Source organism: Mytilus edulis, chromosome 3, assembly GCF_963676685.1.
Source record: "Mytilus edulis chromosome 3, xbMytEdul2.2, whole genome shotgun sequence".
NCBI classification, from domain to species: Eukaryota; Metazoa; Mollusca; class Bivalvia; order Mytilida; family Mytilidae; genus Mytilus; species Mytilus edulis.
In genome coordinates this window covers 7,964,098-8,036,186 of record NC_092346.1, presented here as the reverse complement: position 1 = coordinate 8,036,186, position 72,089 = coordinate 7,964,098, and the positions used below count along the sequence as shown (strand labels likewise).

At 32.8% G+C, this 72,089-nt stretch overlaps 3 protein-coding genes across 3 annotated transcripts in view; 1 reads left to right on the top strand and 2 right to left on the bottom strand.

The window, feature by feature from the left end:
• LOC139514153 (uncharacterized) overlaps nucleotides 1-14,233 on the bottom strand; it is a 17,321-nt gene extending 3,088 nt beyond the window's left edge. The window contains exons 1-2 of the mRNA XM_071302937.1: nucleotides 14,143-14,233; nucleotides 1-2,711 (exon numbers count right to left, since the gene is read on the bottom strand). The exon at nucleotides 1-2,711 is cut by the window's left edge and continues 1,163 nt beyond it. Of these exons, the coding sequence (XP_071159038.1) occupies nucleotides 1-2,491 (2,491 nt within the window). The 5' untranslated portion in view covers nucleotides 2,492-2,711; nucleotides 14,143-14,233. The remainder of the gene's footprint in view (nucleotides 2,712-14,142) is intronic.
• A 16,900-nt stretch (nucleotides 14,234-31,133) lies between these two features.
• Nucleotides 31,134-36,001, bottom strand: LOC139515713 (tetratricopeptide repeat protein 9C-like). The gene is made up of 3 exons (XM_071305376.1): nucleotides 35,679-36,001; nucleotides 32,670-32,843; nucleotides 31,134-31,307 (listed from the first exon to the last, which is right to left on the bottom strand). The coding sequence occupies exons 1-3, from the start codon at nucleotides 35,950-35,952 to the stop codon at nucleotides 31,204-31,206; spliced, it is 552 nt and encodes a 183-aa protein (XP_071161477.1). The 5' UTR covers nucleotides 35,953-36,001; the 3' UTR covers nucleotides 31,134-31,203.
• Nucleotides 36,002-44,348: 8,347 nt separating this feature from the next.
• On the top strand, nucleotides 44,349-53,462 carry LOC139515712 (eukaryotic translation initiation factor 3 subunit K-like). The gene is made up of 8 exons (XM_071305375.1): nucleotides 44,349-44,509; nucleotides 47,224-47,322; nucleotides 48,816-48,936; nucleotides 49,719-49,793; nucleotides 50,399-50,474; nucleotides 50,721-50,798; nucleotides 51,312-51,437; nucleotides 53,335-53,462. The coding sequence occupies exons 1-8, from the start codon at nucleotides 44,457-44,459 to the stop codon at nucleotides 53,364-53,366; spliced, it is 660 nt and encodes a 219-aa protein (XP_071161476.1). The 5' UTR covers nucleotides 44,349-44,456; the 3' UTR covers nucleotides 53,367-53,462.
• Nucleotides 53,463-72,089: the final 18,627 nt, after the last annotated feature.

The window sequence follows — 72,089 nt, the reverse complement described above, 5'->3', positions numbered from 1 at the left end:
TTTTTAGGCATAGTTTCACATTTATATTGTTCAGAGCTTCGTTGAGTTCATCATTATCTTTGTAAATGGTGAAGTTCTGTAGAACCATTTTTATTTTTTCAGTTTCAGTACGGAATGTGTATAGTTTATAGAGCAATTGGTTTCTATTTTCTCTCCAAGCAGCTATTTCATTTCGATATACATTGTTAATATATACTTTTTTACAATCACAGCATTGTATTAGACATTCTAAAAGGTCACTATCAGAAACGAAACATCCAGATTCATCATGAGGATGATTTTTAGTGTCATAGAATGGTTTATTTGATGGCCAATCGTCTGGTTTTTCTCTCCATAAGTGTTTTGGTTTGGAATGTGGTGGTTTGCCTTTGTATAGTTTAAGGAGAATTGATGACAAATCCTGGATCCAAGCTCTTTCCCTCTGAGAATCATGTAGCAACCGACTCTTCTTCATCGGGGGTCCTGGATTTATGTGTATGTCACCTGAGCACCACAATATATATAGTATAGCCTCTTTATACTCATACTTCTGTGATAAATACTTCTTCAGCTTAGCAGATTTGTGGTGTCTTGTTGCTGCTACTAGCAGAAGGAGCATTATTATCAGCATTATTTCTGTATTTGATTTCTTTCCAGCCTGATCTTCATTTTCTAAAGATTGTTCATCAAACTTAAAACCATTTATGTAATTTGAAATTTTGACATCAGTTATCTGTTCTTTTTTCTTTGCGTTTCTTAAAATACAAAGGCAATGATACAAAATGGGTTTTATTTCTCGCATATTTTCATTATTAATGTCTCTTCTTTTTTGCTCATTCTCCTTCCTTGTCTTACTTCTGAAAAATAATGGCCTGTCTCCTTCAGCTAATATTTGCTGTAGTTTACTTCCCTTTTTATTCTGATGAGTTTTTATGTTATTTTGACTTTTCCTCTTTTCTCTGATTTTTAATAGATCCCATAGTATGTGTGTTATTTTAATTAAGAGGTCTCCTTTTGATTGATTCAAGTTTATATCAAGAATAACTTTTGCAAGTTCATGAGGTTTCTTGTGAAATCTTATATTGGCAATGTCACAAATACACTCTAAGATGATCTCTGTATTGCCTGGAGTCATTACTTTCATATCACAAAATTCTTTGATTACATTTACAAATCCTTTAACTGCACTATAGTCTACAATAGTATCAATGAAAATAGGAAGAATGTTTTTCGTTCTGTAATGCATGTGAAGATAAGAAAAGGTAAGTTCATTTGAAAATTCATCAACTGTTTCAAAAGGTCTTGATGATGGCATGTATCTTAATGTTTTTAACAAACAGCTACACATACATTTATTTTCCTCAATTATTGTAGCAACCATCATTTCTGTTTGCAGATTTTTTGGAATTAATTTAAGATTATGTTGAAATTTCATGATATAGCTAAAAACATCTCTTAGTAAATTTTCCTTTGGTGTTGTTAAAGAGTTGAAATCAAAAAAATGTTGTCCGTTTGTTTTTAATGACCGCCAGCTTCTAAACAGAGAGTCTTGACCGAAAATTTTAAAGCAGTAAACAATAAAGAAATTTTTGATGATCTTTTGCAATACTTCTATAGTTAGTTTTATATTTGCAGCATGGTCTTGTTCAATAAACTTATTTAGAATATGTATTAAAGAATTAAAAATGTTCAGTTTTGCTCTATAATCAAGTACAATATTTTCAGTCACTTCATCAAAACTTAAAATGAAATCCTTAAGATTTTCTTCAATTGATTGGTCTGTTGCATTGCCTTGATTTTCACAGAGCATTCTTTTACTGTAACAAAATCTAAGTTGATGTTCAAATTGTAGATCAGATATGCCAGTAGACAAGTTATCAAAAGTGCACAAAGGATTCTTTAGAAGTTGTATTTTTAAGTAATATTCTATAGTTCTAAGTAACATTTCTTCAGACTGATACTTCATGACTGTTTCTGCTAAACTGCAAACAAACGTAAATTGGATTTCTTTATCTTGGTTTAAAAAGATACGACTAATACATAGGAGTTTACAAAGTCTCCATGAACTATCATACACGTATATACTTGAACCCACACCTTGCCATAGAGGATTTACTATGTATTTGTTTAATTCAGCATCTTCATATTTAATGTTCATGAACCACTCCTTTGTACTGATTTCGAATTCTTTCTTTGCTGTATAACTACCATTACAGCATTTGAATAGTTTATTTATAGCAACTTCATAAAAGTTCAGATGAAATTTAATTTTTTCTCTCAATGATGTCCTTTCCTTTCCAAGAAAACTAAATGATTCTATCCAGTTAGAATAATTCATTGAACAAGATTGATAATCTGAATATTCAAAACTTCTGGTTAAAACTTTCCATTCATAATCACTCCCCCAAAGTAAGCTGACGTAATCATGTGTGTCATGACTGTAATAAATGTTGGAAAATAAATCATAAAAGTGTTCATTTTCTTTTTTTTCAACTTCAAATGATTGTGTCATTTTGCTTTTCAAATTCAATAACTTTGTTTTGTCTACATGTCATTTAAGGTTAAGAATGAATCAATCCATGTCTAGTTTCAGACAAAACTACTAATTCCATTCCATTTCATTTTCTTATTTTATGTGAGTATAACCATTTTGAACCCCACAGATGTGTACTTTTTAAGATTTCAGTCTTCTATGGCGGTTTGAAATCAGTGATGAGGAAAACAGCCATTTCCTAAAATAAAAAAGGAAAGATTAGCTAAATTTGAAAGTCATAAAAATTTAATTGCAAAAGGGTTGATTTCATAACTCATGATGCCCAAAGTGTGAGTCATACATGTAACTAGATGTATCATTATCAATATAATAGTCTTTTTAATAATTATCAGGGGCGTAGCTAGACTAGTAGGTCTGAGACCACAATTATTTCGTAGTGCATTTCTTTTAGAACATAAATGAAAATAAAAAAAATCCCACCTGCGCTTTCTCGAAGAAACTTTTACAGTGTGTTGAACTACTTTTGGGACAAATTATATCAAAATTATAGAAAACTTCATCGTCTCTAACTCAAAATATGGTCAATTTTATGTTTAGGGCGTCTTGAAATCTTTTGACAGCTTCTGAAGTGCTAATTTTAAACCTTTTTCAGCTGAACCAAATCACTACTTTCCTTTAAAATTTTGGACCCAAATTTTTTACAGTGTAATTTCAGCCCCCTACTTGCAATTTCAGGCATTAAACATGGAGAAATAAATTTGGAAGGGGTATAAAAATTAATGGCAAGTAACTCCCTGTCAACACTAGGGACTATATTTGTGAACAACGAAAATCAAGGGACGACCAGTATTGAAGTGAAGGCACCATTCACCATTTTATGCTGAAAATAATTTTCCATGTGTATGAACTGTGTTTTTGTGTACATGTTCCAAATTATGGCAGGGTGTTATATTAAACACATCACCAGGAAAAGTGTTTTATTATTTTTTTATTTATTTTTCAGTAGTCAGGCTTTTACAATCCTTGTACATCACCACCTGACCATTGTGTTAAGGGGTCTGATATATAATAATAATTGATTACATTTTTTTTTTCTTCTACTGTGAATATATATTATATAAGTATCAACATTATAATAAAAGGGAAAAAGAACATTTAAGGAATGACTGTAATATTTTTATATGACCTCAAATATTTTTGCGGTCATATATTGGTATGACATTGGTGTCTTCGTCGTTGTCATCGTCGACACATTGGTTTTCTGGGAGTTTTAGTCCCAACAGTTTAGGAATAAGGGGCCAAAAAAGGGCCCAAATTAGCATTTTTCTTTAGTATAAGTAAATAGAAATCTATGAAACTTAAACACAAGGTTTATGAACACAAAAGGAAGGTTGGGAATGGTTGGGATTGATTTTGGGAGTTTTGATCCCAACAGTTTAGGAATTATAGGGGCCAAAAAGGGGCCCAAATAAGCATTTTTCATGGTTTTCGCACTATAACTTTAGTATAAGTATATAGAAATCTATGAAATTTAAACACAAGGTTTATGACCATAAAAGGAAGGTTGCTTGGATTGATTTTGGCAGTTTTGGTCCAAACAGTTTAGGAATTAGGGGCCAAAAGGGTCCCAAATTAAACTTTGTTTGATTTCATCAAAAATTGTATAAATGAGCTTCTTTGATATGCCGAATCTAACCGTGTATGTGGATTCTTAATTTTTGGTCCCGTTTTCAAATTGGTCTACATTAAGGTCCAAAGGGTCCAAAATTAATTCGTTTGATTTCAACAAAAATAGAATTCTTGGGGTTCTTTGATATGCTGAATCTAAACATGTACTAAGATTTTTTATTATGGGCCCAGTTTTCAAGTTGGTCCAAATCGGGGTCCAAAATCAAACTTTGTTTGATTTCAACAAAAATTGAATTCTTCGGGTTCTTTGATATGCTGAATCTTAACATGTACTTATATTTTTGTTTATTGGCCCAGTTTTCAAGTTGGTCAAAATCGGGGTCCAAAATCAAACTTTGTTTGATTTCAACAAAAATTAAATTCTTGGGGTTCTTTGATATGCTGAATATAAACATGTACTTATATTTTTGTTTATTGGCCCAGTTTTCAAGTTGGTCCAAATCGGGGTCCAAAATCAAAACAAAAATTGAATTCTTGGGGTTCTTTGATATGCTGAATCTAAACATGTACTTATATTTTTGTTTATTATACCCAACGCAACGAAGTTGCGGAGGGTATAATGTTTTTGACCCGTCCGTCCGTCAGTCCGTCAGTCCTGTTTCTTGTCATCGCAACTTCTCTCAAACCACACAACAGAATTTCACGAAACCTTTTCAGATAATAAGGACATACTATGTTGTTGTGCATATCGCCGGGAAATTGCGATTCAATTTTTTTTCTAGGAGTTACGCCCCTTTGAACTTATTTACTTTAATGTACTATTGCAACAGTTTGTCATCGCAACTCCTCTGAAACCACACAACAGAATTTCACGAAACCTTTTCAGATAATAAGGACATACTATGTAGTTGTGCATATCGACGGGAAATTGCGATTCAATTTTTTTTCTAGGAGTTACGCCCCTTTGAACTTATTTACTTTAATGTATTACTGCAACAGTTTGTCATCACAACTCCTCTCAAACCACACAACAGAATTTCATGAAACTTTGTAGATAATAAGGACATACTATGTAGATGTGCATATCGACGGAAAATTACGGTTCAATTTTTTTCTAGGAGTTATGCCCCTTTGAACTTATTTGCTTCAATGTACTTCTGCAACAGTTTGTCATCTCAACTCCTCTGAAAACACACAACAGAATTTCATGAAATTTTGTAGATAATAAGGACATACTATGTATATTTACAGGAAATTATTATTCAATATTTTTTCTTATACAATTTTTTTTTCTTATAGGTACTTATTTAATTTCTCCAAGGACAATGTGGGGACGTGGGGGTATGTGAGCGTGCTCACTAAGGTTCTTTAATTGGCCCAGTTTTCAAGTTGGTCCAAATCGGGGTCCAATTTTAAACTTTGTTTGATTTCAACAAAAATTGAATCCTTGGGATTCTTTGATTTGCTGAATCTTAACATGTATTAAGATTTTTGATTATAGGCCCAGTTTTCAAGTTGGTTCAAATCGGGGTCCAAAATTATACTTTGTTTGATTTTAACAAAAATTGTATATATGGGGTTCTTTGATATATGCTAAATCTAACCATGTATTTAGATTTTTGATATTTGGGCCTGGTTATCAAATTGGTCCACATTGAGGTCTAAAGGGTCCAAAATTGAATTTTATTTGATTTCATCAAAAATTGAATTCTTGGGGTTCTTATGCTGAATCTCACCATGTATTTAGATTTTGGATATTGGACCATAATAGGTAAATGTCCAATTTAAAATTTTTAAGTTTTAAGTTTAAGTTCTTAGACCACATTCATTCTGTGTAAGAAACCTATGTTGTGTCAACTTTTTAATCACAATCCAAATTCAGAGCTGTATCAAGCATGAATGTTGTGTTCATACTTGCCCCAACAATGCAGGGTTTGACCTCTTCTATCGTACACATTTACACATATAGATAAAGTCGATATATAGATTTAAAGAAGTCAGTATATAATGTTAGCCAATAGGTGCAGGTAAGCTATTTCTTCTGTAAAATACAAATCAGAACACAATAACATATTTTAAAGTGATACAGAACATTATAGATCCAAAATGTAGGCGATTATGTTACAATCTCCATTGTGAAAGATATAGACTGTTGCAATTAGATGATATAAAGAAAAAGAAAAGAAAGTAGATAATAACATTTTATGAATCCTAAGTGTCGATTGGTTGTCTACTCTCAAACAGTGATATCTTTAGATAAATATTTTAGATTTTAAAATATTTAATGATTTGATGATATTGACATTAAGCCCAATTTTATCGTCAAGAATATGATGTACAATGTATATAGTGTATAGTGATATTGGTGGAAGATATTTTTATTCATGATGTGAAAAACCAATACTCGGAAGAGGTGTGCCTACATTGGCAGAATGTATATTACAGATTACAGATTACAGAATAACAGACATATGCGTGTATCAAGTGTGGAACAGAGTCGACAGTAAAAATATATCAGCTTTCAAATCACTGGGGCGTAATAATATATATAATTTTCATTTTACTGATATTTTCTTATCATAGGACCGCTAAAAAAGTGGTGGTTGTATATTGGCATCATGACGTTGTCAGCGTTGTCAGAAGACATTTGGTTTCCAGACAGTCACTTAAGTACAAGTCAATAAAATCTATGAAATTTAAACATAAGATTTTTAACAACAAAAGGAAGGTTGGGTTTGATTTAAGGGGTTATAGTCTAAACAGTTAAATAATAAGGGGCAAAAAAGGGCCCAAATAAGCATTTTTCTAGTTTCCAGACAATAACTTGTGGAACAGTGTATAGATCTCTCTGAAATAATACCACAAGTTCCCATATATTACCACAAATTGGGGGTTATGGCTAAAACCGTTTAGGAATTAGGGGCAAAAATAGGGGGGAAAACAAGGGTTTCCAGGTAAATGGATAATTTAGTACAATATAATATTTGAATTACCTCCCTTACACTGCTTTTGAATTATTTATGAATTTGATATAAAGAAATGAAATGAAATCTTGAGGTTATAAGCTGTCAATTTAATTTTAAGAAGTTACTTTTAAAATTTCTGATTAAAGTTTATTAATATTAGCCATTTTATGACATTTATGATGGAACGGCAAGTTTCTGCCATAGTAACATCCTGTCATTTTCACATCCGTAATATTGGACGCATTCGCAACTTCATAACAACAACTGCTTGCAAAACACTTGTGAACAGTCTAGTAACATCCAGACTTGATTATGGGAATATTCTGCTGAACGGTATCAACCAGACTACATTGAACAGATTACAAAAAGTACAAAATACAGCAGCTCGTCTTATTACCGGGACAAGAAAACATGAACATATTACACCGATACTTGCTGATTTACATTGGGTACCCGTCCAATGTAGCGGCATCTCTATGGAACAATCTCCCGAACAGTTTAAGACAATGCAAGTCCCTACAGTGTTTCAAAATACAGTTAAAAACTCATTTTTATCGTATTGCTTTTAATTAGATTGAATTCTTTTCTCTTTTACGGGCTTTTTTACTCTTTGTATTGAGTTTTTGCTTGTTCTGCATGCTTTTATCCTATATTGTTATTTTTTGGGATACGATTGCTTTCAAGCAATCTGTAGACTTATACCGGTGGCTCAGAGCAATTTCCCTCACGTCAATCGTTTTATTCTAAACATTAAGGAACATCTCAGATTCTTATGATTGTCTTGCTTTAAAAGGTAAAAACAAACAAAGGGATTGAAATTAATCAACTTTCCTATAATGTTCTTTTCATAATCTTCATGTTTGATAATTCCCTCGACTTCGATGCGTGTTTTTAACAACACGGAAAATCAGAATTAAGCAGTATTTATATTTAGTGTAGTTATAAATTTAGAAACACGTCAGAGGGAATTCCCAGTTTTGATAAAATGCGAGAGTTCTCTGAATACCGATAAATCTATTTCTGTCATATAAGAACTGAAGTGAAGTTTTTCTTATATGTTACCGTTATGAAACTGATATTTGAGATTGTACTTCCATAAAGAAATTGAGAACCATCTAGGTCGTTTAATAAGCATTTAATATATCTTCCCAGGGTTTGATTTGGAAATTATGCGCATGCGTATAGTTTTCTTGACTTTAAGGGGTTTTAGATGGAATGGTTGCTCTGGATTCCCCACTCCATTAATTAATTTATAACTCATGGGATCTTTTCTATGTATGACTGCTATTGAGGGTTATTGTTGTTGCATAATTTTAAATCATATGCATCATTTATATTAAAATAAATATATTCCACATCGTTGAACACCCCTTCTGTTCTGTTCTGTTCAGGTAGATTCCTCCGTTATATATCGGAGCACTCCCACTTGGGGATATATGGTTTTAAATATTTACAGATATTTACAGTGAGGTGTGGTGCTTAAGTTTTAGAAAACCTTATATACAGGTAAAACTGTGAATTTTAAGAACAATAGTTTAAAATTATGTGCTATTTACATCATTTATGATTCTACCTAGGTTAGAGTTTATGATTTTTAAAAACAGTTTTGATCCCTTTTTATGAGACGTTACTATCATATGTTTAAGGAATTAAAAGATTTAAATGTGACAGAAAAATGATAAAATCAAAGGGTAAAAGGTAAAAATAAGTAGTTCAAACAAAAAAGAATATAAATGGGATTAAAAATATGGCAGTATGGTAATTGCTTTTAATAGATAAGGTAACCCCTTCAGGCGAAATGGAGTCTTCCATATTATCGTTTCGAGTTGTCTCCCTTCCGGCAGTAACTTCCGTGAATTCTGAATATAAACAAGACTTCGAGTATTAGCTCGTTCTGTCAATAAACGTCGTATTAAATTAAAAACGAATGCAATTTAAACCGATAAATGTGTACGGAAAGGAGCCATGATGACTGACCCAAAGGAAATTAAATATTTAAAGAGTTAGGAATGGGGTTCCTCCTAGAATTAACGTAGGAAAAAAGGTGATAAGATACGAATTGAAATCTACATCTACATCATACGACGATCCATCAGCACATTGATGACTATACATCGGCGCATCGCTAACAGACACTTAATAAAATATAAGATCCAATGAGTGAAATAAAATACCTTCTCTGACATCTCTCACTAGCATGCGCGTAGCTACGTTTACGTCAAAACGCCCGGGCGTACACTTGAATTTTGAAATTTTTTTTTTTTTATCTAAATATAATAAGAAAAACTGGTCAAAAGCACATCAGCCTTGTACTTCTCTCTTCAATGGATTTTAATTTTCAATAAAAAGGGACTAAATTTACTTTAATCAAATAGTTCATTTCATATATTTGTTCCAATTTTCTGTAAAAGTCTAAATCTACTGTGAATTCTGTGTACTTTTCTTATATTTAATTCATTATCTGCCGAGATTCGATATGCGGTTTGCATTGTTGTCGAGCATGTGACTTATGTCGCAAAAGCGAGACATAGCGTCGTCAGCGCCGTCAATATTTAGGTTCCGAATGTGGACAAAGTTTTTTGAATGACTCTCTGTTAAAAAAACTGTTTATGATCAAAAGAGTATCCAGTGCAATATAATAATGCAATTATTTCTTTAATTTCCCCTACATTATATGGATAAAAGGTATTTCTTTCTGCAATTAATAAGTGGTCACAGTTTGGGCTTAATTTTTTTTATTTCTTAATTACATTAACTATTTGTCGAGCCTTCATCGAATTTTATGAAAATTTGGAAGAATTTTTTTCTATGATTAATGTCTAAAGCAAAATTCTGAAAGCATCAGATTCTGTTTTCGTTCATTTTTCTGTTTTTTACTGATAGCTGGACTTTTCTTTGCGCAATGAATTGTTTTACATGCTCAATTTATAAACCTTCATAAAATGTGATATATTGGCACACGTTAAATTCCAGATCAAGAAAATATATATATATATATATATATATAATAAAGATTTTTTTTTGATTTTTTTTAAATTCCTGGAAAAGACTGGTAAATTGATTCACTTCTTGTGAAAAGAAATCGTGTTCCAGATTTTTTTTTATATTGCATCTCTAAGAAATATTTTTTTCGTGTTCATTAAAAGGTCCTTTTGTCGATTGTATGCTCACTCACGACTTAAAAAAAAATTGAAAGTAACATTGGTTTGAACGTTTTCTCTTAAACCAATGTCCGTTAGCTTCCAATTAATATGATGAATAAGTTCTCAAAATTAAACATAAAAATATACCATTTAGATTCAAAAGTAGGTTACTATCAATGATTTTTACTAACAGGAATGGTATGTCATTCTCGATAAATCGATCGCTTTTGGGGCTCCATCCCCTCGAACCCACTACCAGCAGGGGGTTGGAATTGAGTGGTTTGTCACCCCCTCAGACCCCTCGCCAAGGTTCGGGCGTACACGTAAATATGACCCAGCTACGCCACTGACTAGACCTCACTTCCCGTTTTCACGACACAATAATTTGACTTTCACGTCTCACGCTTACAAAAAATCGGCAATCCCGCGTAATGCTTAGACTCTAATGAGACCCACTGGAAAGTAAACTTGGTATTGACAGTACAAAAATAAAACACAATAGACCTAATCACATTGTTCATACACTTTTATCCAGGTTTGGCTATTTTGTAACTATTTTACATGTCTGTTTGTCATTTGAATTAGTTTTGAAAATAATATTATCCAGCTAATGTACCGTGCATACATGTGTCAATGAAACAATGGCAATCGTATCCCTCAGAGCAATCTGCTCTTTGATTTATTCTTTGTTTTAACATGTATTTCTTATTGACCTTTTATTTCATGGTAGGCATTTTTTATTTCAGTATTTTGAATCTGACACGATGTATTTTTTATGTTTTATGTTATTGTCATTGATATGTTTTAATTACCATGTGTATGTACAGCGCCTTAGAGTAATTTTTATTTTTTATATAGGGCGCTTTATAAATTTTCATTATTATTAATGTGTTGATTAAGATTTCGTTAAAATTTTCTGTTTAGTTAAAGAGATGATAGAGCTAAATTCATTCAAGTGAACTTACCAAGATTTTGCCACTAATTACATAATAATTGATTACATAATGATTGCATAATAGAAATATTGCAACCATTTAAAAGATTAATCTTTTATCTATCTATATATACCTCTTTTATTATTTTCTATGCATTCATAAGAAAGTTACAGCATTTCAAAGGTTAGTGATTGGAAGTAAAAAAATCTTTGTATTGTGCTACCTTAAATGGGTAATTATGGTTGCAAACTCCATTGGAAATTGATATTATGATCATATCTTGAGGGAAGATTTTTTGGGGAAAAAGGTGTGGAGGTGAAAAGAAATTGTGAGAGGGGTTTTTTTTGGGGGGGGGGGGGGGGTTGCACTTTTTTCTCCTAAAGATTTCAGAAATTAAAAAGAAATTCCTTTAAAAAAAAAATTGGCAAAAAAAAGGGGGGAGTGTATTGCACAAAAGCAAAAACAAACCAATGTTTAATTACAATTCAAAATCAGACCTGTATCAAATGGAAATATTGAGTCCATTTTTGCACAACTGCTCAGGGTTGGACCTCTGCAGTCGTATCTTATCTGTATGACATCATGTCAAACCTCTAATCTGTATGATGTCATGTCAAACCTCTAAACTGTATGATGTCATGTCAAACCTCTAAACTGTATGATGTCATGTCAAACCTCTAAACTGTATGATGTCATGTCAAACCTCTAATCTGTATGATGTCATGTCAAACCTCTAATCTGTATGATGTCATGTCAAACCTCTAAACTGTATGATGTCATGTCAAACCTCTAAACTGTATGATGTCATGTCAAACCTCTAAACTGTATGATGTCATGTCAAACCTCTAATCTGTATGACATCATGTCAAACCTCTAAACTGTATGATGTCATGTCAAACCTCTAAACTGTATGATGTCATGTCAAACCTCTAAACTGTATGACGTCATGTCAAACCTCTAAACTGTATGATGTCATGTCAAACCTCTAAACTGTATGATGTCATGTCAAACCTCTAAACTGTATGATGTCATGTCAAACCTCTAATCTGTATGATGTCATGTCAAACCTCTAAACTCTATGACATCATGTCAAACCTCTAAACTGTATGATGTCATGTCAAATCTCTAAACTGTATGATGTCATGTCAAACCTCTAAACTGTATGATGTTATGTCAAACCTCTAAACTGTATGACATCATGTCAAACTTCTAATCTGTATGATGTCATGTCAAACCTCTAAACTGTATGATGTCATGTCAAACCTCTGAACTGTATGATGTCATGTCAAACCTCTAAACTGTATGATGTCATGTCAAACCTCTAAACTGTATGATGTCATGTCAAACCTCTGAACTGTATGATGTCATGTCAAACCTATAATCTGTATGATGTCATGTCAAACCTCTAAACTGTATGATGTCATGTCTAACCTCTCTAAACTGTATGATGTCATGTCAAACCTCTAAACTGTATGATGTCATGTCAAACCTCTAAACTGTATGATGTCATGTTAAACCTCTAAACTGTATGATGTCATGTTAAACCTCTAAACTGTATTACAAATCTTGTCAAACCCCTAATCTTTATGACCTCAACTCACATTTAAACATCTACATGCAGTATATATATAATAACGGGTATGTGATATGTATTTAACAATATCGCACACTGTATCAACCCTCAACCAGTATAATCCCTTGAGGAATACTCTGAGGTTATATTGCTGTCTCGGGGTTGATATGGATGCGATATTGAAAAAGCCATATGATATTCTCCATGTTTAACAGTGAGTTAATACACCATATCCTTATTCTTTCTTTTCCATTATTATGTTTCCTAAGAATTTAGCAAAGTGTTTGCTTTTAGTTGGGCAATATCTAAGGAATGGTGTACTGACATAAGAGGTCTCTAAACACATTAGCTCAAAGTGAAGCTGTATGGTCTGGTTGATGTCTCTTTGACACATTCCCCATTTCCATTCTCAATTTTATTTGTTAGAAGAAGCCATATTAAGCGCCTGGTGATGTTTCATAGCCCTGTTTCGGTCCACAAGGGACTTTCATCAGAGGTAGAATGGTGGAGTAATGTTTACACCCTATTTATATAGATATGGTAACCATGGTAACTTGCTGATCAAAGTGATCAGGTGGTTCAGTAAACCGAAATTCAGAGATAACTGGCAGTTCAGATATCTGGACGATAATGTATCCGATTGATATCTAAACAAGTTCAATGATCCTGTCAGTAAAAAATCCCAATGGTTAACAGTAATATTTATTTAGCTCTTGTTCATGTAAAGGTAAACATTTTGAAATGTTACGGTAAATTTTTTTGCATGATACGGTAAACATGATGATATAGCCTGAATTTGGGCTTTAGCATTGGGTATAGGGTGTTTAATTTTTTTTAAGAAGTACATGTTATTCATTTAGTCTTGATCTTTAGCTTATGATACACCTTAATATCAAGTTTTAAATTGGTTGCCTTAGTTAATTAGTTATTCATTTCATGGAGTTTTATGTCAATACATTTTGTGAATAAAACTATTAAACCACTGTTTAATTTTTTTACATGTAAAATGATAAAGTGCAAATGCAATAGAAGCACCTTCACCTTGTCCTGTAAATATTTACAAAATTAAAAAAAAATTGTGTATATTATTTAAAGCGCCCAAGCTACCTGGCTCAATTTAAATGATTGATATCACCTTTATTTTCATGATTTTTTATAAACAATGACAGGTTCAATCTTTTAATAAAGTCTCACCACTTGTATAACATTATACATTCAAATAAACAATCAAACTGCAGTAACACATTAACAAATCTAAAAAAAGTTTTCTTTACATAAAAGATCTATTTTGAAAAGTTGACATTAATTTTTTTTTTTTTACTTTAAGATTTGTATTCTTAAGTTTTAAAATTTAGAAAAAAAATATGTGCTAATCAAATGATTTGCAAAATTGCTGAAATAATTTTATAGCAAATTGACTTACTAGTTCTTCTTTGATTCAAATATATCCAGGCAAATAGTTAAAATGTCAGAACTTCTGTGATGCCTGATTTAAATAGCTATTTTTGAAGGTATCCAGGTAAATAGATGATCGCAAGGTACCTTAAGTTTTTCTAAAACAAAATATTAGGATAATATTATATTTGCATATGGAATACATTTTATGGATAACATTTTGATATTGATATTATAAATGGAAATGACAGTTTTAAAGTTACATTCAAAACTGGTTTTTTTCCATCCAATTTTCATCCATTTCCCCCTCCTTTTCGTACCTTGTTGTGTTAACCAAGGTTTTTTAAAATAGATTAATAGAAAATGACTGTCTTTTTAAATAAATTTTCCCTTTAAATTTCATTGATTGTTGTGTTAACCATTTCTAGGCTATTGTATACATATTTTTTGTTGAAAATATATTGGCCTACAATGAAATCTTTAACAAAATTTTACCACTGTTTTACATGGATAATAGCTGTTTTTATTTATGCATTCATTATCTTAAAATTTTATGTCTATTTTTTTTATCTTAATTATAATGATGTTTGGTTGCTGTCTCTTTGACATTTACTCTCCTTTTATATTATACTTGCAAAGTTCCTGGAATATTGGAGTATATTTTGTTCTCTTTTACTAAAAATGTGACTTTAGTCATATGGCGACAGTCATAAGAATGAACTTTTTATGCCCCACCTACGATAGTAGAGGGGCATTATTTTTTCTGGTCTGTGCGTCCTTCCGTCCGGTCGTCCGTCCTACTTCAGGTTAAACTTAGTACACATGTTCCTTATGATATGATCTTTCTTATTTTAAAACAAAATTAAACTTTTGACCCCATTTTCATGGTCCACTGAACATAGAAATTAAAAGTGCGAGTTTCAGGTTAAAGTTTTTGGTCAAGGTAGTTTTTGATGAAGTTGAAGTCCAATCAACTTGAAACTTAGTACACATGTTCTCTTATGGTTGATCTTTTTACTTTTAAGGCCAAATTAGATTTTTTACCCAATTTCACGGTCCATTGAACATGGAAAATGATAATGCGAGTGGGGCATCCATGTACTTTGGACACATTCTTGTTTGTACTGTTTTTGGCATTGGCATTATCAGCAATTGTTAAAGTTAATGAATAAGTTACACTAAAAAGACATATATATTTATAAGATTTTTAGTTCATGAGCTTTTATGCTTGAAGGGCTAAGTGAGCTTTTCTCATCACTTGGCATTCGTTGTTGTTGTCCATAGTCGTCGTTAACTTTTACAAAAATCTTCTCCTCTGAAACTACTTGGCTGAATTTAACCAAACTTGGCCACAATCATCATTTATAGGGTATCTAGTTTTAAAAATGTGTCCGGTGACCTGGCCAACCAACCAAGATGACTGCAATGGCTAAAAATAGAACATATAGGGTAAAATGTAGATTGTTGGCTTATATCTCTGAAACCAAAGCATTTAGAGCAAAACTGACAAGGGATAAAATTGTTAATCAGGTCAAGATGAATTAGACAACCGGTTGCTGCCTCTGAATTGGTAATATTTAGGAAATTTTGCCGTTTTTGGTTATTATTTTGAATATAATCATAGATAGAGATAAACTGGAATTAGCAATTATGTTCAGCAAAGTAAGATCTACAAATAAGTTAACATGACCCCTTAAGGAGTCATTGCCCTTTATAGTCATTTTTTTACAATTTTTCCTAAATTTTGGTAATCTTTCACAAAAATCTTTTCCTCTGAAACTACTGAGACAAAAACCAAACTTGTCCACAATCATCATTAGGGTATCTACTTTAAATATGTGACCCCACTTACAAACCAAAACGGCCGACACGGCTAAAAATAGTACATAGGGATAAAATGACTTATTTAGCTCATATCTCTGAAACCAAAGCATTTAAAGCAAATCTGACATGATAAAATGGTGCACTAGGTTAAGATCCATCTGCCCTGAAATTATCAGACCAATCAGGCAACCCGTTGTTGAGTTGCTACCCCTGAATTAGTTATTTTTAGAAAATTTTGCAGCTTTTGGTTATTATCTTCAATATTATTATAGATAAAGATAAATTGTAAACAGCAGTAATGTACAGCAAAGTAAGACCTACAAATAAGTCAACATGACCAAAATGGTCAATTGACCCCTTAAGGAGTTATTGCCCTTTATAGTCAATTTTAATCAATTTTCATAAATTTTGTAATTTTTTAAAAATTTTATAAATTATTTTTCTCTGTTACTATTGGGCCAAGTTCATAATAGATAGAGATAATTGTAAGCAGCAAGAATATTAAGTAAAGTAAGATCTACAAACACATCACCATCACCAAAACACAATTTTGTCATGAATTCATCTGTGTCCTTTATTTCATATGCACATAGACCAAGGTGAGCAACACAGGCTCTTTAGAGCCTCTAGTCCATTCCTCCCAACTGAAAGTTGAGAACATATAGTTTTACCCCTGTCTACCTGTCTGTCCTTTTGTCCTTCTGTCAATTTGAATGCTGGGTAGTTTTCACTTTGCTGGCTGTATGTACATATATATATTGAAGGTGTGCATGTAGTCAGGATTTGGATTTTTATTAATATTTGCCCTTTTTAGAGATAGTTGAGCTTTGCCATTTCTGCAGTATATATACTTGCATAAGAGGTACATAGCATTCCTGATTAACTCATCCTATAATGAAACATAGACATAAGTGCCCCCATGCTCAACTTTGTGTATTTTGAAGTTACTCTTTGCATTTATGGGGGCATAACTTTTGTCTCATAGCTTAGTTATCTCAAAGAAGGTCCTACATTGACTTTGTTATAATATAGTTACTTCAGAATGGTTTATTTGATGTTGTAAATGTCATAGCATCTACTACTTATTACTTTCAGAAAGTACATACTGAAACTGATGCAGATTTATTGGGGGTGGGTGCCTGGGTCTCCCCCTTTTGTGGGAAAAAAATTGATTGATTATATAGGGAATCACTGAGGCATGACTGGACCCTCTTTTGCAGTCAGTTGGCCTCCTCTTATGAAAATTTCTTGATCCGCCACTGTGAGGATACACTTATTGTCCATACAACTGAGTAATTTCCAGGTCACTGCAGTTATCTAGGAATAGCTCACATGCTTGACAATACATAGAATCCAAGGCTAATAAATAAAAACTGACATGGTAAATAGGTACCACCAATGCTTTTGAAATATTTTTTTTCTTGTATTGCAGAAATGTAAAAGAAGATAAACCAATAGAGTTAAGAAATATACATTGCTAGTAAGGTGATAGGTGCTGAACATTTTAAGGTTGCTGTTGGCAACTGTTTAAAGATTACAGGTCATAGGGTTATTTCCATGGCAATAGATAATGAGAACCCATCTGCATTTTTGTGAGTTACTCTTCATACTGTATTCTATATGAATGAAAACTTACTAAATGTCCTGTTCTTACAATTTGTACATATTCTCCTTGAGTTAATTTTATCTCTTTGAAATAAAGCAGATACATATTAAATTTATTCTCTAATTTCTGCTGGCAGTTGTCACTTTTCAGTTTGAGAACCCTATGACATGAGATTCATACCTGCAGAAACATAGTAAAAGTTGTATCAGTCATTGACAAGTAAATTTACATCGCCTGGACCAGACATTGGACTTTGCAAGATCTTCATAGGTAGTCAAGGTCTCTGCAATCCAATGTAGTAGTATTTGGGTACTAATACTTGTGACTGGGTAATTTGCAGACCTTACAAAAGCTAACCAAAAGAAAATCCAGATATTTATATAATTATATTACATAATCTAAATATTAAAAATCATTTCATACTTGTATAGTTTTATTGTTGATATTCACCCCAATTTTGGCAAAGTATTTACTTTAACCCTTTGACAAAAATATAAAAATTTCAAAAAATTTGAACCAACCAATTTATCAGAAAAATTACACTGGTTATATAGAAGTTTGACAAACACTCATTTTGATCATTGAGAAGCTTAATATTCCCTTAACAACGCTACGTAATTAAAACGTTTAGCTGATTTTACAGAGTTATCTCCCTATAGTGTTAGGTACCACCTTAAGGATGTACTTAGGTGAGGTTAGGTGAAAATTAATAAATTAAGAAGTTAAAATTGATACTATAAGCTGGTAGAGCATCAATTAAGGACACAAATAAGCTAAACATATTGATAGGTAATGGACCTCCTTTTCGAGATATTTGAGATTTAAAATATGGCGGGAAAAGGCTGACTCGGACTTTTACCTTATATTTGCATTGGTATTATTAGGTCTCAAAACAAAAGAAAGAAAATTAAGAATCTTCTAAAATTTTGGTAAATGACCTTTCATGAGCTATTAAGTCTTATATGAAAAAATAAATGGGTGTTATGGGGCCAAATATTTTACATTGTAATTGTATGGAAAAACACCAAAGAGTCCGAACATTTGACACAAATTCCAAAACCTCACCTAAGTACATCCTTAAGTTTGTTTGTATTTTACCGAATAATAAGAACAACATTGAACCAGATTGAAGATGAAGACAGTGATATGAGAAACATATACTATGCCTTCTACAAATTTTCTAAGTAATTTATATTGGCAGAAGTTTTTTTTGATAAATTCATTTAAGGAAGCTGGCTTGTCATGTTTTGGATTTTTTGTCAGATTTTCGGAATCCTCTGGTTTTATCCATTTGAATGCCTTGAAAAAATTTGCCCGGTGACCCCCATTTTTCTTTTTGAAAATCTTTTACATGTATAATGATAAGCCATCTGTAAAATTCTAATACAATTTTAATTACTTTTAAACAGTTTTTGAGAACTTCAACTTGTCAATGATAAAGCTATGAAAAGTCAAGAGAGATTTTTTTCCCGCCAAAATTTCAATGGCTCATATCTCGAAAACAAGCACGGTGACCTATATATTTTTTTTGCTCTTTGGATTCCTTTATCAATTCCCTATCAATATAAACTAGTGTTTTGAAAAGTTAATTACTTTGAAACTGAGAAGCGAACTCCCTTAACATTCAAAGACCGAAAAAAGATGCAAACAACAAGATCATGTGCAAATTTAAGTGTCGCATCCAAATCTTAGACGTAGAAAAGAAATTAAATTTAAATATAGGTTTATGAATGCATTTGTACTTTATATATTATTTTTCATTTCAGTACCAGAGTGTACAGTTTAACACAGGGTGTATGGTAGGTTATAGTCTATTAGATGAAATACAGTTTTTGGAAAGTTTTTGGAAAGTTTGCTATAGCTTGCTATTGCTACTTTCCTTAGGCGTCGGCCTCAAACTTTCGGTTGACAGATTATCGCAATATATTCTGCTCCGAGATATTGTAGTACTAGTGTTTGAGTTCTGATTCTTGGAAGATTCTTTTAAAATTTTGAGTAACTACTGTTTTGACTGAAAAGATTACAGCTTGAATAAAAAGAAATGAATATTCACCGACGATTCAGATGAATTTAACTTCATTTTAAAAATGAGTATTACAAACACTACTTCGCGGATCTGCCATGCGCTGTAGAGAAAATCACAAGAAATCTACGCGAGATTGCGTTTTCATTCATTCATGAATATTTCATGAATGAACATTTCCCCGCTCTACTTTTACCTGTTTACTATATGTACGTACGTAAACGTGGTAAAATCCCGAGTGTATCGAAAGAATCGGGAATGACTGATTAAAATGCGAGAACAAGTTGACATTTTGACCTAGCCGTCGGATAATTGAAAAGTGATAATGGTTTGTTTAAACAAAACACACGTGAAAGAATATAAAATACTCGATAATTATATTATATGTTTAACGTCTCACGCCAAGGACGAGTAAAAGGTAAATACCGGCTTTGCCGGTAAAATTTCACAGTTTAAAAAAATGCATTGTTTTTGTCTAAACATCGATCGGAAGATTTTGATGCCAAAAATCATTTGAAAACTTAATTCCGTTATTTAAATACTTATTGTTTCATATTCCAATGTGGATATAAGGAACTTTACTCGTTCAGCATGCTCAAGTGGATCAAACTGACAGCAGAAAAACATTGACCCAACGTCAGTTCTTCTTTGTGTGCTATTCTTCGTTAAAGTGTACATGTCAAAAAATAAAGCTGTGAAAGTTAAAACCTTTTAATTGATTTATCTGTTTCGTTTTTGGAAAGAACAACTATTAAACTAACAATGTGCAAAATTTAGCGGCTCAGGCTCAAATGATAAATATTTTACACAATTTTACATCAATGCAACAAAACAGTAATTGTAATCTACGTTTCAACAATATATCCAATCTAAAAAAACCTTTATCTTGAAAATGTATAATACTTATAAATTTTGGCAAAAGAAAAAAAGAGTCTATGATAATAAATACTGGGGCATCGAAAAGGGTTATACGAAAGGAGGTTAATAATAAAAAAAAATAACATCAAATGCTTATCGTATTTTTGGGTTTGCAATGCAGTTTTACAAAGGCTTATCTTCCAGCTACTCTACAAACGTTACCGTCAGAAAGTTAAGTAGCCTATTTTTGTTACAGTAAAACAATGGGTTAGTGCTTCGACTTATTTCAGACCTGAAATGATTATGTTTACTCCTACCAATTTTATTTCAGATTGACTTCGGTAACGTAAATTACAATTGATGTGTCACGTAGATTACAATTTCACAATATCCAAACAATGACCGACACACAAGTAAAACAATCAAATCTAAGTGATACTCTGTGAAAACAAGAAGACAAATATTTAAAAAAATGATGATAGACAAAATCCAAGTGGTGTTGGTTATCTTTGGACTAAAATGTAACCATAAATTGACTAACTCTTTGTGAAAAGATGTTTTTAGGCTTAAAGAAAACATTAAGCTTTATTTTGACAATATAATTTGATGGTGTTTAGTATATGTAGAAAGTTGTAACATAAAATTTGAAAAGGCATTGACGTTTTACTAATAGTTTTAAGAAAAACACCGGTAACGTAGATTACCATATTTCCATCAAAGTTGTTATAAAAATCAAAAGTTCATATAAACGGTATCAATGAAGCCCTTTGGTTAATGTACAATCTTTTTTACAAAATACAATGAAAAATTCAATAGACTAACAAAAACACAGTCCTTGTACAATTTGCTTGTATTTATTAAAGTTATTTCATTTTTTTCAGTATTTTCTCCTTGTCACCAACGTCGATTTGGAAACTTCGCCCACTTCTTCCCACAGCACTGGGTTCTATGATTTGTCAAATAATATCCGTTCTTTTCATGTTTAGAATATCCGGCGGTAATGGCCATTTGAACAAAGATTTCGAATCATTAATTGTTCTTGTAGGTCGTAGAAATTTTATTTCAAGTTCGTCATCTGAATCAATTGTTATTACTTTACCAATGTGCCATTCGTCGTCATATGTTACTGCAACCCAATCTCCTTCAACAATGTCCTTACTCGCATCTTCAGAGGTCACGGCATCATCTTGTTTATACCGATTATCACCCGGTGTCGTTGTTTCAGGTTCATCGTGCTCGTCCCCCTGTGTAACTGTCAGATTGGTTTCTACGTTTTGCTCAACATTTCGCCTTGATTTTACTATTACTCCTTCGCTGTAATCATGTAAAGTTCCAACAATACAGTATTCACAATAGCATGATGTTGTGCATGTTTTGACTCTTCCTTTAGAAACTGATGCAACTTGATGGACCTGCATTGTTCCCTTCAAAGCGATGAGTGACTTGTTGATTTCTTCGACTTCCTTTCTACATATATCAATGTCCTTTGAAGACACGAAGCGATAAGATGCACTTTTATGCAATGGTCCAACTTTTTCAAAGTAATCTGAAGCATTTTGAACTACGATCTTTCCCTGTCTGATGGCTAAGTCGGCTGTCCTCTTTGACGTACCACCTATGCCATCACAGGGGCCTTTCCCATGTCCTGTCTCAAAGTAGTTCCAGATTGCCTGAATTCCTAACAGATTTTTATGATCAGACACGACATAAAATGCTGACTTATTTCGGTATTGTGAACTAGGAGAATCCGTCCAATAATGTACCATTTTAATATCGTTAACCGCTGCTTTCATTTCATTCACAATGTCTTTGATGAAAGCATAAACTGCCCCAAAATTGTGTCCTAGATCATCAGAAACATATACAAAGTTTTTGTGTTTCAAAGTGTCTGAGTTTTCTTTAAAATAAACTACAACAGGATGCAGTGTAACAGCAGTACCATTCCAGTATGCACTTTGCACCTCGTCTGCTGAACTACACGCAAAATTTTCTGCAAAGTCCATCTGGACAAGAATATGACCTGGAGGTAAGTTTTCCTTAAGGGTACTGATTGCGGCATACTGAGCTTTGACTCTTTGTACATGTTGGGAAAATTCGCAAATCTGTTTATTCATTATTGAATTAAAGTCTTCTTTCTTTAAAGTTTGATTCCAATAATTTACATCATACCACTTCTGGTGTATTGTAAATTCGTATCATATAGCATCCGTATTAAAAGCAACCGAGTCAGCATCTACTTCTTCGAATATTATAGCTCAGGGTATCAAGACAAGTTCTATAGAAATGATTAAGGTTCATGATGTGTACCCTTTGGCTAAAGGCAGTGTCTGCGCGTACCCGCATGCGGGTACGAATAGTCAAATTGCCGTTTGTAGGCTACGCGTACCCCAATCCGGTTAAATAAAATGCCATCGGATCGGGTATGAAATGTAAAATAAATTATCGATAATGTTGGGATTTCGTGTAGAACGAGTGAAGAGTAAAGATGATATTTTCAAATTGTATTAACTAGATAACAAACTAATACATAATAAACATTGTAAATTAAATGCACACTGATGGAAAATGAAACTGTACAGTCCTTGTAAAGAAGAAAACATGATAAAAATCAATACTATGATAAAATGTGAATGCAAATTTAAAGAATTAAATTTTCCTGAATTTGAAAAATACCTATTTGAGATTTTAAATAATCTTTTAATTCAATATAAAACAGAAACTGAACAGAAACTGAAATTTCAAAATATATTTAACGACTAAAATTAAATAGTGGATCTCTATATAAAAATTTAAGAAGCAAGTAATAATGTCAAATTAAACCAATTTTAAAAGATTCATGTAACCTGGGAACAGTACATCTAACCAAGGAATTGTATATTTAAATATACAATTCTTTAATCTAACGGTCAATATATGTTCCCGATGTAACTAATTAAGATTTGAAACAAGTTTTACATATCCTATAGGATTGCATTTCAAATGTTGCCAGTCCTAACAATAGAATAAATAAATAAACACCGAGTTTCTTTTATACAATTGTATAAAAGTCATAGTTTTGAACAAATTGTTCCAATACATTACTTTGAAATGTGTAGTCTATAACTCTCTTCTATTTTAAGAATACTTATATTAACTGAGAAAAACTGTCCACTTACAATGTACATATATATAAATATTTATAAAACTTCTGAGTAGTTTTAATCAATTTATTCACTAATTGCGACAATTTCTATATATATTTTGCGTTTCATTCCTGATCTGATGGTATTTAATTGTAAAACCGAATGTGGGTACGCGTAGCCTATATACGAACGGCAATTTGACTATTCGTACCCGCATGCGGGTACGCGCAGACACTGCCTTGGCTAAAATGGCTGCATTTCCACCTCAAAATTTAGATAGATTACAGACAAACCGCGGCCTGTGCATCTGGAAAAGTTTTAAGGCATACCATGCCCTTCAATTGCTTTGTCACCCAAACACAGAGGCAATGATTACCGTAATATATCAAATTAATGGCTTAAAACAAAAATTCTCAAATGTTCTTAACTCATAAGACAATGCTTAATTTCACAACAGCAACTAAATGTGTTACAGGTTATAAGCACCTCTATGACTCTAGTGTATATAAACATTTTATTCCTGTGGTCATACTGCTGTTGTTATGCTCCCACCGTATTGAGTTTTATCCTTGTTCTGCTGTAATTATGTGTCCTTCCCTTACTTGTACGTACATGTACCACCGTACATCCCAAAATTCGTTTCTGTTCTCTTACTTTAGTTTGCCTGAACCAAATTGTATGAAACTTATACGCAATGCTTATAATCCAGGGGCGGATGCAGGAATTTTCGAAAGGGGGGGGGGGTGCTAACCCAGGGCAAAAAGGGGGGGGGGGGGTGCAGGGGGTGCAAAACATGTCCCGATACAAATGCATTGATCGGCAAAAATAAAGGGGGGGGGGGGTGCGCACCCCGGAACCCCCCCCTGGATCCGCCACTGTAATCACAATTTACAAGTCAAGTTTGAATTTTAGTTGCGTCACTTTTACCATTCTAGCATTTTATGCTGCTTTACAAATAGGAAAGTTGCTGGAAATTTTAGTTTCTGTTCTCTAACTTTAGTTTGTCTTAACCAAATGTTATGAAATTTATACAGTGAATACTTTTAACAAAAAAACAAAGATCAATCTTGAATTTTGGTGGAGTAAGGTTTACTGCTCTAGGGTTGTGCCTCGTTACAAATGGAACCAGATGCTCCGCTGGGCACATCTTTATACGATCACAGAGGTCGAAACCATGAACAGTTGGGGCAAGTATGGACACAACATTCAAGCTTGATATAGCTCTGAATTTGGATTGCGATCAAATTTTTGACATAATATATAGGTTTCTGACACAAAACAAATGCCAAGATCTAACAAATCGATTGCGCAATACTGTGTAATTAGAATGTTTACACAATGCTTATTACCCCATAACTCAGATCAAGTACACATTTTTGGTAGCGTCATGCACATTTACAGTTCTTGAGTTGTGACCCTTTATAACATTAATGCTAGCGGGGGCATCATTTGTGTCCCATGGACACGTTCCCTATTTTTGATAAAAGCCTTTAATATAAATTCACTTTCATTACAGTTGTATTGATTTAAGTTACTGTAACTGTCTTATTTATAAAAAAGGATGTGGTATTTTTTGCGAAGAACCAATGCTATCCAAAAGAGTCGTCAATAATGAGAAATATCTGTACCATATACATGCAGAAAGCTATAAAAGGCCCCGATAGGAAACACGTGGAGCAATTCAAACAAAAAAACTTACGTGTTAATTTACTAAAAACAAATATGAAGGATCTAAACCAATAGAAAAATACTAATTCACAGGCCCTTGATCAGTGAGAGCTTTCTGTATATTTCAATATTTTAGATCTACAGTTTTAGGTTGCAATAGAAAATATCAAAACTTTTTATGACAAACATGAAAAAAGTGATTTTTGATAATTATTGACAAGACAATGGTTTAGTTTAAAACATCCAAGCTGTGATGAAATACATTTTTGAAATAATACACGTCTATAATCTTTTTGGAATAATACACAGCTACAGTTGCAAACTTTCCAGAGGTGCTATCCAGCACTTTGATTTGCATTACATCAATTAAACCTCATCTTTAAAAAAAGTTAAAAAAAATCTACCTCTGTAACAAGTGTAATACAATGTCTCATTCAAAGAAGATCTCTAACACTGATCAACACTAGTTGGCAGACTTTCAAATTTAAAAAAAAAATGGAAATGAGACAGTTCCTTAAGAAGCAGGCAATATCTAAAATAAAACTTATAGAACTTTTCTTAACAGTGTCTCACTATTGACTCTATTTCAATTGCAACAGCACTGCAAAAATTATATCGAAGGGGTGGACAATGTCAACAAATGAGACTTAAATAACTGTGGGTAAAGGCACACCACAAAAAATGTTTAACAAAGTATAAATTGTCCAACAAACGTTTGTAAAACCATGTAATCTAATATCCCATAAAATACTTTTTTCATCAATTAATGAAAGGTACCAACGAATTAGTAAATGAATCCAAATTAAGGAAATTACAAATAAAAGTTCACGAAATATGTAACAATACTTAGATTTTAGTGGCCAAAATTACTTTATCTTTTGTTCCAAACTTGTTCCATTTATGCACCAACACTTTCCACTGCATATTCAAGTAAATCTCTAAATTCAAGGTTAAAAAGAACGATTTAAAATGTTTATGTTTACTGTGACCACAATACATGGTATCATTTCATTTATGTTTTGCTAATGTTCTCTACATTTGTATTTTGTAGAACGAAGTCTTCCTGTTATCCTTCAGGAATATGATGTCATCCTTAATATCAGGAACACTCTAGTCAACATATTATTTTAAAATAAATATATATAATGAACAACTCGAGAATTATTGCTTTTGTCAGCGTTTGTAATTATAGACTTCTCACAGCCATGCTGTGTAAATTTATATCTTATATTTTCTTAAAAGGAAATTTTGCAAGTTTCTTGTCCATTATATTTGATAATTAAAAAGTTATCTTATGCTCATATGATAGAAATTAACTGCAAATAAAACATAATTAAAGGTGACAAAAAGTATTTAAATGTGTTTATCTCTTCTTCAAATAATTTGATAACTATTAACAAAATATTTTTTTTATGGTATGATTACTCAGGAGAGAAGGAGTGGGTGCCATCCTAAATTCCTAAAAAAAAAAAAACCAAGAAAAACTGCTGAATCCAAATTTCTCCTATTCAATAACTATTTATTCAAGATCAAAGTTCGTAGGACTATGATGTTAAAAATTACAGGTCAATTCAATACAGCGTTCAACAATGATTTCTTGCATCAACTTAAGTAATTTAATGGAACCATACTGATGAAATTGTCTCCAAATGTTCTAGTGAAGAGCAATGCAAGCTGTGTTTGTAATATAAATGATATTTAGCAAGAAAGTCTACAAAAAAGGTTGAAGATATCAAGGGAATATCCAAAACTCAAAAGTCCCAGAAAAACTGACAATGCCATGGCAAATACAATAAACAGGATGTTAAATTGATATTTTATAGTGTGTCTTTTTATGTTGTAATGTTACACTACAGTTTCAGGTTAGGGTGAAGGTTGGTGTCTGTTAAAACATTGAAACCCACTGAATTTGTATGCACCTGTCCTTAGTCAGGAGCCTGATGTTTAGTGGTTGTTGTTTGTCAATATGGTGCAAAAGGGTTTCTTGTTTTTATATAGATTGTACTGTTGGTTTTCCTGTTTGAATGGTTTTACACAAGCCATTTTGGGGCGGCAGTGTTCTCCCCAGATATTTCATTTAGCATCCTAGTTAGCATACCATCTTGTTTCTAAAAATTAAAGCATCACATTCATAACACAATCTATAAGAAAACCACTTCATATAGCATCACATTTAAGAAATATAGCATCACATTACCATTTTGCTAAAAGGCCCTGGGTAGAACACTGGCCAGGCCTTTTAAACTTGTTGTTCAGTGTGAACCAAGACTGTGAAGATCATACTTTGACCTATAATTGTTTCCTTTTTACACATTGTGACTTAGATGGAGAGTTGTCTCATTAGCATTCATACCACATGTTATTTCTATTTATTTAGATTGTGATGTTTGTGCAAGTACAAATATTGTGTTGAGTCTCACATGAGGATGTCACAATCAAGAAAAAGAACTCGATCGTGGGTACCACAATTGAAACATATCGATGATTATCTATGATATTTCATAATGGTTAACCAATTCATGATGGCCTCCATAAGACTTTTAAAGGGATGACTTCATTTTTATACGTGGTCGTATATTGGTATCATGTTGGCGTCGTCGTCTGCGTCGTCCGAATACTTTTAGTTTTCGCATTCTAACTTTAGTAAAAGTGAATAGAAATCTATAAAAATTTTCAGGCCTATAAGTGCTCTGACAATTATTGGCTAAAACAGAACAGTTTAGGAATTAGGGGCCAAAAAGGGGCCCAAATAAGCATTATTCTTGGTTTTTGCACCATAACTTTAGTATAAGTAAATAGAAATCTATAAAATTTGAACACAAGGTTTATGACCATAAAAGGAAGGTTGGGTTTGATTTTGGGAGTTTTGGTCCCACCAGTTTAGGAATAACGGGCCCAAAGGGTCCATAATTGAACTTTGTTTGATTTCATCAAAAATTGAATAATTGGGGTTCTTTGATATGCCAAATCTAACTGTGTATGTAGATTCTTAATTTTTGGTCCCATTTTCAAATTGGTCTACATTAAGGTCCAAAGGGTCCAAAATTAAACTAAGTTTGATTTTAACAAAAATTGAATTCTTGGGGTTCTTTGATATGCTGAATCTAAAGATGTACTTAGATTTTTGATTATTGGCCAAGTTTTCAAGTTGGTCCAAATCGGGGTCCAAAATTAAACTTAATTTGTTTGATTTCTTCAAAAATTGAATAGTTTGGGTTCTTTGATATGCCAAATCTAACTGTGTATGTAGATTCTTAATTTTTGGTCCCGTTTTCAAATTGGTCTACATTAAAGTCCAAAGGGTCCAAAATTAAACGAAGTTTGATTTTAACAAAAATTGAATTCTTGGGCTTTTTTGATATGCTGAATCTAAACATGTACTTAGATTTTTTATTATGGCCCCAGTTTTCAAGTTGGTTCAAATCAGGATCCAAAATTATTATATTAAGTATTGTGCAATAGCAAGAAATTTTCAATTGCACAGTATTCAGCAATAGCAAGAAATCTTCAATTGCACAGTATTGTGCAATAGCAAGAAATTTTCAATTGCACAGTATTGCGCAATAGCAAGAAATCTTCAATTGCACAGTATTGTGGAATAGCAAATATTTTCAATTGCACAGTATTGCGCAATAGCAAGAAATATCTAATTGCATAATATTGTGCAATAGCAAGAAATTTTCAATTGGAGCTATCTTTCTTTGTCCAGAATAGTAGTTGAATGAACTTAAATCATTGTTTTATACAATATACAATGTATATTCACTTTTACTACCAACTGATAAATTAAAACAATCTTTACAATTCAGTGATAACAAGCACTTTATTTTACATTTTAATATTTTATGATGTATTTAAATGAGTAGTTATTGTTGCAAACTCCATAAGAAATTTGAATTGAGATCAGTTTTGGAAAAAGGGAAATGGGGATGTGAAAAAAAATGGGGGGGGGGGGGTTAAATTTTTCTCATTTCAGATTTCATAAATAAAAAGAAAATTTCTTCAAACATTTTTTTGAGAGGATTAATATTCAACAGCAAAAAAAATATTTTAAGTTCATTAGACCACATTCATTCTGTGTCAGAAACCTATGCTGTGTCAACTATTTAATTACAATCCAAATTTAGAGCTGAATCCAGCTTGAATGTTGTGTCAATACTTGCCCTAACCGTTCAGGGTTCAACCTCTGCGGTCGTATAAAGCTGCGCCCTGCAGAGCATCTGGTTACCCCTTGAAATTCTTTCTATACATTCCTTGTATGCAGTGACCCTGTATCAAGAAGATCATGATAGGATGCAGGCTCTAAAATATCATATAAACTGGGGGATATATATTCCATTGGCAGGCCCTACTGGAATGATACTATGTATAAATGGAAAGTTAACAACTCAGAAGCTGCCATCATCCCAATGGCTTTTATCCTAAATTCTGTTCTCAAATGACCTTTTTGGCATTAATTTCTAGAAGTAAGACTGTAAGTCATGATATGACTTCACAGTTTCCTATATTTAAGTTGGATTGGATACATTTAAGACAAGATTTATTTAACATATTCATAAGCTTCGAAATTATACCAATATTATCTCCTTCTCTACCAAAAACAAGAGTGCACACACTGAAATGTCTCGCCTTCTATACTAATCATTGATATCATGTTGATAATCCTAAGTATAAAGCTAAGCTTTATTACAACTGTCACATAAACTTAACATTAACCAAGATAACTAAACAAAGACCAATGAACCTTGAAAATGAGGTCAAGGTCAGATGAACCATGCCAGACAGACATGTACAGCTAACAATGCGTCTATACAACATATAAAGTTGACCCATTACTTATAGTTTAAGAAAAATAGACCAAAACACAAAAACTTAACACTGTGCAATGAACCATGAAAATGAGGTCACGGTCAAATAAAACCTGCGGGACTGACATAAAGATCATAAAATATTTCCATACACCAAATATAGTTGACCTATGGCATATAGTATTAGATAAAAAGACCAAAACTCAAAAACTTAACTTTGACCACTGAACCATGAAAATGAGGTCAAGGTCACATGACATCTGCCCGCTAGACATGTACACCTTACAATCATTCCATACAACAAATATAGTAGACCTATTGCATTTAGTATGAGAAAAACAGACCAAAACACAAAAATTTAACTATAACCACTGAACCATGAAAATGAGGTCAAGGTCAGATGACACCTGCCAGTTGGACATGTACACCTTACAGTCCTTCCATACACCGAATATACTAGCCCTATTGCTTATAGTATCTGAGATATGGACTTGACCACCAAAACTTAACCTTGTTCACTGATCCATGAAATGAGGTCGAGGTCAAGTGAAAACTGTCTGACAGACATGAGGACCTTGAAAGGTACGCACATATCAAATATAGTTATTCTATTACTTATAATAAGAGAGAATTCAACATTACAAAAAAATTGAACTTTTTTTTCAAGTGGTCACTGAACCATGAAAAAGAGGTCAAGGACATTGGACATGTAACTGACGGAAACTTCGTAACATGAAGCATCTATATACAAAGTATGAAGCATCCAGGTCTTCCACCTTCCAAAATATAAAGCTTTTAAGAAGTGAGCTAACACCGCCGCCGCCGCCGGATCACTATCCCTATGTTGCGCTTTCTGCAACAAAAGTTGCAGGCTCGACAAAAAACCATGAATGTGTATGAGCTTTAATATCTGGTTAACATCTATTGAATTACAAGTGGGGGGTACGCTTGGCAGGATCAGGCATGCTTTCTTCTTATCATATTCAATTTATAGTCTTAATCTCCTAATTTGACAATAAAAACTACATTTCTTCAGGCATTTCCAAACCTATAAGAACACTAAATGCCCAGAGACTTATTGGTGCTGCATAATTGAAGATGAACAAAACATAAATGTAAAAAAGTAATTTATGAAATAAATAATAAATTGCTGTAATGAGATCTATCCTCCATTTTCTTGTCAAGTTGGTTGTGTAAACATTTTTTTATAAGCAGTCCTTAGTTCTTGTTCTTGTTTAGCTATTCCATGTTTACATAACGTCAAATATTTCCTTGTTAATGTATCTGTAAAATAAAAATATAAATTCATATTTACAAACAGGCTTATTGTTTATCTGAAAATTATAATAAAAATAGATGTTAAAAAAAATCAGCTAATGTGGTCATCCTCTAACATGGTAAAAAAGGTTATTTTAAGTTTACTGACTATATATGTTAAGTTTGTGTGAGTGAAAAGGCTGAGTTTACACACAAACTCTGTAAAAAACTTTTATGACATATAGTTCAAATAAAATGCATTATCACATATTTGTTACAATGTAAGAATACGTTGGGTTTTGCATATGCAATAACCTCAAAATTGCCCGGGGCAAAAAAGACGATATTGATCTTGTGCCCTGATTCCAAATGACGTCACGTCATTGCGTCCTTAACGACACTTTTGTGATACAAAATTTAAAATTTTACCTGTTATGTTTTATTAAATTGTAATAATTGAACTTTGTGTCTCTATTCTGCAGAACTTAGATATGTGATAAATAGATTATAACATGTCTTTTCCATATTTGCCCTGGTATCATTCCTCGACCCATATCTGCCTTCGGCTAAAGCCTTGAGGCCGATATGGGAGTCTCGGGATGATACCAGGGCCAATATGGAAAAGGCCATGTTTTAATCTATACTTAATCAAATTGCTTGTTAGCACTGAGGGTAAAGATTGTTTTAATTATCAATGAGAAATCAATTAAATATTGCATTGTATAAAGCATTGGTTGTAGTTAATTCAACTGCAATATTAGAAAAAGGGAGATAATTTCAATTTTTCTAGATGACTTTCACAATGACATCAAGAAATTTTTAGAACAGATATTAGATTCCTGCACCTTGCAAAAGGTATGTTATTATCTTGATAAGTATAACATCCTTTTATGACTTGATTATCTGAGTGGGTTTTTTTTCATTGATAAATTTCTGGATCATTAAAAGTAGTGATAAGCCTTGGAAGATTTATATAACAAGTCATTCCTATAGGCTTTTGATTACATTTCATGCAATCTTTACCCAAGCACTATGCCCAGATGAAAAAAAGACTTCAGTTTTGCCGAGTAAGATTTTTACCTACATCTATCTGTAATGCTTTACAAAATAATATATACATTGCTTATTGTTTTAAACTTACATAATTACGTCCTGTATGTATGTGCTATTTTAAGCCTGGTTGGCAGATCAATAGACATGAAGAAGACATATCTTACACTAGAAAAGGATGATTGAGGTCAGGATTAATGGTTCAATTTGGTCCAGTACTTCGAGAAGATTTTTGTAAAAGATGATGGATGAGGAAGATGGCGGTCAGATGCCAAGTGAAAGCAATAGCTCATGATGGGCCTCATTTTGATGATTAATTGAAACAAATAATTGACATACCATTTTGTTTTGATTGCTGTAAATATTCTAAAGCTTCTTCATAATTCTTCAAATGATAACAAGCCACACCTTTCCTATACAAAGCTTTCACATTTCCCTTGGACGCCTCTAAGACATTGTTACAATGTTCTACTATCTTCTCATAGCTTGGTTCTTCTTGTTGTAACATGCAAGCTGAAAAAATATGCATTTTATTGAATTAGAATAAAGGTTAAATAATCTGCATTGTGAACCACTACTCTAATGCTCAATACTAAGTAAAATTTTATTAGAACTATTAAGTTTTGCAAAACTATGTTTAGACACATTAGAAAAAATATTGGAAAACTGGTCTGCAGACTAGTATTAGTTTGATGGATTGAGTGCCAGTCTTTTCAGCAATCCATCATGATGTACAATGTATATTTTTTACACTAGAGTTACTCCCCTTGGGACACACATACCTTGATACTTGTGTAGTATCAGTTTTAGTTAAGATTGTTTAAATGTTATTCTTTGTTGTATCTATGCTATTAATGATTATGTTCATAATTGAGCTTTCTTTAATAAAATATTTCGTATTTCGTATATTTGCAAGGTTAAAATTATCATTTTATTGATTAGTCTTGTGATATTTTGACCTGTTATTCAATTGTTGTTGGTAAATACATGTATCTGCTGTATTTGTTTTTAGTTTATATTAAGACAGTAGGATTGATTGAACATAATTGTACCACATTTTGTCATGTCTGGATCTTAGATTGTAAGATTATACAGTTTTGCAATGTTTTGTGATGGGAAAGGTGTTGCATAAACATGATAAATGAAATCTCTCATTTTAAATTTTGAAATCACTATTTGTATATAGTAAATTATCAGAGGCGGATTATGGGGGGGCCAGGGGGCCCGGGCCCCCCCTTTTTGGGAAAAAATTTTGTTGCTTATATAGGGAATCACTGAAGCGTGACTGGAGTGGGCCCCCTCTTAGGTCAGTCAGTGGGCCCCCACTTATGAAAATTTCTGGATCCGCCACTGATTATACAGAATTTCTAGAAATCCCAATAATTTATCCAATCTTCTTCTTCTTCTTTAGGTTTCTAGCGATCCTTCAATTATTGAAGATTATTCGCCGGGCGTCGACTATGAAATTTATAATTTACACTTTAGCAACAAAAATCAAAAAATAACAAAATCAAAAAAATCAACATAACGTATTTACATTTGAAAAAAATGAATTGTGATAAAACTATATATACATTTGATAACAAAATAGTTAGGGATAGAATATGGGGATGAGAGCAGATTCTGAGATCATACTCTTGAATCCCTGTACTGTACTGCATGATACTATTTGTTGTGACAGATGATTCCAATTTATAACAGATCGTGGATAAAATGAATATTTATAACTGTCTTTGGATGTTTGTATTTGCCTAAATGAGTGTGGATTGCTATGTCTGGTTCTATTGTCTAGTGGGATCAAAAGGTTATGTGTAGGGACTGCAACAATTTCATGTATAATTTTGTAAAAGAAAACAAGTCTGTATCGTAAGCGCCTAATTTCGAGTGGGTACCAATTTAGGTCTGTCATCATTTCAGTAACTGAGCTGGTGTTATGGAAGCGGTTGCATGAGAAGGGTGCTGCTCTTCTTTGAACTTTTTCGATTTGTGAAATTTGCTGTTTTGATGTGGGTCCCAAATTGTTGAGCAGTACTGTAATTTTGGTCGGACAAGAGCTTTATATGCGTGAGCTTTAACTTTCGGGGATGTTATTTTTAGGTTTCTACGAATAAATCCAAGGGACTGGTTTGCTTTTGATGTCATGTTATCGATATGTTTGTCCCATTTTAAATTTGATTGAAGAGTTAGGCCTAAATATTTTGTAGAGTCGACTTTTTCTAGAGAGTGATTGTGTAATTTATAAGTGAAGTCTAAAGGTTTCCGTTTTTGAGTTACACTGAGAATGTTGCACTTATCAGGGTGAAAATGCATGAGCCAGTCCTGCTCCCACCTGCCGGCCGCTTCTAAGTCAGACTGTAATTTAAGTGTGTCATCTGGTTTTTTAAATTCCCTAAAAATAATGCTATCATCTGCAAACAATCTTAATGTACTATGTTCAATATATTCTGCCAAATCATTAATAAAGATTAAAAATAAAATTGGACCAAGCACTGTGCCTTGAGGTACCCCAGATGTTACAGGAATTTTATTTGATGTTTCACCTTCAAGGACTACTGTTTGTGTTCTGTTTGTTAAGAAATCTTGAATCCAATGATATGCATTACAATTTATACCGTAGAAACCAATTTTATACATAAATCTCATTCAATGTTCAGCAAATATATTCAATATTTGATTTTGAATGATTTTCCTTTCATTCAAAGAGAGCATAGATGTAACAGAAGGGTCTAGATAATGAACCAGTAGTGACTATCACAAAGAACATCAACAACATGGTAGAATTAAAACATCAATCTTTAGGGCCAAGGATTTTTGTTAAATCAACATTAAATTTAGGACTCAGAGTATGAGATTTCCTGCAAATTTTTTACTAGATTATACATAAATTAGCATATGATTTCCTGTGAATTTATAAATCTGACTGCCAAAAAACTATTCTGGCAGTGATGCTGGCATGCTTCATGATAAACTGAAATTTTCCTGCATAAGCAAACCTTTAGCTCATCCATAAGCACCTGCCTCTCACTATATTACACATTAAGGTTTGGGTTTTTTAATTGTTGAAGGCAATACATTTTTTGTACATTGACAAGAATAATTTAACATCAAGAAGCGACAAGAAAACCTAGTACAGGTTAGCAATGGTACAAGATAACTATAATTAGTGCAGAATTTGTCCCATAGACAACCATACCACATCCTCATTCTAACATGTACAAAAAATGTATATTTAAAACATTGTACATGTACATGTATGAAGCCTAAACCCCAAACCAAATTGGAAATTAAGTATTTCAGTGTCAATCAACTGCCAGATTACAGTCTAGGCAATGCATAATTAAAATTCACCTGCTAAATTATTATAACAATCTGCCTTTAATGTATTTGTTCTATCTTTAACTTCTGTTGGAATATCTGTACTATCTGCCGACAGACCCATTAGGTTTCCTATATTCCTATTTTGACCCACAGCTTTCAGTTGAATTATTGCTCTGTGATATTTGCCAATGGCAACTTTATAATTTTTTGCTTTATATTGTTCATTGCCTTCCTTTTTAAATCGTTCTGCTGTTTCAATTTTTTCCTTGTCGCTGACGAGTTTAGGTTTTTCAGAACTTTCCATTTTTCACGTGTGGAAGTAAACAGGTAAACAACAATCTTGTTTTTGGTTGTCGTCATCTAAAACTTTTGTGAATAAGGAAATCAAAGTATATAATATTTTGATTCAACTATTTTAGAATTAAGGGAGTAAGTTCAATTTCTTTTTCAATCAATATGAATATCATTATTTATTGTTTCACTATAACGACAGACAAATACGTCATATTACCGCAAAGATAAATAATATAAAAGGGACAACGATGTACCAACTGATAGGACCGAAAGACACAACGCAATACTTGATGATAATTAATTGTATGCCAAGTATTTATTTTGCTTAATATTGATTAGATATTATTAAATAATTAAATTTTGAATAATATAGATAATTTTGTAAATTTTTATAGAACGGAAATCTGGCAGCGGCAATTTTTAAGCTTTATGATCAGAAACATTCAGTAGGCATGCATGTATATTAACATATACTTGTCAGCCCTAGCTTTCCCCTCCTGTCGAATAAATGGTCTGATAATAGCATTTTAGGATTAATAGAAATCGTTTATAACTAGAACCTGGGTTTTCGAACAAATGGAAGTTTTTAACGACCTTGACTGGCTATACAGCTCTTGCACGGTCGGCTCACCTGGGTTTTCCAGTAATGATGTAGCCTTTTATAGCCGACTATATGGTATTAGGTTTCCTCATGGTTAAAGGCCATAGGTTGCCTATACTTGCTTACATCGACTTTATTTGAATTTCGCTTTGGTGGATAGTTGTCTCATTGGCAATCATATGGTTTATTACAACATCTCCTTATTGTATTCACCTGAATAATCCAGTCGTAATATTCCACTGACCAACGACTATTTCTTTTACCTCTCAAATAAGGGAGATCATTTACGTCGCGGAGGGACTGAACTAGTCGGGATGCATTTTTATAGTAGTTTCCGTTCTCGAACGGAAGTCTACGACAGTAAACAAAATAAAACTGGGATCCAGTTAACATGCAATTTTTGTATGCTTTCTTTTAGACGCATTTGCTGTAACTAATTGATTAAAATTACTTAAATATATATATTCCATATGGAGGTTCTCCTACTTACAGGAGGCTTATACACCGAAGAAGAAACCGAGCGCCATCTTCTTCTTCTTCTTCTTTATGTAAATCCCTCCAGTGTTGGAGCACACACAGCTAGCTGTGTTTCCTTAACGGATTAGCTTTTAAAAATGTTAACATATCCACAAGTTATTCCAAATTGTAATGAAATCCTCCACCAGAACGTTGCACATGCACAAAATTTATTTACAGAAATGTACATATTATATACACGGATTACCCATTCATTATCCAGGTTCTGTTCCTCCGTTATCCAGGATGTAGATACGGTGATAAAAGTAATGTCTAGTTAAATAAGATCAATTAACTATTTTGGCTGTTGAATTCACTGGATAGAGTTAATGAATTAAAAGGTCTTCATTCATATAGGAGCCAAGAAGTGCAAGCCAAAATACTATGCATTTAGTGGATGCTACAGATGGTTATTTTCTATCTACTGTTGATATCTTTGTTAATAAGCAATGATATATTTGTGCGTTATAAGAGTTAGTTCTACATTGTACTCAAATTTTAAAGTCTTGCACGGTACACACGTTCAGGCTTGTATATATGGTGTATATTATAGTTAAGCAAGCAGATATTAACGTTCTAAATATTTATGCATAAACATCACACTAAAGTATTTTAATTACGGCAACTATTTTACTATTTATGACATATATCAGATATAGACACATGGTGGTAAATATTGTCATTAGTGTCTTTATGGGGAGCTGTGATACCCAGGGAAGTGTTATATCTCGGCTGATAGTCTCTTTTTGTGAATTTTATAGCAGTATATTCTGGACATATTTTCAATCTTTCCAAGTATTTCTGGGTTGTTCGGTATAATGTTCAGATTTGCGAAGCTTTGACAGTCTACTATAAGTGTACATATTGCCTCACGGTTACTGAAGTGAGTTGCCCATGTTGAATCAGATATAATACTCACTATAAAGTTCTTAATTGGAGTATATAATGCTATCCTGATGTTCATATACAATGGACAAGTTGTTAACACATGACATAGGTCTTCGTTTTCAGTTCTACAGTTTGGACAAATCGGGTCTACTTCGGCCTGGTTAAATCTGTGTCTATGAGCTTGTAATAGATAGGTTCCCGTTAACATGCGGCTTTTTGTAATTGCTTTTCTAATGTCCGAGACTGATGAAGAAACTGTAGCCCAAACAGGATGTGTGACACCTATTGTTAAGTTCGAAATTGTTAAATTTTGTAGAGTTGATTTTTCTTCACATTCTAGGCGTAGTTTGTTAGTCCAATGACCGTTTATTGCTGATTTTGTCCGTTTTTTCCATTCTATTTTTGAATACTTCTTTTCGCATAATTCCAGAAAGAAAGGTAGGTTGTTCATCTCTAAAATTTCTGCTGTTTTGGTGAAGAAGCTTGTTGATCTTCCGGACATATATTGACGCATAGCTAGTGATCTAATAGTTTCATTGTCGCTATTGAGAACACCAAATAAGAGGCTAAGTTGTCTTTTGTGAATTTCAGCAATAAGCGGTAGAGCTCCCAGAAGTAGGTATACTGATGCACATGTTGTCCTTTTCGGAAGAGACTGAAGTTTTCTCAAGGTATCGAGGTGGAAGCTTGAAAGAAGCGACGTTTCTTTAGAATTCACATGTAGAGTTTCAAGCCCGTACAGTAGCCTTGGTAGGACGTATGCTTGATAGATCCTATATGAAGTTTTAGGATTTAAACCATTTGAGCCATGTACACCAGTCTTTATGAGCGAGTATAATGTTCTTCTGGCTAAACTGATGCGATCATCTACATTTATTCGGGTTTCATCTTTTGTTGATCTTGTTAGCCCTAGGTGGGTTGTACGATCCGTACAATTTAAATCATTGTTCCCCATTTTAAAAGCATCGCTATCTTCAGGATCTTTAAGTCTATTTCCAGTCTTTATTATAACATTACTCTTTTGAGGATGGATGTTAAATCGATGGTCTTTTGAGTAGTTATCGACAATATTCAGCATTTCTTGCATTTCTTCGTCATAATGATCGTTAGCATAATACAACGATGACATTTAACACTGACTTCCACATTTTACTAATCGACATGTTACAAGTTACAAAACATCAATATACAAAAAGACAATTTACCAATAAAGAATTTTGAAATCTACAAGTTACAAATTGACAATAAACAAATGAAGAATATTGAATTTACAAAGATACAATTAAGTTACAAATTGACAATTTACGAATGAAGCATTATGAAATTGCACAGTTACAAGTAACAAACTAACAATTTACCGATTAAGAATGTTGAAACTACGTATACAAGGGTACAAGTTACAAATTGACAATTTACGAATTAAGCATTATGAATTTCACAGTAACAAGTTACAAATTAACAATTTAGAAATTACACAGTTACAAGTTACGAATTGACAAGTTACGAATTAAGAATTTTGACCCCGTTGGCTTTCCATAAATTATAGGTTAGTAATGAGAAAAACCCATGTCGTATTGTCAGTATATGTTTTATGGCAATCAATATGCGACACTTTAATAAACAAAATTTATTATTATATATAAAAGCTACACCGATATGAAAACGATGTGAAAACTAATGACCTAACTTATAACAATACAATTAAAACAATTCAAATATGACATTTTGAACAAACGAAAAGCTAGACTGTTGGCAATAGTTCTTAATAAAGCTTGTGTTGTTTCAACACCCAATAGATACAAGAAAATGTGGTATGAGTACATGTACATGTACAATGAGACTGTGACAACCCTCCATTCAAGTCTAATCAATAAAAAACGAGAAACGAGAAATACTTATGAACCAAATCAACAAACGGTAACCACTGTAACGAACAAGTTCCTGACTTAAGACAGCTGCAAAAGTGGTTGATCCATGGGGAACTATGGTTGGACATCCCCCCTTTATCCTGGGTTGGGAACCCCCTTTTTAATATGGCTGGATCCAGTCCTGTGCAAAAAAAATGCAGCGGATTTAAACATTTTACAACATAGAAAGACACACTATAAAATATCAATTGAAATGGCCGAACTTAATCAAAACACGTATTAAAACAAAACCAAATTAACACTGAACGAACACATTTGATCTATGACACAACGTAAAATTACAATTAATAAAAAAAAAAAAAAAAATCGGGGTGGGGTGGGGAGGGAGAAGTAAAACAAATTCAGAAAGACAATTATGACCTTGAACAAAATGCCATTAAATATAATAACGCCAATAAACGTACACGGGTAATTAAAATAAGTTTGTTGTAAGGGTTAATAAATGAATGTGTTTTTCCTGAGACATATATGTGTATATATGTCTCTGGTATTTAATAGTATACGAGAAAAAAAATGTATTTTCATACTAAATACTTAAAATATCACATTGGGCAAATATTAAAACTAGGAAAACGAGATATAACACAAATGTAGTAAACATTTAATAACAAAAATACATTACAAATTGCCGAATCAACACGAAAGTATGTTTGTCACAAATTTTTTTTTTAACCTAAAATCAAATAATGCAGTTGTGCCATACATTCATTCATCTTTGGGGAGCATATTTTTTTCAAGTACATTTTTTGATTCTTTTAAAATTCTTTGAACATAATTTTTTTGAAGATGCAAGTAAAATAATTAATTGTTTCTTGTTTCTTGTTGTTGGTGTTGTTTAAAAAAGAAAATCAGTTACCAGAAATGTCATTAAAACTATCCCACTGAAGAGACATGTATTGCAAGCCAGTAAACTAGTGGGTGACAGACGTTACAGTGAGTCATATGGGCTGACAAAACTTTTACTTTTTATTATTGGACTGGATTCAGTGGAGAAAATGATATTTGATAACAGATTGTAAATGTACAAAATGAAATGGTCAGTTTTTGTTGGAGGCCGGATTATGAATTCCATAACTCTATACTGGTGAAGGCTTGCTTTTACTCTCAGAAATTATTAAAAAGAACCAAAGGATATGGGGTATCTATCCATATCACAAAATCACTACATGCACACAAAAAATAACCACACAAAAAGCAAAGGTTTAATACATATGCATAATCTGTATGATGATGAGAAAAGAGCTTACATAGGCGCTTACCTACATGTATGTAACCGGAGGGGTTTTTACGTTGCATATTTTCTGTGTCAACTTTTACATATTATACCCCAGACCGTGTAAAGAGTAGGTATTGGAATCACGAGTCTCTGATCCTTCATATGTGGCATTGTAGAACTTAACACTAGCAAGCTTTCATAGTTTATTATAATAAATTACAATTTAGCAAATATCAACAATATTATAAAGATAAAAGTAAATAGTTAAAACTCACATAAAAGTGACAAAATATGGTGAGGTCTGTGCAAGACCAGCAAGACTGAAGAATGAAATCTCACGAAAAAACAATGTTTTCTTAACAACTAGTATTCAAACGAAACGTTCTCATTTACAGAGACATATGATAATTGTATTATATGTCGCTGTCATTGCGTAAACCCCTGAGGGTTTACGCAGTATATATTGGACGAGTGATGTAGTATTTCGGAACACCGGATATTATTCGGAACACTTCTGCTCTTTCCATGACCATTTTTCAAATACATGCGCAATAGCTATAACCACCTTTCAAATACATGCGCAATAGCTTACTAATCTGTTGAATATGCATTAGCATCTTAAGTTGCTATAGAGATATTTTACGTATGCTCTGAAACTAAATATGATTATGCATTAGCATCTTAAGTTGCTATAGAGATATTTTACGTATGATCTGAAATTAAATATGATATAATATTTTCTTGCACACAATCAAGCTGCTTTTATTAACCTGCATGCGTAGTAATTAGAGTCAAACGATGTAACCAGCTGTGTTTATATATAAGATAAGGTTTCATGTAAACAATGCGCTTTATATTCTGAACGAGAATAATTAAAATTAAAATCTTTAGAAAGAGTTCTAGTAGCATTTTATTTTAGTTTTATGTTTAGTGAAGATGTACATGTTGTAAAAAGCAAGCTATTTACTTTTTTATACTGAAATTAAAGTCTTACTTGCATATGATTAAATTACAGTTATTTTTTTTTTTATTATTAAATATAGCAACTTTAAAAAAAAAAAATATTATTAAAAATGTAATTAAATAGATATTGAATATGAAAAAACTAATATAAAACGGAAACCTACAACTAAATTATATTTAAAAAAAAATACACTTGACTATGCGAATGTTTTGTCGTTTTTCGTTGGTTAATATAATATATGCAAACATTAATTTGTTTCTAACTTCAATCTGTTCAAGCGATTTATTTTTTCTACGATTATAAAAAGTATGTTTTTCATCAACAATTATTGAAAATTCAAATAGGATCAGAAAAGAATTATTAAACGATGTTTTGCATCTGTAGCAGTTAGACAATAACAACAAACACCTTAAAACTTTAGTTAGTTACAATTGCACCCTTAAAGTGCCGCTTTAATTACGATCAAAATCTTAAAATTAACCATGCATGTAATTTCGGTAGACTAAATAGGGTCAGTGATAAGATATCAATTGTCTATTTTTAGTTACCGAGTGATGACAGATGCAGATAGAGATAAGAACAAATACTTTCTATTTATAGTTACCTTAGCCGCAAATATTTTCTATTTATAGTTAGCCTACCTTATTTATCCAGGGAACTAATTATCACTTCTGAAGTATTTAATTTTAAAATGTTCCTCTTTATAAAAACAAAATAGTTATTTTTTTTAAAACAATCAGAAAATGAATTTTCGGCTTAATAGATTATGTATAAATTTGATATTTAGGTTTTTTAAGCATGTAAAATAATTTTATGAAATTTTTAAGTTTATTTTATTAATGAAATTTTTTATTTTTATTTTTATCAAAACAACAAAGCTTTGTGTGATCATTATGATAATGTACTGATATAAACGTGTTCTCTATAAATTAATTAAAAGCTCCTGGTCAACAGTTCTCATAAATGTGTAAACTAAACTTTCTCTGATGTCTTATATAAGCGCCACGGTGTATGGGTTGTACGTGTTTGTTTGTGGTGTTAAATTAGTCTTGCAAAACAAATCGGTTGTTGGTTAATTGCGTAAACCTAGACAGCAATAAGACACGAAAAGTGAAAAAGTCGGATTACAATCCTCAATTATCTGGAATGTCCTATCATTGTCTGAACGCAGTCGTTTAAATTCGTAACAGATAGGCTACGGGTCGGGAATGGTCTTGATAGTTCGGCGAAGCACCCCGACATTTAGGTGCGTCCCGTAACATTCGGGGAACTCAGCCGACTTTGTCTAGCCGGATGACAAGCGTGACTATGTCGTGGCAGATTCTGCTGTATCGGATAAAAATTCTAACATTGTTCTGTGTTTTCTGGACGGTGTCCTGTGGAACGGGAATGATCTGGAGAAATTTTTCATTGGTGTTTTTCTGCCGATTGAGTCCAGATTACATCCAGATCTAGTCGATTTCAAACCGTCTTTGCCGAAATCGTTCCGGAACAGTCCTGTTATTAATACGAAATTCGCCAATGATACCCACCTCAGAGTCCCGACAATTACAGAATACAATACGACTGAGACCAGACAAAGACGTTTGCAATGAGATAGAGAGGATCGTGATAGAATTCCGTTCCGACAGTACCTGATCATCCCGAGTATGTCGACAGTTTTCGAACGGATAACTTCTGTCAGCATCGGTTCACTGTCTGGTCACTGTCTGATCTCTGTCGGATTACATTCGGTAGAATCGGGATGCAGTTGTGACCAATTCGGTCGAATTTTACTTTGCGAAAGATACAAATCGGATTAGAAGCGGATTGAGAACGGGATTATCGTGAAAAAATTCTCTTGGAAACGGTTGAATATCGACGCTTCCTGAACAATATCTGATTGTTGTCGTGATTAATTAATTAAAGTTTGAATTTCCTTCCACGATTCACAGGATCTTGATCAGACTTTTGACAAATTTTAATTGGGAATGGTCCTGTCAAGGACGGCAGTAAAAATCGTGAATGTGTGATCACAGCTTTAGCGAAAATATATCAACCCACATTGAATTGTAATTTCATTAAGTAAACAATCAATGTCAGTTTTTAATTCTTATACCACAAATTATATAAAACAATACATCTTAAGTAAACAATTATCTAATATTTAATACCAAACAAGCATTTGGGTTTACGATTGCATTTCTTTTTTTAAAGAAAGCAACTTGTTTATAAATTGTTTAAAAACTCTACAGCAAATTTAGTAGGTTGTGGTTATGCTTTAAAACTAGCTCGTTGGTTTTCAGATCTACTCGAAGACTTTTTTACGGAAAAAATCACGATCACAAAGGCGCTTGAAGTACCGGTACACATGTGAATTTCTTAATTTTCATTTTGACAGCTGTAATTCACAAACTCCAGGATGGCTGACGCGATGAGGGCCCAAGTAGGTGCTTTGCTAAAGGGAATTGACAGGTAAGACACGATAATACGAAAGTGGTAAAGTTTTTCAAAACCGGCGATTCTGATTTTGTCTCGTAAAGAAAATGACACTGCAGCCCTTTTTAGATGTTAGACCAGAAACAAACCTGATACTAAACCCCTAACGGGAAGGATTGTGCCTGATATTCATATGATGAAATCATAATCTTTCAATCAGTTTAATTGAAGTCTGGAGCTGGCATGTCAGTTAACTGCTAGTAGTCTGTTGTTATTTATGTATTATTGTCATTTTGTTTATTTTCTTTAGTTACATCTTCTGACATCAGATTCGGACTTCTCTTGAATTGAATTTTAAATGTGTGTATTGTTATGCATTTACTTTTCTACATTGGCTAGAGGTATAGGGGAGGGTTGAGATCTCATAAACATGTTTAACCCTGCCGCATTTTTGCGCCTGTCCCAAGTCAGGAGCCTCTGGTCTTTGTTGGTATCGGGACTGTTCGCCCTAATAACATGTTCGCTCTAGGTCCGTTCGCTCTGAGTTCGTTCGCCCATAGAGTCCGTTCGCCCTACTATAAAAATATCAATATTCAGGGCATTGAAGTTGAATAAACTTATTCAGATATTTCTATGGTATATATATCATGTATATTCTTGAAATTTATGAAAACATTGAAATATTTAAAAGTTTATGGCTTGTTTATTAGGATCATTAATTGTTCAATGACAAAATAATTCTGATCACTGATTATTGTGATACTTGTCTTTTGATGGAATAATAATAAAAACAAACGTTTTATTTAGATAAAATATTCAGCTTGAAATCAATAAAAACAATGATGTACAAACTATAAATTATGAAACCGACTTACAAGTTCATTTATTTATACCTTAAGACTAGTAATACTGCATACATTCGTGATTGACTGAATACAATTATTTTGTTAACAAATATCAATAAAAATAAATAAATTCCAGTATTCTACTCTGCAAAGGGAAAATGATAAATTGATTGCGGCAATATAAATATTCTGTCAATTTTTCAACAAACTTTAACATATTTTGTTCAAATACTTAAAACAATGCGACTAGACAACAATTTGAAAAAAATAAATATCAGGGCGAATGGACCCTAGGCGAACAGGTACAAAATGTATCAGGACGAACAGGTACTAGGGCGAACATAAATTAGGGCAAACGGACCCGGATTCGGCTTTGTTAGTCTTGTATTTTTTTAATTTTAGTTTTTTGTGTACAGTTCAGAAATTAGTATGGCGTTCATTATCACTGAACTAGTATATATTTGTTTAGGGGCCAGCTGAAGGACGCCTCCAGGTGCGGGAATGTTTCGCTACATTGAAGACCTGTTAGTGACCTTCTGCTGTTGTTTTTTCTATGGTCAGGTTGTTGTCTCTTTGACACATTTCCCATTTCCATTCTCAATTTTACTGATTAAGATATTTTATCAAAATTTTCTGTTCCTCATATTACCAAACATCCTCTTGAAAGCATATACTTCCATGATCTGTACAGCTAATCAATCTTTTAATGAATTAAATGTTATCAGAGTTCTTGAAACTTAATATTTTTCTGTCTTTTTTTCTTTTACATACAAAATTTGTGTAGAGAATCAGAGTCCCCTATTTACGGTAGAAAATCAGTAAAAAATAAATAATCAGGAAAATTTCCCGAAATTTTCATTCTTCTTTTAGCTGGAACACTGTTTACATGTTTTAAGAACTCAAAATCGTTAACTTTTTTTCAGACATTTTTAATTTGCACATTTGCACAGAAATGTACTTCCTTTCAGTTGTGTCATGAGACTTTGAGTAGTCTAGTAAAATATAGAAACTCCAGGAACACAATAGTCAATACTAATTTCATTTTTTAATATTTCTTTGTCTAATATGAATAAATGTTACCTGATGATCGCATTTACTTGTTTACCTTGAATATGATGTCTTAACTTATATAACGTCATAACATAAATCCCAAACAACAGAACCAAAATCGGAAACGTTACAGTATTTCGGGTTTTTTTTTGGAAGTTTAAATATGTTTGAATTTTTAAAAAAACAATTCATACAGACTTTGTCCCCTTTCACAGGTAATGCCTGCCTCATATTAGTATTGACAGCAGTGCCATATTGCCAAACTTACTGGTCTTACTAATAATTTTGAGTTCCTACATTTGTAATGAGATACATTATGTACATGTATGACGATGGTGACCTGTAGTTGTTAATTTCTGTGTCATTTGGTCTCTTGTGCATGTTGTGAGAAGTTGTCTAATTGGCAATCATATCACATCTTCTTTTTTACATGTATATTGAAAATGGAAAATAATATACATGTAAAATTCAGAAAAAGTGTTTTTTTAAATCTGAAATTGGAATCAAACCATGTTATGTACATTTAGTTGATTTATATAACTGCCTTGTAGCATTCTCCTTGTGAGTTGGAGAGATCATTGATTAATCCCTGAGCTGGTTGGACTAAAGACTTTGTCCAAATATTACATTAAAATTAATTAAGTTCAGTATATTTATGTCACTCAAGTTTCAACTCAATTTTGGAAATGGCAAGACTGAATCTGACAACCTCATCCCCTGTGCAATTGTCAATTATAGTTACTTTTGTAAGCACTTTATTAAGATGATTGTATCCCACTTTTGATGGAAACCATTTTTCTCATTTGGAGATCTAGATGATCCATAACAATTTATTGACATTTTGTTTTATTACAGATACAACCCTGAAAATCTAGTAACTTTGGAAAAATATATAAACATGCAAGCTCAAGAAAACACATATGACTTGGAAGCTAATCTGGCTGTTTTAAAATTGTAAGTATATACATGTTTCTAACTTTAATTTCTATATACATAACTTTTTACTAATCAGGACATGGATGGAGAGTTGTCTCATTGGTACTTATACCACATCTTCTTGTTTCTAAATGACACATTCGACATAAGCTGTAGTGTATATACATGTGAATAGTGTAAATTAGAATACTGCAGATTTATTTATATTAGTGGATACCAATTTTCTGGGATTGATGAACAATTGCATTTTCGTTCATATTTGATTTCATGATTTTGAAGTGATGATATAATGATTTAAAAATATGAAGCAGCTAAAACAGTCCATTGGCCATGGGCTCACTTTAAGACTGGTTTCTTTTCAAACTTCAGCTACTGTTCACATTTAGTTAAGCCGTTTCTTTGTAAATGAACCAGATTAACATGTAGATACAACCAGGTTAATATCAATATCATTATAACCTTTTCAAGATGATCAATATCATTATAACCTTTTCAAGTTGATCAATATCATTATAACCTTTTCAAGTTGATCAATATCATTATAACCTTTTCAAGATGATCAATATCATTATAACCTTTTCAAGTTGATCAATATCATTATAACCTTTTCAAGTTGATCAATATCATTATAACCTTTTCAAGATGATCAATATCATTATAACCTTTTCAAGTTGATCAATATCATTATAACCTTTTCAAGTTGATCAATATCATTATAACCTTTTCAAGTTGATCAATATCATTATAACCTTTTCAAGTTGATCAATATCATTATAACCTTTTCAAGATGATCAATATCATTATAACCTTTTCAAGTTGATCAATATCATTATAACCTTTTCAAGTTGATCAATATCATTATAACCTTTTCAAGTTGATCAATATCATTATAACCTTTTCAAGTTGATCAATATCATTATAACCTTTTCAAGATGATCAATATCATTATAACCTTTTCAAGTTGATCAATATCATTATAACCTTTTCAAGTTGATCAATATCATTATAACCTTTTCAAGATGATCAATATCATTATAACCTTTTCAAGTTGATCAATATCATTATAACCTTTTCAAGTTGATCCATCATACATCTCATTAACTGTCTGATTTCAAACCAAGAAACATACAGGAATAAAGTATCAAAAAAGTATATAGATTACAGTATTTTTTTAAAGCACCTTTGCCATTGGATTATAAACAGTACTGTTTTAGTACACATTGGGCCTAAATAAATAAATATTCTTTGTTTCCCCAATCCCGACCCTGCCAAGCCAGGTGTGGGTCGGAAGGTACTAGGGAAATAATTTTATTTTTTCCAAAAAGCTTGAACAACATTGGACGATCCTGCAAGCCTGAAAATCGGAAATGAATAAAATAATATTTGACTTAAATTGACAATAAAATTTTATTAGTAGCACTGTTTTTACAGGGTCGGTCGGGATTGGGGAAACAAACAATATTTTATTTTAGGCCTTGTTGTTATCTCATTATTGTATATTTTGTTTTCAGGTACCAGTTCAATCCAAACCATTACCAGACCACTGTAGCAGCTCAGGTTCTACTAAAAGCTTTGACAAACCTGCCTCACACAGACTTTACATTGTGTAAATGTTTAATAGACCTTAATAAGGTATGCACAAATGGTTATAGGAATCATCTGTCAATAAAAAAAGTGCTAATATTAATAAACCAGTTTCTTAGTACGTTAAGCTTTTATCTTGAATCTTGCAAAATGTTCTCAAAAACTTCAAGATTAAAAATCTGCCATTAACACAAAATTCTCCAATAATCCTGAATGGGAAAACATATTTCTTATTTTAATATTTTCTGGTAATCGAAAAAGGGGAAAATCAGTTGCATGAAAAATGCTCATGTATTTTGAAATCTTTGTGTTTTTCAAAGGATACAATAAAATATATATACAATTTAGTTTTTTACTGGTATTGGAATAAAATGTTGTAAATGTGAAACAGCTTCATTTAATTTTTCCTGAGCTTTTTGGATTTTCACTGAGAATATTCGTTTTCACCAACTAACATTTATTGTACAAGTTCTTGAAACAATGTAGATATTATTTATCACCTCTCAAGAAGAATCAGTCATTGGTTTTCTATAAGATGTTTTATGGACGGTTTTTGTCCCTCTTTTTTTTTACTCAATTGGAAAATTATTTACACCCCTTTTATTTTAGCACATGAATGAATTATGCTACATTTCATGCCTTAAAACCTCAAGACCTTTTATTGTTTACTTCAGAAATAATCACATTTTACAACAGTTAATAAATATTAATCTATATTTTAGTAATTTCTCTACATTTTGTGTTTAAATTTCATCATTGTGCAAATTCATGTACCCTATGCATTGTGCATTTATAAAAAAAAATAAAAATTTTAACTCATTTTGTTTTAGCAAGAAGAAGAGCCTATCATGAAGGTGATGCATATTGCCGAGATGTTGGAGATGTGTCAGTTCAAAAGTTTCTGGGTAGATATTTGTTGTACAGTGGGGGTCTCATTGGGGGGTTCCAATCCCGGATCCCGCTTACTGTTTTGTCAGATTCCCATATCCCGCTTACACTATGTACGTAAGCAATTCTCATTTTTTGTCATTTCCCGGGTCCCGCAAGACCTCATTTCCCGTTTTCACGCCACAATAATTTGACTTTCATGTGTCACGCTTACAAAGAATCGGCAATCCCGCGTCACGCTTAGACCCCAATGAGACCCACTACAGTTGTTACTGAATAGATATAAAGAGATATATGGTATAGGTCGGTAAGACAGCATTTCAATCAGACAAATTACCAAAAAGACATAAAGGGCAACAATCAGGGGAACCTTATCAAAGATACCAGGTTCATAATTTTCTAGGCCAGATGTGTGTTTTCTCTACAAAAGATTCATCAGTGACGCTCGTATAAAAAAAGTGCCCAAATAAAGTTAAAACTTGAGTCTTCATTAGACATGTCTATACAGTATTAATGGTCCTAAGTCTAAAAAAGTAGTGTACTTGTTTTTATAGTCTTTTCAAACTGGATTTTAAATTTTTTTTGTTGTTTGTTTTATTGGTTTCTTATGTTTACTTTTCAGGAATGCCTAAAAATAGACCAAGAACTAAGTACCAGTGTTCATGTTATAACAGGTTTTGAAGACAGCATAAGAAAATGTAAGTTGGAATGTGTTATATAAGTATCAGGGATCTCCATGACCTGTTTTATGATTGTTCTCCTGGACCTATTTTGATCTTCTTAAAGTGTCCGCCCTGTTATTTCATAAGGGTCATTTGATTTCTTTCTATAATATTTTAGATCCATACAAACATAGATTCTAATAGAATAGTAGCTCTAGATAACTAGTGTAAAACAGTTGAAAGTTTGGATAGATTAAACTTCTTTTTCATGTTTTTTTTCAGTTGTGTGCCATGTTGTCAGTACCACATACCAGACCATACCATTTGATACACTCACAGAATTACTAGGCAATATACCAGGTAAGGTGCCAGTACTATAAATACTTGTATATATCTTTTTTCTAAGTCAATTGATTGAAATTTTGAGATAGCACAGTAAAACAATTGAATGGTTGTCATTTACCGTAATTTGTTTAGGGCTATCCCAAAATTTATTGTGTGTGGTTATTTGAAGAAAAGTTTAAAGGAAACATCTAATTAAAATTTATGCATGGATGGGTCAAATAAAAGGTGTCTTCCGACCCCCCCCCCCCCCCCCCTCCCCATACATTTTTTTTTGGAACAGGCCTTATTGTTTAACAAATATTGGTATAAAAACAATATTGATGTACATTCAAATTTTGGGAGTCTCAATGCTATTGCATAAAAAAGTATAAAAAGAAACTACTCAATAAAAATAAATACAAATGTCTTCTTCCTTATCATTTAATTTTCTAGATTTTTATTGGTACATTAATTAATTTTAATCCTAGAAATTTTCATATTTGTCTGCTTTGGACTCAAAATAAAAAGTGTAATTGTTTTATTTTGTAGAATCTCAAGTGAAACAATGGATTTCAAAATATGGCTGGTCCTTACAGAATGATGGAAATATTTACATCACAAACCAAGAGGAAAATATCAAAACAAAAAACATCACAGAGAAAATTACATTTGAAAGTAAGTAATATAACAGAAAAAAATAATAAAGTTAATATTCCGAACACATGGAGATCAGGAGTGGTGTCCTCGTGTTATTTGTAAATAATATTATTTAGAAGGCGTAAAACACAATCGAAATTTTTTGCTGACACAGCTTGGCAAAATTTTGAAAGTCACACCCCGGTAACATTGAATCCTGAAGGAAAATAGTACATATACATTCTTGTCTTTCAAATGATTGGCTATGAGTTTTCCTGAAGGAGGTAAATCTGGTACAGTGAAACCTGTCCATACCGAACACCCACGGGACTTTGCGTTTTGTTCGGTTTTCACAGGTGTTCGGATTGTAGAGGTAGACGGAAGTCGACACCAAAATAATTTTGGCAGGAATAATAGGTGACACAACAGCCGACAGTTTATGTTTGTGTTGATTTAGATGTAAATGTAAAAATAAAAGAAGATAAAATATAGACGTTTTGCTACATTTTTGTTTATAAATCAAACGCCACTCCGTCAACCACGCTCGTCATTTGGAGGTGTCCGACGTGGAGCGATTTTGCTTTTTATAATTATTTTCTCATCCGTTAATTCACTGACCAATTCAGATTCACAGTCACTGTCATACATGACGATTCCGTAGTTGAATCAGGAATGTCATTGTGCATACCAGTTCTCGGACTAAACTGGTCACCCGCTGATTGATACTCCGGCACACGATAACAGTGAAACAACAGCAGGATTCCAGTTTATTCTCGGACTTTATCGTTGCTTAATAGCTAACGGAAGTCTTCGGGAGCATTCGAATCAAATATATAGGGCCTCTAAAGGGAATCCAGCAATCGAAATCCATTGACCTTGTTGTGTTGCACGACTTCTTAATCCGGCTTTAAAACTATTATTCAATTAAACAGTTTAGCTACAGGATGGCAGTTTCGATTTTGTGGCCGTAATTATTTGAGTAAGGTGCATTTAATTGATCTGAGGGAAAATTCCTTTCTTGTCATTATCGGCGATAGGGTAGCTGACCAGTTTAACGTTTCTTTACAAACAAATCACTTTATACATGGACACAGACATGCTTATTAGTTTGTAATAACAACTCACAAGTTCATTAAACCTCAAATACCTTCGGGGATACTCTGCCATACTGTGTTTGTTTAATTAAATCATGCAAATAATTAATTATATTTTATTGTTTTGATTGGTATTGATCGATTTTGACAGGTAATTTTTAGATATCAATTTACTAACGAGCCTTCAAAAAGCGTTCGGAATTCGGTGTTGACAGGGTTCGGTTTTTTCAGGTTAGATTAACGTTAATTGATAGGGAAATTTTGTGGGACTTTGAAAATTGTTTGGTTTAAACTGAAATTCGGTTTTATCAGGGTTCGGTTTACCCAGGTTTCACTGTATCACAACAATGAAAATCACAAAAAAGCTAAATAAAATGAAATTGTATTACACAGAAAATACATTTGATAGAATTGTAGGTCACGGAAAATATTTCAGATTAGTTTACCATTTCTATGCTGAATTGTGTGTTAACTATCATCCTCTCATACTCAAGCTGAGTCACAAATAATGTGTTAGAATAGTGTTGGTCTGATACAAAGCAGGGTTCATATTCATACCAAATCAATATATCCTTATCCCTGAATATGCATGGTATATTTTTTCACCTGTATAATACATTGTATTTTTTTGTGGTCAAAGAATTAAATGACACCATTCATCCCTTTAAGACTTTAATTCACCATGGCAATTAAAACTATTTTGAATGCTAAAACTTTTTATTTCTGTTTTTCTTATGTTCTTATTTTATTCCCCATTCTGCTAATATATATATATATATAGCCATGCACAGTCTCCATTAAAAATTGTTAAAGATGTGAAAAGTTGTTATTCTTTTTTTCAGGTGTTGCAGGTATAATGGCAGCCTATAAGTAACGAAAGGACATGTGATTTATGTGGACTAATGTTATATGTGTCATCTTACTGTCATAAAATAATCAGAAATTTGATAATTAAAAAACATTAAACATTAACTGTGATTTTAACTTAAGCAGATTTTCAGCTGACAGAATAATTGATTTTCATCATCGGCAGATACAAACTTAACCTTTATGTATGAAATAGGGAAATGTAAAAAAAATAGGTACATGTTATTCCCCATTTATTCTGTCTGTATAGTGTGCAAGTAGCCTGCCCTGTCATCCTCAAATCTACCATGTATCCTGACTCTTCAGGGGTTAAAAAATCCACTAGCCCGACGCCCGGGACTAGATCATTTACGCCTCGGGCAATTAAAATGTGGAATCCGATATGCCCGACGGACTAGTAGAAAAAAATTCTTGACGTTTCCAAAATAGAAAGTGAAAAATCCCTTCATCACTATTCTATGTTAGCCAATTCGATTAAATTAAATCATCTGGGATTCCAAGAATTTGAACTGGTTTGTACAGGTCCTGTTTTACATATTTTAAAAATAGAACAAATAACTCTGGCATGTCTGGGTGGCCTGGAATCATGTGTTGATCGCAATTCTCGTACTTTAAATATCGATTTCTCATACCATGGCTTGGGGTATTGTACATTGCTTATCGTGCCGAGATTTTCAATTAACGGTATTTGGGGGTATGATGTATTGATTGGTATTGACCTGTCTTGTTGCACAGCTCTTGAGCACGAAACCATGCAACAAAATATTTCTTAATATTTTAGTACGGGAACCCCAGGAACTTCGTCAGTTTCAAAACGAAAAACGGTAGATGAAAGGAGTAATGAGGCTGAAAATTCATCCCACAAAAATGCTAAATGCGACAGGGAAAAGCCGCGGAAAAAAATTAATGGTGTCCAAGACAGAAGGGCTGCCAAGTCTTTAGCGCGAGACTTACACATGTTCATGCTTATTTGGCGGCATTTTCCTTTGAACTATTGTTTTTTCTCTTTCATCTTTACAATTTGGCCAAAAAATCACGCATTCACTTCCTAAAAAGTTGGCAGAACTGGAACACAATGATTCCCCTGGCAAGGTTGGCTGTTGCTGATGAAAAAATCAGACAATGCTCTGTGAATATTACCGTTAGTTGCCCCAAACATGCAAAAAAAAGTCTGCTTTGAATATGGGAACAACTAAGTTAGGTTAAGCACCAAAAGAATAAACAACAGATCAACAAAAATGATTAAATACAGCGTATAATGTCTCCTTCAAAACAAAGGACACCCACTTTGTATTTTGCAGCAAACTCTTGATTTTTAAGGCATACTAGGGCTAGTAGGTCAGTTTTGCTGGACTAGCAGTTTTTCCAACAGGGCTAGTAAAATCCTGCTGCCAATAAGTCCTGGGCTAGTTAGCTGTAACAAAATTTTTAAACCCCTGCTCTTTTTTTCTCTCATTTTTTTAGATATTGATAATGAGCTAACTGTTGTTGGTAGGTGCATAATAGTACGCTACAGAGGAAATCATGTTTCATTTTGAATGATCCATTTTTTAAAAATAGTAAATTTGAAAAAAAAAAGTAATTGTAGTTATGCAATTAGGTATTGATATGATTTATTGACTTAGTCAAAACTTATCTCTTGTTTCTGACAGCAACAGTGTCAGTGGTGGATTCAAAAATGCATTAGTTTGTGGTTGTGTCAATTTATCGGGTCATTATACCACATGGTATTATGACCCCAGGTTCACTTTTTAGGGGGGTTCAAAATACCATATGACTGGCTTCAAAGTTATTGTGAAACTGCCTATTCTAGAGGTGGCCTGAATCAGATGTGGATACAAAAAATTCTAAAGACCTTTTAGAGTACATACAATCTAAGACTTTCTCATCTTGCAATAGTATTTAAACGTTTGACTTTACACTTTACATAAGTATTCCCCATTCCAAACTAAAAGACACATTGAAAGAGTCAGTACAGTATTGCCTGTATCATATAAAAAAGAATGGTGAACATAGATACTATTAGTTATCTTGGTGTAATCAGGGGTGTACAGAATTTTACACCGTTGTTGAAAATTCATACACCCTGAGGCGCAGCCGAATGGGTGTGTGAATTTTCAACAACGGTGTAAAATTCCGTACACCCCTGATTACACCAAGATAACGAATTTATTTCTTATGAACAATTCCTTTACTCATTTTGAAATCAGGATGTAAAATTGTAAAAATGGTGATGAAAATTTTCCAGCGTAATATTTTTTCAATGTCCATGTTGCTGCACATTGTCAAATACTTTTATACTTTATTTTTGGAAAAATTCAGAAAATTTTTGTGTTTTTTCGAGTAATATTTTTTTTTTTTTTTTTTTTTTTTTTTTTATTATTTTTTATTTTGGCAAAATTATATTTTTTATTTTTTTTTTGGCAAAATTTTTTTTTCCCCGGGTGACAACAAATGGAAGTTTTTAACAACCTTGACTGGCTATACAGCCCTTGCACGGTCGGCTAAAATATCTCCCCGGGTGAACAAGGGTGGGGTGTTATTTACACCGGGGTAGTCAACCAATCAGATTTCAGTATTTTTGCTGCATAAGAAATAGAAGTAGCATATTACTCTATTGCAATAAAAAATCATAATATCTAATAAAATTTGTAGATTTAGCTAACAAAGTCCTTATATTTGTATAAAGTAACATTCGTTTATAGTGGAAAATTGTTTTAACGTTGAATAAGCTACAATTAAAAATTGCTTGCTGGTTCTCTCTGTGATTACCATTATATTACGCTGGTTCATTTCCCAATCAATCAGTCACCAAGGGAAGATAAATACATCGATTTTCGTTCATAGTCTTTTTCAAAAATGATGAACGGTTCTTTATATTGGTATGTTATCATTTTAAATGTTTCAAATTTATGAAATTATATTCGTACATCAATTTTTTTGATACACCAATAACAAAAACTGAAATATATTGAATTGATACATTTTGTAATTATTCAAAATTATATCAGAAACCTAAACTTAATTATAAAATAATGAACCTGTTAAGGGGAGATAATACTCGCATAACTTTTTCGAATTGGCACATAATACAACGAAATGTCACTCTTGCATACAAATGGCACATCAATATAATTAATTATCTGCGAAATCGTCCCCCACCTTCAATGATGATTCTAAATTATAAATATAACCAAAAGTTGTTAATCTATAGATAGTTAAGACTAATGAAAGCTAACCCAATGTAAAAATATTTCTTTGCAATTTTTTAAAACTTCCTCAGAAAAATACTCGAGCCACCTGACTTTCATAGCTCAAAATTAACGTTTTTACACAATATTTGAATAAAGTAGTTGAAGATTATTCGCTTCTCAAAGTGTAAGACGCAATAAAAATCGTATGCTTGCACCATCCTACCGAAATACGGATTTAATTAAGTCCTGAACATTTCAACATTTCTTCGTATATTTTGAACAAAACCAGTTTTAACCAAATCACAAGTACGTGTTAAGATCCGACTAAATACCTATTTTCCTATATGGTCAGGTAAAGTTGCTAATAGAAGTATCTTGTCTTGGGGAGGGATAAATCCTACTTTGTAAAAATCACTCTGAATCAAACAAAAAATTCTCTGAAACTAACCTGCCGCATTTTTGCGCCTGTCCCAAGTCAGGAGCCTCTGGCCTTTGTTAGTCTTGTATGATTTTTAATTTTAGTTTCTTGTGTATAATTCGGATTTTAGTCACTGAACTATGAAGGATGCCTCCGGGTGCAGTAGTTTCTCGCTGCATTGGAGACCTATTGGTGACCTTCTACTGTTGTCTGTTCTATGGTCGGATTTTTGTCTCTTTATGACACATTCCCCATTTCCATTCTCAATTTTATTATTCTTGATTGAAAACATATCTGTTACGTTTGGAGGACGTGTTTTTCAACTCACTGTCAGCATTCCAATGGGAACCAATTGTGCCCTGTTCTTCTCGACTTGTTTCTTTATTGTTATAAGGCTGATTCATACACGAACTTATTAGGAAGAAAGATAAGAAGTTAGCAATATCCGTTAATCTACTTTCCGCTAAATAGATGATGTTCTCTCACTAAATAATTCAAAATTTGGTGACAATGTTGAACGCATCTATCCCATCGAACTAGAGATAAAGGATACAACAGATACAGTTAAGTCTGCCTTATATCTTGACTTACATCTAGAAGTTGACAATGAGGGTCGGTTGAAAATAAAACATTACTACAAAAGAGATGAGTTCAGCTTCCCAATTGTGAACTTTCCATTTCTATGTAGCAACATTCCAGCAGCGCCTGCATACGGAGTATATATCTCCCAATTGATTTCCTATCATAATTTCCTTGATGGAGGGTTGCTGCTAACAAGGAAGCTATTAAACAAAAAGTTCCAAATGGTGAAGTTTTAATGTTCCCTTCATAAATTTTGCAGACGCCATCACGAGTTGGTTGACCGTTATGGGATAACCGTTTCACAGATGATATCTGATATGTTCCTTATGCCGTAACTACAATCCACTTCCCTTTTCACCACGAATGTGACCTACCGAATTAAGACTATTTACCAGGTTTTTTATAACATGAGCAACATGACGGGTGCCAGGATCTGCTTACTCTTCCGGAGCACCTGATATCACCCAAGTTTCTGTTGGGGTTCGTGTTGCTTAGTCATTAGTTTTCTATGTTGTGTCTTGTGTACTATTATTTGTCTGTTTGTCTTTTTATTATTTTGTAGCCATGACGTCAGTTAATTTTCGATCTATGAGCTTGATTGTCCCTCTGGTATCTTTTGCCCTCTTTTATCATGTGCACTGATGTCTAATATTTAAAAAAAAAAAAAAAATCAATCATCAAAATAGAATGGAAAGAATACTTTTATGGCACTGTACATTTTTTTTATTGTCCATTGTTATTGTTAAACAATAAAACCACCTTGCTAAGCAAAGTACACTGTAGGTCTTGTAGCTTGTTGCTTCAATGAGGTTTACCCAACATCTCCTTTGATTTGCAACAAGAAAGTTTATATAGTGAAAATGATATCGGTTTTTTACACTATGATTTTCCTGGGACCATTTGGAGGAAATGTTGGACCATCTTCCATTGCTCCGACAATAATTTTGTTGTTCTTAGAAATATGAAATGCATAATTTATAATCAGTATTGCAGCTGTGTCTCCAGAATTGCTTATTTGCATTCTTACTACACCACTTAAATTGATAGGTTTTTTTTTTAATTATTGATCCATCTTGAAGAAGTTTAATGTGTTTTATTTTCTTTGAGCTATAATTACATATCCACCTTGATCCATTATTAAATGCCATACAAGTGACTGTTGAAAAGGTGGTTTTGAATTTTCTGGATAGATTGAATAGTTATCAAAAGTACCAGGATTATAATTTAGTACGCCAGACGCGTTTCGTCTACATAAGACTCATCAGTGACGCTCAAATCGAAATATTGATAAAGCCAAACATGTACAAAGTTGAAGAGCATTGAGGATCCAATATTCCAAAAAGTTGTGCCAAATACGGCTACGGTAATCTACACATTTTCTCCTCCAATCTTCCATACATTGATGCAATGGTTTGTTGTGTAATACACCCAGGAACAAAATTTGAAAGACCTTTGCACTTGGTAACATCAACCGATCTTATTTTTTCCTTTTCTGTTTTTTCTTTTCCTGCAGTTTTAATGACCTTCATCACATCCTTTGATGCTATTGAATTCTTGATAAATGTGCTCTTCAACTCTAAAGCCCTAAAATTCTCCTTTGTCTTGTTTTCATAAGCTTCCAACGGCTTAATCATGTTGTTTACTCTGTCATCAAGTTGGCTTAGAAGTTTCTCTGACTGTTCATGAATGGTATCTTTTAAAACTTTCTCTTGATGTTGTGTTGCTTGTTTTTCCTCTGTATAGCTTGAAAGTCCTTCTGTTTTCATCTTCTGAAGTGTCTCCATGTTTGTTATCAATAAAGTAAGATCTTTGGCTGTGCTAGCATGCAAGTCTCTCAGAACATTTATAGCAACTTTGAATTTTTCACTTATTTCAATCAGTTATGTGTATTATGTGTGTTTGTAATACACAAAAGACAGATAACTTCTTCACAGTCAGTACAAAATAAGCAGCATATTTTCCCAGAATGTTTATCACATGTAATACTATTGAAATCATAAGTGTGTCCTTTTGGTCAGATGCAATATTTTTCTAATCAACAATTTTATGTTCTTCTGTGGATTTGACCTTCTGATGGATTTTCCTGCATTGATCACATACCAATAAATTACACAGTACAGTCTTACAACTAAGCCCGAGAAATCACATCAAAATGATGTTGGGCTTATCATCTGCACCACTTAGAAAAACACAATAATTTCAAATTAAACTGTCACTCCAATTAAAATTTGTTAGATGACAGGAAGCACATGTTATTTTATCCTGATCCACAAGTGGTAATTGTTGCATACTAGTAAATGGATTAAAAGTAAAAATACACGACACTGCCTCTCCCGTTTTTGAGAGGTTTTATATAAAAATGACCCTCCTTTTTATAACATACTATATAAAAATGCAATTACGTTTGATAACTATATATTGATTTGGGGTATGTATGATCTTCATTTCATATAAGAATATGCTATTCAGAATCTTAAAATTATAATATACTAAATTAAACTAATATATGAATTAATATGTTCACCTTCAAAATAAGTTCCAAATGTCCCCCCTTTTTTTCATGGGAAAAATTTGGTTCATTATTTAGGGAATCACTGATGACTAGAGTGAGATAAGTCCTCCTCCCCCCCCCCCCCCCCCCCCCCCCCCCCCCCCATTTTACAAAAAGTTCTGGATCTGCTCCTGACTATAGGTGCTGAACGTTATGTTACATGTATATTAAAATTGATACAATTTTTAGGCCAGAATGGCACACCCCTACCATAAAAATATTGAGGTATCATTTAGTATCAATGGGATCTATAAATATATCCCCTAGATGAGAAAAGACCTAATTGTTCTTCTTATATTCTTTTTTTTTTCTTCTTAACATCTTTTGACAATCTATCAATACATGCAATAAGAGGGTGTGGCTGAGCTCTCATAATATTTTAGTAACAACAAATTGATGTATATGTAACATGTGTAATGAACTTAATTAAGCTGTTTAAATTTACTGAAATTTACCATATTAAAGATTCAAAGCTTAAATATAACATATAAAACTATGAAAAATAATACATTATTCAAAACTCATGCTTCTTCTTTTTAATATCTGATGAGGTAATGTGTAGATGTAAAACTAAATCAGAATATTTACTTTTTACTTTGTAATTTCTTTACTTGAGGGTTTATCAAAAATTTACACACTCAGTTTTTGTTTTAAACATCTGTTTTATGTAATATCATCTGTCCCCTAATCAGTAGTGGATGACATATTTATACCTCTACTTAACCATTTTATAATTGAGAGAAGATATGAAATTTTCACTCGAAGGGCTTAGTTGGAAGACTGAGTAAACATTTCCACTTAATTTTACTTTCTTCTTCACACATTTGACATGATAAAACTGTCTGTCCTTTTTGGAAAGATTTTGATGAAGCCATTTTCTGTGTATAAGTTTACCATGTTTACATGAATTTAAATTTCCAACGTATTTTATTGCTTAAATTTTATCTATTGTCAAACTTCTTTGTCATTAATATGTACCTTGGTAACTTTAAATATCTTTAGATATATACATGATATATGATTACCGGTAAAACATAACACATTCACGGCTGGATTACCGGTAAAACATAACACATTCACGGCTGGTAATCTACACACGCAGAACATTTGGTTCTGCAATGAAAACCGTGAGAGGATTTTCCGGTTGTGCTTGAGTGGAGTAATTGTCACCGCTTCAAAAGGTATGTACATTTCTAAATCTCAATTTTCTTATTCAACTGATCAAAATATTAGAAATCGAAGAATGCTATGCTGTGGTGAATACTTTAACGAAGAGATACATGTATCATTTACTGTTGTACGTAGAGTTGAACTCCTACAAAATCAGTTGTCCCACAAGAAATTGCCTAAAAAACTGACATTTCAATTTTGAAATGGTTCTATTTACAGACCTACAAGTTCAAATTTAGTTTTTTTTTCGGGCAATGGGTATGAATGTTAATTTTGGCGGCGTGTGCGCTGTCCTGTGTTGATAGATCTAGACGTCTTAATAATTCCAAAAACTACATTTTTTCATTAAGTCATGCGTGAGGGGACTCACTTTTGCACAGAAAAAGCAAAGAAAAAAAATATGGAAGAAATTACCTATTTTTACTATAGGGACTACATTCCTAGACCACGAGCAAAGGGAATTAATTGTGATCTGAAGCCAACAGGGGTTTGTTTTTTCACATCGCGCCATATCTAAGAAACGATTATGATTATTGCTTAAAATTTTATACACTTCTTAATTAACTTAATCTTAAGATCTGTTTACTTTTTGGTGATGATTATTGAGTAGTTTTTTTTTTTTTTTTTTTTGGGGGGGGGGTCCCATGTCGCACCGTATCTCAAAAAGAAATTATGATTCTTGCTTAAAACTTTGCACGCTTCTTAGTTATTTTAATGTCAAGATCCTTATACTTTTTGGTGATGATACAGAATTTTATTTTAGAGTTATTGATTTTTAAAAAAGGGGGGGGGATCACATGTTGTGCCGTATCTCAAAAAGGATTTATGATTATTGCTTAAAACTTCACACACTCCAGTTATATGAATCTTATGATCTGTATACTTTTTGGTGATGATTCAAAGCTTTATTTTACAGTCATTAAGTTTTTTGTAAAAAAGGGAGGGTTTTCACATGTCGCGCCGTGTCTCAGAAACTATTTATGATTATTGCATAAAACTTCACACACAAGACAACGGGCGTATCACGCGCTTGTGGCACAGCTGTTTATTTCCTCCAGTTTTTGTCCCTTACTAACGATGTTTTTTTGCTCAATGGGCCACAATATAAAAATAAGGACCAAAACTTGACCTTGTTCACTGATCCATGAAATGAGGTCGAGGTCAAGTGAAAACTGTCTAACGGACATGAGGACCTTGCACGATACTCACACACAAAATATAGTTATCATATTTCTAATTATAAGAGAGAAATTAACTTTACAATACATTACAACTTGTTTTGAAGTATCCACTGAACCATGATAATGAGGTCGAGGACAATGGACATGTGACAGACAGAAACGTAAGAGATGATTTCAGCTTCCCAATAGTGAAGCGTTAGGAAGCTGAAAAAAAAACATCACTTCGTTAATTTTACGGATGCCATCACGAGTTGGTTGACCGTTACGGAATTTCTGTTATAAAGATGGTATCGGATATGTTCCTGATGTTGTAACTACAATCCTGTTCCCTTTTCATGAATGTGACCTACCGAATTAAGACTTTTTACCTTTTTTTGTGACATTTTTACCTATTGCGTCCGTTTGTTTTGATCACGCATCATTATCATTATTATTAAAGGACTAGGGGCTATAAGGGCCATTTTTGGCCCCACCCCCAAATTTCATTTAATTTGTCATGTTGTAAGTCTATACCTTAGACCTTCTGAAAATAATCGAATTTTGGGTCTAGCTCGTTTATTCTGTTGCCTAGCAACCACTAAAATGGCGGGGTTAAATTCATCAAATATGATTATTATACAGCTTTAATATATCTTTATTTGAAATTGAACCTGTTTAGCATGTAGTGAACTTTACACTTGTACACTATTTAAATATAACATAATTAATTGCACATTTTTGCCAAATTCACTGTTGTTTCTCCCTAGCAACATATCTGTGCCCATGGCAACCGCGATTTGTTTTCTATTTACAAGATTTAATTTTAAATATATTGAAACAGAAAGGCAATTTAAGATGTAAATTGTAAAAAGAAACGAACTCCAAGGTAAATATTAAGAGGGAAAGCAATATTGAAACAGGAACAAACAAAACAAAACACCGGGTCTTGCTGATATATACAGATTGTGCATCTGATGCTGGGTTGGGTCTCACTTATCAGCGACAAGAAGAATGATATAAAGGCAAGACACATTAAGCGCTAAGAAATCTTAATATTGATTATCTTAAATAAATAGATAAAGACACATTCCAAAGTCAGTGTATTTCCATGGCAGTAGTTATGTTTCCGGAAGGGATTGGGGTTGAAGGGGGGCACTTCTATTTACACCTTTTTAAGCTTGAATAAGTGAAAAGTTAAGAAAACTATCAGATATATATGATATAACTTTTTTTCCTACGCAATTTATGAAAAGGTATATATATTTTTAAAATGTAAAACTGGGTAAGGTGACAAAACAGCTGCACCCCCTATCAATTAAGTATTGAAGTACACCCCCTCCCCTTCTAGACTTATGTAAAGGATCGTTAGGGTTGACTTTTCGAAATTCATCTTATTTCTATTATCTATTTCAGTCGTCCAGACTTATAACCGTATCATTCTATAGAATTACAAAACTGGAACATGCTACTATATCAAATAAATCTGTATTCTTAGATTTTTTCTATATTCATTATATATATATATATATATATATATATATATATATATATATATATATTGTTTTTTTGTAGTTTTTGTCAATGTAAAACTTTTCGCCTTTACTAATCTTAGTGTCGTATGACTTGGTCTTTGATCATCATGACAATATTCATTATATATTCGTCAAAATTATTGAAAACAAGAATGTGTCTTTAGTACATGGATGCCCAAATTGCAAGACTAACAATGGCCAGGAAATCCTAGGTTAGGACAGGTCCAAATAATCGGCAGATCTAAACATGTTATTTTTGTTATCTCAAACCCCCTCTCCCTTTACCTCTAGGCAAAGTAGAAAAAAATTAAACACACAATACACACAGTAAAATTTACTTCAAAAAAAGTCTGAGTCTGATGTCAGATTCAACTACCTTGACCAAACACTTAAACCTGAAGCGAGACACAAGGACAATCGGATGAACAGACTGACATACGCACGGACGAACAAACTGACATACGCACGGACGAACAGACTGACATACGCACGGACGAACAGACCCATAGACCAGAAAACATAATGCCCACAATTAAATGGGGCTTAACAACAAAGCCGGGTCACATTCTAAAATGTACACTTCATTTTTACGCATGATTATAAAACTATTCAAAACATAACCTTTAAAAAGGCAACAGACATGTAGTATGCTTACAGACTTCAGGCTCTTGTTTCTATGCATGGAAAGGTCAATTATCCATATATATAATCTCCAAGGGTGACTGGGGTATAGAAATATGGTCACTTGGTCTTCTCCCGACCGGCAGTAACACACTTGCCGAAGTTGGACGTCCGTTTGGCTGTGCGGGATGTATCAAGTTCACAGTCACGTCCGGTCAGAAGGGGGACGTTAAATCTGATGCCTCGGGTAAAGAGAGGGCCACGCTCTTTGCGCGTTTAGAACCCTTGCAACAACTCTCTGAGGGGTCCGTAGGTGGCCTGTTGCAAGGCAAAATTTCTGTCCCTATCCAATATGCCCTCTTTTTCCGGTGGCAGTCCAAATTTAAATTTCTCCGACCTTCATCCCAGATGACCTCTATTGTATCAACCTACCTATTGTATTTATTGTGAACTTGTTCTCGTACTGAATATGCATGAAATATTTGCCACTGGACGTTAAGCAACCAACAATCAATCAATCCATATATATATATATATATATATATACATTTGCAAATTTACAGATCTTACATTGTTGGGTTGATGTTTAGACGAGTTGTATATACATAATGTACATAGCCATGTATCACCATCACTGCTGGTGATGCAATGGATAAATCTGTTGTAGAGTTGTCACAGGCTCAGGTGTACTTATATAATTATATATTTCTACATGTTTATACGGATATATGGATAGTCTACCTTATGCTGTTTCCATTTTTTACCATCAAATTTTTAAGAACTTGTTCTCTATGCACATTCCCCACAAAGACACATCCAATTGGAATATAGGTAGGATCATTTTCGAAATAAATCTCGTGTTTCTCGCCAATTATGGAAATTTAAGTAAAATACACCCCCCCCCCTTTTTTCGTTACATAAATCATGGATCTGACCCTAATACCAGAGAGAGAAGATTGCCCCATTCAAACAACAAATTTTGAATTTATAATTAGCAAAAACATCAGAAATGTGCAGATTTTCTTATATTGAAGGTCTATCTAAAATTCCATAATAAAAAAAAAAATGTCCTCAAAGTTGTTATTGACTGCCTTACACATGAAGGTCATTGCTGTCGGATTTTTTTAAAGAAACTTAACTAGATATACTTAAGAAAATATATAATTAGGAATACACTTTACATTCATAAACAAAAAAATATGTTTCTATAGGCATAAGAATGTATAAACTAAACTTTGTCAGATGAAAAGGTCCAATTTGGACGGCAAATTTCAGCTTTTTATTGCTCTGCTTGGCTATAAAAAATATAAAATAAACTATCGCACCAACCTGTCGTACAAGTGAGAGCTTTAGCGCCATAAAACCAGGTTCAATCCACCATTTTCTACATTTGAAAATGCCTGTACCAAGTCAGATATATGACAGTTCTTGTCCATTCTCTTTTGATGTGTTTTGTTATTTGATTTTGCCAATACTTTTTTCGTAACATGAGGCATCTATATACAAAGTATGAAGCGTCCAGGTCTTCCACCTTCTAAATGATTAAGCTTTAAAGGAGTTAGAATACGCCGCCGCCGGATCACTATCCCTATGTAAAGATTTCTGCGACAAAAGTCGGAGGCTCGAAAAAAATCAATAGCACACTACATTTAGTAAAGGAAGCGATATGTGTTTAAAAGAGGGACGAAAGATACCAAAGGGACAGTCAAACTCATAAATCTAAAACAAACTGACAACGCCATGGCTAAAAATGAAAAAGACAAACAAACAACAGAATTTAAACATACGTATTACAAATTAAAATCTACACAGCGTTATGCTACTGTTGCCTTTATTTATGACACAAGATATATTTTTAGCTGCCTTATTGTAAACTTTCCTTTTCTATGTAGCAAAATTCCAGCAGCGCATGCATACGGCGTATATACATACTTCCAGGGATGAGATATTCCAGGGCTTTTATCTCCTATCATGATTTCTTGATAGAAGGTTGCTGCTCACAAGAGAACTATTAAGAGTTCCAAGTGATGAATTTGGTCAATGCCACTGCTGTTGGAGTTTGTATTTTCTGAGGGTATCACCAGCCCAGTAGTCAGCACTTCTGTGTTGACATGAATTATATTGATATGGTCATGATTACAAATTAACTGTTTACAAAACTTTGAATTTTTTAAATACTAAGGCTTTTCTACCTCAGGAATAGATTACCTTACCTGTATTTGGTAAAACCATTTAGAATTTTTGGTTCTCAATGCTCTTCAACTTCGAACATTATTTGGCCTTTAAAAATAAAACTGATTCGAATGTCACTGATGAGTCTTTTGTAGACGAAACGTGCGGTTTGCTCAAATGTAAAATTTCAATCCTGGTATCTATGATGGGTTTATTTGACATCATGCCTTCGTATATTTTACAGATGTTATCTTGAATTGGTTGACCGTTGTGGAATTTTTGTTTCACAGATCAGGGCCGTAAATTGCCTCCCCTTAAAAAAAAATTTGGACCCTTTTTAGACAAAAAATGATTTATTTTTTTTCGGTTTTTTTCCCTGTATGCAATGTACCTCCCCACAATCCACCACTTGTTAGAATTTTGTTACATTTCAATAATTAAGCGCCTAAAATTATTGAATACAGTTGTCTGCTCTATGGTCGGGTTGTTGTCTCTTTGACACGTTCCCTATTTTCATTCCCTATTTTCATTCTCAATTTTGTAATTCAGAGTAACATTAGGTGTAAAGTATTTTTGTTTACGCTTTATACTGCTTTATGACTTCACAAGCCATTTTTACTAAGTTTTAGTGAAACAATTTGCGAACTTAAAATGAAAGACTCCCTGACATTGCCAACTATAGCACTTTTTGTGGTTTATCCTGCTTTTTTTGTCTGTTTAAATCGAGCTATTTTAACTTCGCTTCACAGACACAATTTACAAACCTTAAACTGAAAATTCACATGTAATTTATTACTCATAATTTTGATCATAAAATTCAAATTAATATAAAGTAACACTGTTTGTTTATACTGAAAGTTTTATTTGGTTACGCTTTATCAAATGCCAAGGCGATTTTTCTGTGACCGGATGAATCCCATCTCTTGAGCACTTCTATACCTTCAATATTGCCAACATTGTCACTTCTATGTATGTGTAGCATAGCAAGACCACACAATCTGTTTCCGTCATTATTGACCTATTCCATGTTTTGAGGCGCCGTAGCGCAGAAAACGACCTTTCATAACTGCAAGACCCAACTGGCAAGGCTAACAAAAGCAGTAGTATTTGCCTTATATTTGGGTAAAACTGCGTGTGTTTGATTGTTTGCTCTATTGTACATTTTGACCCAATCTCCTTTACCGACGTAACAGTTTTCTATCTATGAACTTCTTGTGGCAAGCCATCGTATGGAATATCATTTATATACTCATTAGCAATAGAGCCTATAATGTCTTCCGTCAACTTACAAAAGTACCGTGGTAGCAAGTAAAATCCGTAAAGCATTGGCTTAATATCGTCCGGAAATCTGTCATTGGGATTTTTAATGATGTGATCAATCAGAGGTATAACAATGTTGATCCGATAATGCTGTTCTACAGTTTCAGCTGCTGCATTTGCCCTATGGCGTTGGCGTCCAGATGTCGCGGTTTGTTGATCGTAATGTCGTTCTTATTTGCGATTGTAGATGCTCTTTTAAAAAACCCATCAAAAGCTTCTTCGGTGTATTCCCGTATCTCGAGGAAAGATGCAGCTAGTGAACGGGCTTGAACGTGTGCTTCCACAATATCACAGTTTTCAGATTGAAGCTCTATGGACAAGGGTCTTAGGTATCCTAGTAGGAACTGGGTTACTACCGTTACTATAAATATTTCAAAGATATTCACCAGATTTAAATATCGAACACACCCTGCAATTATGATTATTAATCACCTTGTTGGTCAAATTAATAACCGGTGCTATTAAAATAGTGCATGATTTTAACCATTTATTTTATTTTCTGTTTTTTTTTTCGTTTTTTTGGGGGGTCAGCCCGCAATAGGAGACAACTGCCTACATGCATCCATGTAATTTACGGCCCTGCAGATGATAACAGATATGTTGCAATTGTATTAACTACAATGTGTCTACTTTTCTCGAATGTAACTTACCGAAATTTTGGTACTAGCATGAGCAACACGACGAGTGACACATATGTGGAGCAGGATCATCAGGATCTGATTACCCGTTCATGACACCTCATAACACCCGCGGTTTATAGTAAGAATCGTTTTGATTATGTCCTTTTATGTTGCGTTTTGTGTACTGTTGTATTTGTGTTGATTTTGCTCTTTTTTAGCCATGACGTTGTCAGTTTATTTTCGACTTATTCGTTTGAATCCCTTTGTATCTTTCACCACTCCTTCATTAACGAATATACACTAAATCTGATAAATAGTAACCTTTTCTATGAATAAAACGAACTCAAAATCACACAAAAGTACTACACAAATTTGAACAAAACATATAGATTTAAAGGAGAAGCTATAAAGCCTTCATTTTGAATTTAATCAAAGACAGTAATAGTAATAGTACACCGCTATTCAAAAGTCATATATCGATTTTGAGAAAACAAATCCGTTTCAACGCATGATGGCGTTTGTTTTTATAGAAGGTCAGTGTTTTTGTTGCTCCTTTTGTTTCTCTTATAGTTTATGTGTTTCCCTCGGTTAAGGTTTGTGATCCAGATTTGTTTCAGTCCAATCGATTAGTTACTATTGGAAAGCGGCAAAGAACTATTGACCTTAGGTATTTACAAACTCAAACCGAGGAAAACACCTCAAATATAAGATGAAAACAACGGCACAACGGAAACACTGAACTGCAACAAAAATAAACTCAAACTTACATGAGTATTTGGTAACAACTGTAAATAAACTCATCATAGATACCTGGACTAAATTTAGTATATACGCCAGACGCGCGTTTCGTCTACAAAAGACTCATCAGTGACGCTCGAATCCAAAAAAGTTAAAAAGGTCAAATAAAGTACGAAGTTAAAGAGCATTGAGGACCAAAATTCATAAAAGTTTGGCCAAATACAGCTAAGGTAATCTATGCCTGAGGTAGAAAAGCCTTAGTATTTCAAAAAATTCAAAAATGTGTAAACAGTAAATTTATAAATATAACCATATAACATTCTTATTATTGACTCAATGAGATAGTTTAAATGTTCAAATAACATCTATAACTGGTGTTTGCATGACATATACCTCCTATCAAATAGAATATAATAACATATTGGATATTGTATTACATATCTGCTATTAGTCTTCTCTCGACTGCAGTTTGTTCATTTTCCTATTCTACAACTAAATTTAGATAAGAGCAATAACCTTCCCCCGCCAAAGAAAGAAAGAAAAAAAAAAACAATCAAGCAAGCAAACGCAATAACAGAAAGGTAGCATATACTCAAAAAACACTATAACCTCGTAAAAAATATACAATCAACAGTCAAACAACGTCTAGGGCTTCTTATACACCGAAAATAATGAATGTAAAATATTTCCTTTTGTTTAATCGAGGACGGGGTTTTGGTAAATTGGTGTTCAAACATAAATCAATGAACAGAATTTATAAAATTAATACATTTATTCAAACTCCTTTGAATTCTTAGTGAAAGTAATGTAAAATAAAATCACAAAAATACTGAACTCCGAGGAAAATTCAAAACGGAAAGTCCCTTATCAAATGGCAAAATCAAAAGTTCAAACACATCAAACGAATGGATATCAACTGTCATAATCCTTACTTGGTAGAAAATGGTAGATTAAACTGGTTTTATAGGTTGTTAAACCTCTCACTTGTACGACAGTCGCATCAAATTCCATTATATTGACAACGGTGTGCGAACAAAACAAACAGACATAATAGGTAAAAATGTAAAAAAAAAAAAAAAAAAGGAGGTACAGCAGTCAGCACCGTTGCAATATCTGATCGATTGACCCTGTTTTATTTGAAAATAATTTAACAACAAATTATAAAATGTTTAGGCCGTCTGAAATGACATTTCAAAATATGCGGACTTCACAAACAGATATGTTGAATAACTTAGTTTTTGGAGGGTGAAAAGAAAGCTCAAATTACATCAAAACAATTAACAGATACTTTGATCTTCCATCTCAATATTTCATATCATTAGGGTCTTATAAGACAAAAAAAATGCTTCGCCTAGCGCAGCCTGACACGACCACAGTGATCGATCCTTGAAAAGTTTGGACACAATATTCAAGCTTGAAACTCTTCAAATTGGAATTATGATAAAATTATGGACATAATATATGTTTCTGAATTTTAAAAAAATGTAGTCATTGATCATAAAACTTATAGGACATTTAATTTACCTAGTATGATCTCATTTCCAAATTCTAACAATATTGTAAGATTCAGCATATCCATATACAAAAATTACAAAAAAATATTTTTGCTGAACTCAAGAAAAGTTTAATTTTGGACCCTTGAACCCTTAAAGGGGCACTAGCTGTCAAATTCATGTTCTCCGATTTGACTAAAATTCCCATATTTGTGTTATATCAATGTTCAAAATTATCCGAATTATAGCAAGTCTAAAATAAACAGTTTACAGGACATGGGCATGACAATATGTAGCGTCGTTTCGAGTGTATTTTAGTCTAGACGCCAACTTATTAACTGTCGAGTTGACCTCCCGAATACAACCGATGCCCATATAAGCGACATTAACATAAATATAGATATAGATTGATAGCGGAATTCGTGAAGATTGGATTCTTCTAGGTCTATTTAATTTCATTTATGTATTAAAAATATATGTTAATCATCATTTTTACCTGTATAAGAATGTTATTTTTGAGGATCGAATCAGTCAATCAAATGATTTACCTTTGTTTCACTTTCGATTTTAACATTCTTTTCTTTTAAATAATAAAACACGCACACAATTCATGCTTTATCTATCTCTAGCTATTGGGTTAAATAGAAGTTCACATGAATACGGATTAAATGAGGTCGAATTGTTCACTTGCTTGTGAATAATTCATCATCAGTGTTTCTTAGTTTATTTTGACTAAATAGAACCATAATTATTATTCCACTATTTCACTTTCATTAATGTTTGAACAAAAAGAATCATATTTCATATTTTTTATGTATCTGGTAGCTAATGCCCCTTTAATATCGACTAATTTGTAAACAGGGCTCATAATAAAAAATAAATAAATGCACAATAATCAGTATATCATAAAACCGCAATCACACAAAAAAATAAGAAAAAATCCCCCTTCTCAAAAAAGAAAATTGAAATGAAAATTAAACAATTTAGAAATTTCAGCTTAAAGAAAAAAATGACCCTCGCAGAAAACAACACCCCAAACTTTTATGACCCCCCTCTCCTCAATTATTTTTTAAAATTTCGAGATTAATTTTCTTTCAGGAAAAATGTACAATTTCAGAGAGTAAACTTAAATACAAGCCATTGTCTCTATACTGAAAAA

Coding starts and splice junctions, on each gene's coding strand:
- LOC139515712 (XM_071305375.1), top strand. CDS start 44,457: ATGGCTGACGCGATGAGGGCCCAAGTAGGTGCTTTGCTAAAGGGAATT. Junction 44,510..47,223: donor TTGCTAAAGGGAATTGACAG/GTAAGACACGAT, acceptor GTTTTATTACAG/ATACAACCCTGAAAATCTAG. Junction 48,937..49,718: donor GTTTAATAGACCTTAATAAG/GTATGCACAAAT, acceptor ATTTTGTTTTAG/CAAGAAGAAGAGCCTATCAT.
- LOC139515713 (XM_071305376.1), bottom strand. CDS start 35,952: ATGGAAAGTTCTGAAAAACCTAAACTCGTCAGCGACAAGGAAAAAATT. Junction 32,844..35,678: donor TTGTTATAATAATTTAGCAG/GTGAATTTTAAT, acceptor ATATTTTTTCAG/CTTGCATGTTACAACAAGAA. Junction 31,308..32,669: donor ACAGCAATCAAAACAAAATG/GTATGTCAATTA, acceptor TTTATTTTACAG/ATACATTAACAAGGAAATAT.